The 70909-nt window shown below is 38.3% G+C and overlaps 6 protein-coding genes and 1 non-coding gene across 8 annotated transcripts; 3 read left to right on the forward strand and 4 right to left on the reverse strand.

Annotated features, from left to right (window-relative positions):
* Positions 1-6046: 6046 nt before the first annotated feature.
* On the reverse strand, positions 6047-13145 carry LOC120293677 (momilactone A synthase-like). Its single transcript, XM_039313385.1, has 2 exons — positions 13005-13145; positions 6047-6499 (listed from the first exon to the last, which is right to left on the reverse strand). The coding sequence occupies exons 1-2, from the start codon at positions 13143-13145 to the stop codon at positions 6047-6049; spliced, it is 594 nt and encodes a 197-aa protein (XP_039169319.1).
* A 1559-nt stretch (positions 13146-14704) lies between these two features.
* Positions 14705-23000, forward strand: LOC104444372 (probable tRNA N6-adenosine threonylcarbamoyltransferase, mitochondrial). 2 transcript variants are annotated; one of them, XM_010058030.3, is made up of 13 exons: positions 14705-15080; positions 15210-15254; positions 16135-16209; positions 16430-16526; positions 17152-17242; positions 17494-17543; positions 18962-19152; positions 19282-19367; positions 20151-20226; positions 20327-20410; positions 20517-20631; positions 21191-21279; positions 22575-23000. In XM_010058030.3, the coding sequence occupies exons 1-13, from the start codon at positions 14778-14780 to the stop codon at positions 22707-22709; spliced, it is 1437 nt and encodes a 478-aa protein (XP_010056332.2). In that variant the 5' UTR covers positions 14705-14777; the 3' UTR covers positions 22710-23000. The 2 variants fall into 2 exon arrangements, with proteins under 2 accessions (XP_010056332.2, XP_039169994.1); XM_039314060.1 differs by having other exon boundaries at positions 14987-15080; positions 16139-16209.
* Positions 23001-24108: 1108 nt separating this feature from the next.
* Positions 24109-24181, forward strand: TRNAE-CUC. Its single transcript has one exon. It is a non-coding gene; the product is annotated as a tRNA-Glu (tRNA).
* A 178-nt stretch (positions 24182-24359) lies between these two features.
* LOC104444373 (tubulin-folding cofactor D) lies at positions 24360-37271 on the forward strand. Its single transcript, XM_010058031.3, is given in 20 exon segments — positions 24360-24624; positions 25642-26186; positions 26502-26604; positions 27071-27247; positions 28463-28525; positions 28527-28640; positions 30810-30926; positions 31115-31219; positions 32035-32205; positions 32318-32533; positions 33443-33641; positions 34033-34238; positions 34328-34543; positions 34640-34681; positions 34683-34791; positions 34794-35203; positions 35289-35558; positions 35668-35712; positions 36315-36500; positions 36655-37271. Coding segments are annotated over 20 exon segments (3819 nt in total). The 5' UTR covers positions 24360-24390; the 3' UTR covers positions 36946-37271.
* Positions 37272-37720: 449 nt separating this feature from the next.
* On the reverse strand, positions 37721-47621 carry LOC104444374 (methionine aminopeptidase 1A). Its single transcript, XM_010058032.3, has 17 exons — positions 47475-47621; positions 47255-47357; positions 45734-45784; positions 44100-44264; positions 43060-43135; positions 42722-42769; positions 42528-42572; positions 42047-42146; positions 41144-41195; positions 41021-41062; positions 39529-39590; positions 39347-39445; positions 39093-39166; positions 38908-38977; positions 38703-38768; positions 38512-38600; positions 37721-38178 (listed from the first exon to the last, which is right to left on the reverse strand). Exons 2-17 carry the CDS (start codon positions 47323-47325, stop codon positions 38101-38103), a joined length of 1188 nt encoding a protein of 395 aa, XP_010056334.2. The 5' UTR covers positions 47326-47357; positions 47475-47621; the 3' UTR covers positions 37721-38100.
* Positions 47622-56827: 9206 nt separating this feature from the next.
* Positions 56828-57642, reverse strand: LOC120293678 (putative invertase inhibitor). The gene is made up of 2 exons (XM_039313386.1): positions 57634-57642; positions 56828-57271 (listed from the first exon to the last, which is right to left on the reverse strand). Exons 1-2 carry the CDS (start codon positions 57640-57642, stop codon positions 56828-56830), a joined length of 453 nt encoding a protein of 150 aa, XP_039169320.1.
* A 5333-nt stretch (positions 57643-62975) lies between these two features.
* LOC104446293 (probable pectinesterase/pectinesterase inhibitor 36) lies at positions 62976-66058 on the reverse strand. The gene is made up of 3 exons (XM_010060163.2): positions 65557-66058; positions 63754-64083; positions 62976-63667 (listed from the first exon to the last, which is right to left on the reverse strand). Exons 1-3 carry the CDS (start codon positions 66056-66058, stop codon positions 62976-62978), a joined length of 1524 nt encoding a protein of 507 aa, XP_010058465.2.
* Positions 66059-70909: the final 4851 nt, after the last annotated feature.

Below are 70909 nucleotides of genomic sequence, written 5' to 3' on the forward strand. Positions count from 1 at the left end.
TATTGGATCACTTCTTTATCTTACCGCCTCTAGACCTGATATTTTGTTGAGTGTTTGCATCGGTGCTAGGTTTCAATCGATCCTAGAGAATCTCATCTCGGTCTTTGAAACGCATCATTAAATACGTTGCTTCATCATCAAGCATCGGTCTTTGGTATCCTAAGAAGGGAGACTTTAATCTTCCGGGGATATTCGACGCGATCGGCCGGTTGCGAGTTGATAGAAAGAGCACTTCAGAACTTGCCGCTGCTTGGAAGCGGGGATGTCTTTGGTTTTCAAGGAAACAAAGCACCGTGTCTCTTTCAACAACGAAGCAGTATGTAGCTCTTGGAAGCATTGTTCGCAAATTCTATGGATAAAACAACAGCTAAGAGATTTTGAAATTGAAGACTCATGCACGGAGATTAATTGCGACAACACCAGTGCTATCAACCTCACCAAAATCCAATTCTCCACTCAAGAGCAAAGCATATAGAGATTCGACATCACTTTATTAGAGATCATGTTCAAAATGGAGATGTTTCAATTCAATTTGTTGACTCAAAGAATCAACTGGCCGATATACTCACAAAGCCTTTGGAGAAAAATCAATTTGAGTCTATACGGTCCAGACTCAACATTTTGAGGTATGAGGATATCAAAGTCTAAAGACTTTCGACTCGAGCTAACAAGACTTTATCTACTCGTCTTGGCTCGACCTTCGAGACCGTAAGTCTTTCTCCTCCAATCTTATCTTGAAAAGGTACGATCATCGAGGCTATGTTTAAATTGTTGCTATATTTAATTAACGTAAATATTGCATCGATTCATTTTCAAAAGGGAAGTTATTTTTGAAATAACTATTTTTGCGGATAAAGACAGTTATTTTGAAAAGGCATATTTTTATTTCCTTTGTGATGGTTCGTTTACTCTTCTTTTAACTGATTGTGCACTTGTCGATTTCTCTTCACTTTTCTATTCACTTTTCTCTCAAAAACCCTAGAAAGCATCGATCCTCAATTCCCGTTTGTCTTCTTCGCTCAATCTTCAAAAAGTTGTCATCTTTTCTAGGAAAGTCAAGCAAGGAATCTTCCAAACACCGAGAAAGATGTCATCTTCACGAAAGTCCTCAAGAATCGCAAGGGGGACCACAGAGAATGAGTGAGGGGCCTACGCACTTTGATCTTACTAAAGATGAAGTTACTCCGTATCGTAAGAACCGAGCCCACAACATTCTCAGCGGCGTCATTCTCCATCTAGTCCTCAAGGCGTTGTTCATCAGCATCAAGAAGAAATCATCGAGGATGCAAACCCCGTAAGAGTTCAAAAGCCCGCTTTTATTTACAAGCTATATCATGCCTTAAAAGGAATTCGTACTCCTTTGAACTATGTTGATGAGTTTCTTAGAGACAAAGGATATAAGAACGAATATATCTTTCGCGAAAAATGGAAAGTTTGGGAATCGCTCGTAAAGGGGTGGCCGAGGAAACCCTTGCGAATATCCCACGTGATCCTCGTGATGGGGACCGAATCAGATGGGAATGACGATGACAATCTGTTCGGTCTATTTCAACCGAAAATGGGTATTGCGGCTGAAATTCAAGGAAAATGGGAGATTTGTTCATATCAAAGGAACAAAAGGATCTCGTACTCAAATTGCTGAAGCGTGGGGTAATAAAACCCTAGGAGTGTGGACTTTGATTTTCTGGATGCTTTGAAAGTGAACTTGAGGGAAAAGTTCAGTTATCTTCAACTTGAAAAGTTTTGCTCGACTCAACCGAGGCTTATGCCGAATTGACGTGCATATTTCTATTCAAATCTTAGCTTTTGGATGCGAATAGATTCTCCTTCAGCGTTCAAGAACAAGACTATGTTGTGGATATGAATATGCTGGCAGATGTGTTAGAAGTTGAGAGAGGCAGATATCAACCAATCAAAGTTTCCATTGCTCGGGCCACACTTGAACTGGTGAAGGACAGGAGAACAGATGAGAAGATCACCTACTCACGGATGAATGCATTCAACATCTTGCTTCACAAGATTGTGATCAATTGCCTTCGGCCGAAATCAACTTCCAAAACTGATGTTTCAAGCTCTGAGGCAAAGTTGATGTATGCCATCCTCTCGTGGAAAGAAGTTTTCTCTCCCTCATACCGTTATGTTTCACATGTATAGAGCAAAGTGATGAAGGACGAGATGTCAACTCCCTTACCCAAGCCTTGTTACGAAGTTATTCGACATCTGAATATTCAGCCTCCGCAAATCTTTTGTGTTCGATCATGCGATCATATGGTGGTAGGACTGAAAATGGTGACCAAAATGCGTCCGAAGGAACCGAGCAAGGAATTGGAGAAATTCAAGGAGAAGACTCGCCAAATCTCATCAATTCTCTTCGCCGCTAAGAGAAAAGGGAAGGAGCCCATGGCCGCTTCATCAAAGAGAAGAAGAGCTCTCCTCGTTGAGGATGAAGATGATGACGAAGACATCACCATCTCTGCAATGGCTTTGAAGAATTTAGGTCGTCCTGTTCCACAGAAAGAAGCAGAGGAGAAGGAAGAAGAAGAAAGAGAAGCAGAGGAGAAGGAAGAAGAAGAAAGAGAAGCAGAGCAAGAAGCAGAGAAAGAAAGACCTGAAGAAGAAAGAAGAGAAGAAGGAGAACCTGAGGAAATCTCTTCTCCACCTGTAGGCATGGAAACAGGGGGAGATCAGGAGAAAGGAGTGACGTCTTCATATCCTGATGCAAGTGAAGGAGCGGGCCGCTCGCCCGCACCCGTAAGATGTTTATGCATCTCGCTTTCCCGAAGAAGGTCATGAAGTGTCATCGCCAAATCTGCAAGATTATGCTGATCTACCATCTTTTGCAGATCGAGCCAAGCAAGTACTCGACCGATAATGGAGCAGATTTTCGCAAATCATGGATATTCTCTTGAGATGAAAGGTCGATTTATGCCTTGGGATGCGAAGTTCAAAGTTTGAAGAATGAAAGTCAAGCTTCTTCCTGTTCATTGAATGATAAGATGCAAGCCCTCTCTATTCGAATCAGGCCAATGCCAAGAGTGAGGAGGTTGTACAGTGAAGGAAGACTTTAAAAGGCCGGAAGGCATCGTTCGCCTATGGAAGATTTCCAGCTTGTCCGCATTCCCAAGACTTCATCTCATCCTTTTTAAATGATGACAAAAAGGGGGAGAGATGCATGATTTGATCAAAAACTTTCAATCATTTTTTAACCGTTTGTTGGATTGTGTTGTTGTTTAACCGCTTTTTGACAGACTTTGACTTTGTTTTGTGTCCTGGATGAGAACCGAACTAGACTTGGACTTGACTCGCTTCTATTAACAAGTATTGATATCTTATGGATGGTTTTATTATATACTAGACTAACCTATTTTCTGTGGTTGCATTCTAGTGTTAATCTTTTAGCCATTCATCTCTATAAGATATGCATATGTGTTTGAGAAATGTTTTGCGGGTCAAAGTTATCCAAATCTGCAGAAGGTTTTGTCACCATCAAAAAGGGGGAGATTGTTGGAGAAATCTTCGTGAAGTGTTTTGAAGTTGACAAAACGTTTTCATTAGTCTAGTCCGAAGGTCTCGGACTCGTTGGTTAAAGTCTGAAGACTTCCGGACAGCTAGACTCAAGACTCAAAGTCTATCCTCATTGACATGTCTCTAATCCGTTGAAGAAAGGTTATCCAGAATGGATGTTTTGTTCAGATTTAACCTTATCATCTGAGAAGATCTCGTGGTTGGAGAAGACGTATAAGAATCCTTTGATTGATCAAGATTGATTCAATGACTGAAGATTCGATGATTGTCTAAATATTATTGGAAGGTTCTACTTATGGAAACCGAGATCCTGATTGTATGGGTGAACAAGATTGATGGGCTATCAACACGTTCCTTTAATAGCTCGAACAATCTTCCTAATTGATTCCGTCCAACGGGTAGATTGGAGGAATTCCTTTGGTAAGTGCCAACGGGTATGATGGCATAAAGGAGTATATAAGGAAGACGTTCTTAGTTGTTCGAGGTGTGCGCGATAGAAGAATTCCAAAGTCCGAAGCTCCTATTTGTTTAGATAAATCCTTTGAGCGAATACTTGTATACAAAAGAGAGTCTATATTTGTGAGAGACCTTGAGGAGGTGTGGTAAAACATCTACACTGTGGAATCAAGGCAAAGCTGTGCTGTAACTTCTCTTTTGATCATAGTGAAATCCAGCCGGTGGGCTATCAGTGCGGAAGAGTGGACGTAGGCTTGAAATAAGCCGAACCACTATAAATCCTGTGTTCAATTTTCTCTTCCTCACTCTCTCTACCTCAATCGTATTTCATTTTGTTAATTAAGAGAGAATTTACTTTCTATCATATGTTAAGAATCGCTTCCGTATATCGATAAATTGTTTAGGCACCTATTCACCCCCCTCTAGGTACTCATACTAGCAATATCAATATTGACTTGTCGGTTCAAAGTTATGGTAATCCCACTCGTATTTTAGCTTGATTCAGTCGTTTGAAAGGCATGTGTATGCTTTTTAATCAATCCTAGGTGATGATGCCATACGAACACACTTGTTGAAGATTTTTTTTTTCAGAAGTATGGTTTCATTGAGAGGCAAACATTGCATGTTCTTTGATTCATTCATCTCTCTCTCTCCTATCGGGAATCATATTAAAAGAACATGAAAAGGTTAGCGAATCTTTGCCAAATACGTAGGTTCTAAAATTTACTGGTGTTCTCAATTTCCAGGATTGGTTGTTTTTTTTTTTCCAGATTGATTGTAGCAAGATTGACCAGTTGAATTGCTTTCAAGAAAAGTGGACGTGAAAACTTGCATTGGATGAACTACTAAAGATCATACCATTGAGAGATCGATGATAAGGAAGATATTAAAAGAGTGTCTCTAGATACTTGGGGGTGCATGATAACCAAAATTTTTGTTCTAGACCTGTTTTTGGAAGAGAAATCCGTTTGATAAACCTATTCCGTTTTTCTATTTTTGGAATAGATTTATATTCCAGAAATAGGTTTGGAAGAGAAATCAAAAGTAGAAAAAATCTACTTCTCTATTTCTAAAACAGAAATCAGAAATAATTTATCCCACAAACCCTAATTTCGGTTACTATCATCTCCTTTACGACGTCTTGCCTCCTCCTCCTCCTCCACCGGTCGCCACCCGTCGCCACCCGCCACCGCCGCCACCGGCCACCGGCTGCTGCTGCCGCCGGTCGCCGATCGCCACCGCCACTGGTTGTCGCCATCGCCAGTTGCCGCCGTCGACCGCCAGCCGGCGACCTAGAAAGGAAGAAATTTTATGTCGTTATCAAACGAATTTCTATTTTTAGAGTAGAAATTTGGTGACATTATCAAACAGTTATTTTTGCTTAGAAACTCTTCTAGAAATAGAAATAAAAAAATCTATTTTTGTTTCAGAAACTATTTCTGGAACAGAATGGTTGTCATGCACACCTTTGTTTAATAAGTCTATGGAATATGCAATGTTTACTATTTGAATTAAGTGATTTTGTTAACTGAGTAATTCGCTTGTTTTCAAACATCTTACAAAGCATTTGTCTCTACATGTAATTAGGTTAACTAGTATGCCGGAGGTATGAACTTTCCTAGAGTACCGAGAGCTTTAATAAATTTGAAGTTACTCATATTATCTAAAAAAATATATATGATACGAAGATTCATTACTATCGTGAATCCGTATTGTTATTGGTTGAATTGGGGGGAAACATCATTGATACAGGCAACTAGCAATCCTAACGTGACGTGACCACACCATAGATTAAGAGATCTGAATTCAATATGACACGAGGATAACGAGCAAGTGATGACAATTTAGTAAGGTAGAGAAAAAGAAGAAGATTGGAGCAAGGAGAAACTTAGGGTCCGTTCGTTTCGCGGAAAATAGACTAATTCCAGAAAATATTTTCCCCGAAAGTCATTTTTCAGGAAAATGACAATATTTTCCTAGATTCAACTAAAACCTGAAAATGTTTCAGTGTTCGGGTAAAATCTGAAAATGTTTCGGAAAATGTTTTCCGGTGTACTTAGACTCGTCACTCCCCAAATACACAGTAGCCTTCGCCACATCTTCTTCCTGTAGACTCACCCCCTTCCAAGTTAGAATACACTCGGACTCCTGTACTCTCGTCGATTTTGAAGAACTCCTTCGTCAATGGCGCTAAAATGAAATGAGGCAAGACACAGTTCATGCAAATTCCATATTGCCTGAGCTTCGTGGCCACGTTCCTCGTGAGCCCCATGACGGCGTGCTTGGAGCTGGTGTACGTGTGGGACGCGACCCCGCCCACGCTCGAGCTGACGCTATCGACATTGATGATGCCTCCTCTCCGAGACGGCATCATGGCTCGAGCAGCGTGCTTGGTCCCTAAGAAGACGCCCGTCAAGTTCACGCTGATCCCCAACTCTTTCTCACTAAAATTGTTAAATTGCGTGAGCAGTGAACGAATTCTTAGAAGACTTTCTGGTATGTTCAAAATGAGGTGTGCCTAGTAATCCAGAGCAAACCAAGAAAGAGAAATCTGAGTAAAAGCTCCACTGAACTCCTCTAATCAAACAAGAGGAAATAAAAAAGAGAGGGGAAAACCTCACATTATGTCTAATGATATGACAAAATACCATAACTTGCTCCATAATAGAAACATTTACAAGAACGTAATAAGTTACTTGCACCAAGTACCTTACAAAAACATCTTATACCAAATCTTGAGAGGAAGGCGACAGCTACAAACTACCCATTATCCCACAAAAACAAACAAACGCAGCTGAAAATGTTCTTACATCTTGAGAAGAAATCTTGAGCCAGCTCAGAGGAGTCCTCTGTAGAGCAGAAGATGAAATACCCTTACTGCCAAGTATCAAGAAAACCCACAAAGGAGGGACAACCAGAAACAAAAACAGAGTTAGCAAAAGTTGCTAATGGAATGCAAACACAAGAGCACGTACTGAAAATAAAGGCAAAAAGTAAGCATTCAAAAATCCTACAAACCAAATGGGACTGAAAACAAAAAGTCGAAAAGTAAGTCGAGAAAGTGACTCGGTGGATGTCTTTTCTTTTGTCAACAGGGAATGTGATCAATATCACTAGATTTCAGTCTCTTCAAACAATAAAAACAACAACCAGGCCACTCATATGGCTAATAGTCGAAAAGTTGATATTCCAAATGCTATAATCGCCTTTCGTTGGTTAAAAAAGAGCTATGCTCAAACTTCCAGTGGGCAGCCATAGTGAAAAGAATGATCAAACAATACTAAACAAAAGTGTAGAAGAAGTGTTTATGAGTATAGAATCATGAAGCTGTAATCTCATTAAATAGCATGTGATTCCTATAACTGGCACACGCTCCGTAACTCTTATCACTCCCTAGACACACACAGAACACCGCTGGACCACTAGCACAGCACCTATTTTTAAAGGCGAAATTTTTTGGGTCAATTGCCAAATTGCCTAAAACAATGGCATGTAATGATAATTGCAGCACATAGAGAAGCTATTTCTTCTCAGAGAGCATCGAATCGATTTCCGGGGAAAGGTGACTCGCCCAGTAAACCTCTGCAGGGACGTGCGTCGCCATGCTTAGGTAACCGACCATGAGTCCCATCATCAAGCAGCCCAAACGGCGAAAGAGAACAAGGGAGAACTAGAACTTCAAAGCTACAAAAATCAACATGATACGACAACGAGGTCCACAATGAAGAAAGGATCATCACCAAAAAAAAAAAAAAAACAACGCATATTCACTGAAGCTCCAAGCGAATGAGGAAAAGGCTGATGATCCTAGACAAAATTAGCGGACATTCCCGAATGAGAGGCATATGCATCCCGAAGACACAATCTGCTCCTGTCCAGACACCATCATCTATGCACCTCCCGACAACACAATCTCGAAAATCCAGAAAAAACGGTACGCATCACTGTCCAGAGATGTCCCGCGCATTTAGGAAACACCTGGGCAGGCGTGGCTCAGACCACAATCACCACCGAGATCAAAGAACAACACAACAGCAAAATCACATCCGCAAACAATTTATGCAACATGAGTAAATCGAGAATCCGAAACATTCGAGCAAATGAAAGAAGTGAAAACAAAGTAGAGACACAAAATCAAACGTCGGCGATTCACGCGGCCGGCCGAGGGAAACCATCCGGTGGCCGAAGCGAGAGGCGCGACTGATCGCGGATATTCTTTGCTTTCGGCGAGGGGAAACCATCTGAGGTGAGTGTGCAACTCAGTAGAGTTCGTTGATTGCGTGATGAGGGGATGCTCCAAAGGAGGAGGAGATGAGATCAGAGAAACCCTAGGGAAAGAAGCGCACCAGAGTCCATGCGTAAGGAAAATGATTTCCTCTTTTAAAAAATGGGAAATCATTTTCCACAGTGTTACAAAGGAATTTTCCGTTGACCGGAAAATGTTTTCTTTGAACGTCTATTTTCTGCTCACCCGAACACCGGAAATCTCGAAAAATATTTTCCCGGAAGTTATTTTCCATGAAACAAACGGACTCTTATTGGGGGATGTGCTGGCTTTTGCATCTCATTAATCACAAAATCCAAAGCTTTCGACAATTTTTTTTTTTGCCGATACTAAATACCAAATCGGATTTTACTATCCAATCTAGGCCTTATGAGAGATAACAAAATGATTCCTTAAGAAATTTCTTAGCATGCCAAAGTACAATACAAGTCCTTATGCATGAGGCTACGAGATGTTAATTTAAATCTAACCATCGATGCGCTTTGATTTTTATCTTAAATTACTCAAAACTTTTGCAATATATAATTATTGACACTTTGCATGTAATTTATCTTATAATTTGTTAAGACGTGAATAATGTTCACATTGCGATGGGGATCCTATTTTAATGGGAACTTGATGAGTCGATCCGCCTACACGTCTTGCTTTTACTGCTATATTGGGAGTTACTCCACGTATTGCTTGACGTAAAACGGATAGTGGATTTGTTTCTATCTTTTGTTGATTCTTTTTCATGGCTCGATAGATAATTTGATAAGCCAATGATTTTTTTCCGTGTTTTAGAATACGGTTAACCAACATGTTAATTGATCTTTACAGTGCTTTCTCTATCAATTAGATCCTTTATCCATAGAATAAAGTATCTAGGCATATCTATTTCTTCATATTTTGACTTCTATGAAGTTCCTTTCTTTTCCATGCCTTCCAGCTACTTTATCACCCACTTTGATTTCACGTTTCCGTAAAATATAGACACAAATAGTTTCTGGATTATAATTCAAACCCCTTTTTTTCTAGATCCATCTCACATCAATAACTCTACCCCTACCACCTATAGGTAGTTTTAGACAAGTTTCCTTTGAAGTGGATAATATTCACATTGCGATGGGGAAAATCTTCTTTCTCGAAGAAGTGAAATTATTTGGCTCATAATCTTGAGTGAGTCCATTTTATTGATACTATCTGTTCTGATAATATGAGTACGACACCTATGGGTATTACTTATCTTCATGCACCAGTGGTTTTTCAACAGAGACAACATCTATGGGCAAATCTGCGGCACCTCAGCCATCTACATACTCTACCCTGGCTGTGTATAGGCGATTTTAATGAAATCTTACATCACTGAGAGAAAGTGGGAAAACGATCACTTGAGCAATATCGGTTGCACTCCTTTAGAGAATTATTACATGACTGTGCTTTGATGGATCTTGAGACTAAGGGCTGTGCCTATACTTAGGTGAACAATAGGAGTGGTGAGGAAGTTGTTAAGGAAAGAATTGATCGAGCTTTGTGCACTATGGACTGGCGATTAACCTTTCCGGAAGCTGAAGTTCATGCTTTACCTACCTTAGGGTCTGATCATTGTCCACTAATCTTAAATACTGAGCTCAAATCGTAAGGAGGAGGAAGAAGTTTACCTTTGAATCTTATTGGCTTTAAGATGCCGAATGCCATAGGGTGGTTTTAGACGCTTGGTCATCGAATCAATTAATTCCTCCACCATCTCTCGAAGCTTCGAATGACAACTATAGCAACGGCCCGATGGAGCAACTTGAAGTTTACTACTAGTCATCATCAAATAAATAATTTGTAGTAGCAACTTCAATATTACATCAATCAACTCGTTTGCAATTATAACAAAGATCAGATTAATTCGCTAAAGGAACAAATTCAAAATATATGGTTACAGGAAGAGCACTACTGGGCGATGTGTTCTAGGATCAACTAGATGCGATGGAGAGACAGAAACACCAAATTCTTTCATGCCACTACAATTCAAAGGCGGAAAAAAAATACAATCAGCATGTTGAAAGACATAAATGAGCAGTGGATACGAGAGCCAGCTCAGGTGAGGAACATGACACTTACTTTCTTTCAAAATCTTTATACTTCCGTTGGACAGCAAGACTATGGACCTACTTTAATGCAATGTCCTCGAGTAGTGACAGCCGAAATGGATACACAATTAACAGCTGAAGTTACACGGGAGGAAGTAAAGAAAGCGATATTTCAATTGGGAGCCATCAAAGCACCAGGACCTGATGGTTTGAATGGTCTTTTTTTATCATGGTCATTGGGATATTATAAAAGATGATGTGTTTAAATCAGTGCAAAAAAATTTCATTACTGGAGTGATGCCTGTTGAGGTTAACCGAACAGCAATTTGTTTGATCCCTAAAGTACCCAGCCCGAAGAGGTTAGATCAATTTCGACCTATCAGCTTATGTAATTTTATCTATAAGATTATCTCAAAAGTCCTAGCGAATCGATTGAAATCTTGCCTACTCGAGTTGATTCCCACAGAGCAGAGTGCTTTTGTATCAGGGCGACAACTACAAGATAATATATTGATAGTTCAAGAGGTACTACATCAGTTCAAAATTCGCACTAGAAAGAAAAAATTTCAAATGATCCTAAAGCTGGATATGAAGAAAGTCTATGATAGGGTTGGATGGGATTTTTTGGAAGCCTATCTTCGTCAAATTGGTTTTCAAGATCGATGGGTGCTTTGGCTAATGCAATGTGTAATGACAACTTCTCTCAGTGTTAAGCTCAATGGTGAACTCCTACCTTATTTTAAACCATCACGGGGACTTAGACAGGGCGACCCTCTCTCACCTTACTTATTCATCCTTGTGGCAAATATGCTATCCATCCTCATCCAGCAAGCTGTCGACATGGGCCATTTACGGGGTCTTAAACTTAACAGGTGGTGTCCTACTCTATCATATTTATTTTTTGCTGATGATGCTATATTTTTCCTAGATGGTAGAACCCGAGAATGTCAAAATTTTGCAAACATCCTTAACTAGTATTGTCTAGCCACATGACAAGAGATTAACCGGAATAAATTAGGTTTGTTCCTAAGTAAAAACTGCCTCGACTCTCTTAAGATAAATATGGCTAGCGAATTAAGGGTGCCACTTCTAGACAAAACATGCAAGTATCTCGGCATTCCTTTTGATTGGGGATCATCCAAGAAAGACATGTTTGCTTGGATCCTAGGATGCGTAAATGCTAAATTAGAGGGGTGGAAAGAAAACCTGATTTCCAAAGGTGGGAAGGAGATTCTATTAAAATTGGTGGTTCAGGCTTTATGCAGTATGCAATGTTGATATTTAAGGTTCCTGTATCTATATGCAAGGCTGTTGAACAAAAAAATAGCTAGGTTCTGGTGGCAAAACAACAGCAACAAGCCTGGGATTCATTGGAAGAGATGGGACCTTCTGAAAGAGAGGAAAGACAATGGAGGACTAGGTTTCAGAGACTTACTAACTTTTAATAAAGCTCTTCTGGGAAAGCAAGCTTGGCGACTCTTTCAAAACCCATTATCTTTGTGGAGTAGATTTTTTAAAGCTTTATATTTCCAATCTACAAACTTCTGGCATGCTAATAAGGGGTTTAGACCGTCATGGGGTTGGCAGAGCATTTTGTTAGGCAAAGATTCTATTCTCAAGAAACTTTGTTGGTTAGTAGGTAATGGCCAAAAGATAAGAGTCAAAGAAGACAATTGGTTACCTATGGGAATCCTAGGCGGCCCAGCTCCTAGAGAGGAACCTCACATAGTAGCAGGGTTTATTATCCCATAACATAATGAGTGGAATGTCCAGCTTCTTAACCTTTCATTTGAGGAGCACACTATTAAAGAAATACTAAATATTAAGTTGTGGCCAGCATCTACTAAGGACAAACTTTTATGGACAGGAACAGAAGATGGCCAGTATACAATCAAGAGTGCCTATAATGTCATCAAGTAAACAGAATAAAAAAAAAAAAAATTTCTTGCACTTCCTCTTCCTACCATACACCTAGAAAATTATGGCAATAGATATGGAAAACCAAAATAGCCCCAAAGATATGCACTTTTCTCTGGTCCATTTGTCAAAACGCCTTACCTACCAAGGATAATCTATTCCGACGAAATATTACCCCTGACCCACTATGTACACTCTATTCTGCTCACTTACCTGAAACCACAGAGCATCTATTTTTGTTTTGCCCCTGGACCTAGTATATATAGAACCACCCCCAAACGCAGATCAACATCTCAGATTACAGCACACACTGCATCGACGCTTGGCTAGCTGATTTAATAGCACGGAAGGTGAATGTACTTGATTTTGAGACAATTGCAGCACTCTTATGGCAGATTTGGAAAGCCCGGAATCATTTTGTTTTTCGCCATCAACAAACCCACCCAAACCAGCTTGTTGAAACAGCTCTCGCTTTTGCTCAACTCCATCTTAGAACTCAGCAACAACAATCAAGTCAACATCCTTCGCCGAACCCTAATCATGCCTAGATACCACCGCAACAAGGCATCATCAAGATAAATATTGATGAAGCCTTTCCTATAGCCAATCAAATGGGCGCGATCGCCAATATTGCTCGAGATCATACGGGCCGACTGATCGAAGGCTTCACCCGGAGTGTTCCAGTGACATCTGCACTTGAAACGGAGATTCAAGCACTGCTATACACCCTCAAAGACCTCTCAAAACAAGGAAATACTTACTCTCACTTGTTGTTGGAGACCGATAGCCTCATTCTCGTTGAAGTCATCAACTATGACCGTCTGCCGCTGTGGGAATGCCGCGCCCTTTTCACCGAAACTGAAGCTGTTTTGTCCTATTTCCGAAACCTCAAGCTGCAACATTGAGGAAGATAAGCAAATGCCCTAGCCGACTGGGCCATGAAGGCCCACGGACGTGGATCCCTTTCACCAAATTGGGCTACTAATCCACCTCAAGTTATGCTAGATATGCTTTGTAATGAAGCCCTTCTAATGGGTTCTTCTTATTTCCCAGCTTGAATAGAAATATATCCTCTTTTCTGACAAAAAAAAAAAAAAAATCTTGAGTGAGTCTATGGTTGGTTGTGGGAGAACTTGCCTTCACAGATTTTCACAAATTGGATCGAAGAGGCAAAACATCATAATCTGGTTTTCGGCACAAATATGGGTACTATAGTTTCCAACTCATTAATTTTACAGTGAAAAAAATTAAGAAATGCATGCTACCATAAATATTAATTAATAAAATTTAGATATATGTTTTCCATAGAACACGATTAACATAAAATGCATAATAATTATTTTCTCAAGTTGATGAATATTAAATGCGTAGAAATTTAATTTTCAAACAAATGCATGTATAATGAAGACAAAAATATATAGAAAATGAAAGAGAAAATTACATGAATGATCCCTAAACTTTGCATTAATATGTAATTTAGTTCATGAACTTCTAATTTCTTAAGTATGATCCTTGAATACTCTTGAACTTTCGAAAATTTCAATTTAATTCCGAATTATTATAACCCCTGATTTAATCTAATTCCTAGACTGTCTAAATTAGGATGAACATGAAAAGTTTAAGAATCAAATGTATTAAATAAATTAAAAATTTATGAATCGCATTATATATAAATATCAAGTTACGTTTGTATTAGGACGCATTTAATAACATTTATGTTCAAAAATTGTTCTCAAGAACAGAAATAATTTGAACATAAATAAACTACATTATTTCTGTTCCAGGGAACCATTTTTTAATAAAAGAAACGGTAATTACACAAAATTTATGTTCTTGGAATAAAAAAAATAAAAATATGTTTGGTAAACTTGTATAATTTTTTGTTTCTTTTTATTTTTATTATTTTTATTTTATTTTTCCTTTTTCCTTTTTCTTTTTCTTTTTGGTTGGTTGTCGGCCGTCGTCGTGGTTGGTGATTGGCTAGGCGACCTTCGACGAGCTTGCCGGAGGCCAACCTGGCCCCGGCGAGCCTCGCTAGGCCACCGGCGACGCGAGGTCGGCCTTGCCCCGGCACGGCAAGGCGGTTGGGGAGGCTCGGCCTCGCCTCGGTTGGGTGAGGCCGACCTCGTCGGGCCACCGCTAGGCGATGCCATCTTGGAGGTGGCCGGAGAGATCGAGCCTCGTCGGTGGCTGAGCGAGAAAGAAGAAGAAGAAAAAGTATTTTTTGGAAGTATTCCCAAAAATAAGAAACCAGTTTTTATTTTCCATTTTTGTTCTAAATCTGTTCTCGAAAAAATTTTTTTTTTTTTCTTTCGAAACAAAAGTGTAAACAAATCATTTTTATTCTATTTTTTTATATAATTTTTTTATTCTTTTTTTATTTCAACAAAAATTTGTGTCCCGATAATAGAACCAATTTTAAACAAACACACCCTTATTTTCCCAAAACGAAATGATGGGAAAGTTGAAATGGAGGCTTGGAGCAGATGAAGTTTGAGTTCAGTTTTCAGTGAACGCTGGCTTCTCTCTCTCTAATGGTGTCCTCGTCGCTGCTCTCCCTCTCCCTCTCCGCAACGCTTTCTCGCCTTCACTTCGTCCCGAAGCTCTCGCTTCCGCCGGCGCTGGGCTCGGTCCGGAGACCGGCCCGCCGCCATCAGCGGCCGGCGCGGCTCTCCTCGTCGTCGTCGTCGTGGCGGTCGCCGCCGCCGCCGCCGCCGCCGCCTTCCGGTCCGGACTCCGGTTCCTCGGTTTCGCGCGGAAGGAGGGCGAGCGCGGCCGGCGATGATCTGGTCGTCCTCGGCATCGAGACGAGCTGCGACGACACCGCGGCCGCCGTCGTGAGCTCTCTCTCTCTCTCTCTCTCTACACATTTGATGGCTCGAAGTGGAGGCGGGGGGAGGGGGTCAGTTTTCTGGCGATTGTTCGTCGGATTTCTGATCGGTTTTTTTTATTTTTTTGGCGTTCAGGTGAGAGGCGATGGGAAAATTCTGAGTCAAGTCGTGTCGTCTCAGGTACGTGGCTTGGTTTCGGTAAATTCTGATGTCTGTGGTGTAAATTCCTTATTTTTTGGTGTTATTCTGTTGGTTTGGGCTGGTTTTCTACTCGTGTTTTGGGCGCCGTTGGCTTATCTCCCTCTTTGCTCTTCGGGTTTAAGTTCGGGCAGATCATTAGGGTGAACTAGGGAATGTAGCAATGGGAAAAAGCGTGATTGCCCTGTGTGCCTTAGAATGACAGTTTAAGCTGAGTGTCTGGTCCATGGATTTATACAGATGTCCAATCATCAATGAAGAATTGCAGAAGTGCTTTAGATACCCCAAAGGCTGTGCAAAATGGGATTTTTTTTTTTTTTTTTGTTGGGGGGGGAACAGGGCACAGAAACATTTGGGGCTTGGTTTCGAGTCATTACAGTTAACGACATTTTGACAGGGAATTCCATATAAATTATATCCCTTAATTGGATAACTAATGGAAGAGCTTATTAGTTTGCATCTTAGTCATTGAAAAAGCAAGTTTTTCATTTTCTTTTTCTGTCTCATGTGCCTTTGTGGGTTGAAAATTCGGTTATCTTTTTTGTAATCCAAATGTAGGTTTTCTTTTGTATTTGGCAAGCAGAGCGGTGATCCATTGCATGATGGCCAGTGCTGCTGCTTTTAAGATAACTGGTTGTTCACCCAGTCTTCTACTGTTTACCTTATGTATGATGAAGCCTTTCTTGATTTGGGGAGTATCGGTCTCGTGTAGTGCCAATTCTTCTATGAACTTTTGTTTTCTCATGTGGACGAGTTCCTTCTCCTATTTATAAATTGCTCCATATGTGCCTGAAGTTTGGCAGAAGGATCGTTTTTTATATGTTGCAAGCATTTACCTAAATTCATACCTTCATATGTCAAGGCAGATCTGCTCGTTTTATATGGAGGTGTTGCTCCCAAAATGGCGGAAGCTGCTCATGCTGAAGCTATTGATCCGGTAACTTTTTCTCATTTTGGTCTTTCTTTAACGTTATTAGCATCAGAGCAATTGTCTGTTTTTTGCATTATTTATTGCTTCCTTCTTTATAACTGTTTTAAGAGCTCCCATCAGTTTTTTGGCCATCCCTTTCTCCCACTGATGAGCCAACATGGTCTTATGGGCATCATATGCATTGGGAACTTCTTTTCATGTTTAAAGTTCTGTTACTTTAATGCAGGTTGTTGATAAAGCACTGAGTGAGGCTAATCTGACAGCCAGAGATTTATCTGCAGTTGCTGTTACTATTGGTCCTGGTTTAAGCCTTTGCCTTCGCGGTAATGTGACGTTTTGATTGTTAATCATTTACTTCTACTCCATGAAGCAGGGTATCTAGTTCACTGTAGGGTTATGTAGTCCATATCTGTTAACGAGAAGCCAAGGATAATTCTGTCTGGTCTGTCCTCTCTTTTCTTTGTCTCTTTCCATGAATCTTGGAGAGGGTTGAATTTGAAAGTGTCTGCTGGTCACATTACTTTGAAACCTAAAGTGGGTCTCTGGCCAAAATTGTCTGAAGTAGAGTGTTAACTACTTGGCTAAGTTTTGACTGTGGAACTGAAAGTCCCTTGGGTGAGTATGCTGTCATTTTTCGAGAAGACATGGTATGCTGATGCAGACTAGCTTGAGCCTGTGCTTTTGATGGTTAAATTAAATAGTTATGTTTTGCCTTTTTTTGCATGCACTGGTCTACAAGCATAAATAGCGGCAGCTTTATGAAATGTGCTGAGGACTTTTTGCTGTTATATTTTGATGGATTGCCAGGAAATAATTTGCAGTTCACGTTGGTTTTTGGTAAAGGATATTATATTTTCTCACAATGAAATCTGAATCATGCATTCCTGTTTAATGCATCATATTAAGTGGTATATTGCTACATGCCCTTTACTTCTTTTTTTGGTGCAGTTGGCGTGCGAAAAGCTCGAAGTATTGCTGGGCTCTTCAGCAAGCCTATTGTTGGTGTCCACCACATGGAGGCCCATGCTTTAGTTGCAAGGTAAAAAAAGAAGAGGTAACTGTTTATACTAAGTTAGTTGGCAGAAACGTGCATATTAGATATGTTGAAGGAAAAGTCAAATATTTTCTCTTTTTCGAAGTCCACTGAATTAGTGACAGCATGCATACAGGACGACTTGAATGTTTTCGCTTATCTGCTTTGGGGTTATAATGTTTCTTTTATTCAAATGCAATCAAATAAATTAAGGAGGATGTGTTAGCTATAATTAATATACTTCCATCCTGCTGCAGGTTAGTCCAACAAGATTTGCAATTTCCTTTCTTGGCCCTTCTCATTTCTGGTAAACATCTTATACTTTTAGTAATATGCTTGGCATGGTACTCTTGCTTTCACTACATTTGAGAGTGAGAAAAGCACTCTTGAATTGCTTCATTGAGATTAGAAGAAGGCATGTCCCTCAAACTGTGATGTAGACATCTTAAATGGATGATTTACTTGTACCACATATGAATTTATATTTTCTGAATGCATATTTGATTAATATTTTATCTCATTCCCAGTTTCTCTTTCTGCAAAGCTGTGATTGTGAGACTTTTTGTCTTTCTACCAAAAAATTTATAGTCTACATGGGAGATTTGTGTTGCAGCCTAAATATCTTATCACTAAACCTTTTTATCTAATTGCTGGCATCGGTGGTTTGCCAGGAGTTTATCATAACTGCAAATGCTCAAGTTCACTGATGCTGTCTTAGTTCCAAATTTTATTTTATTTATTCAATAGATTACGACATAAAACTTTACGTATCAATTTATTGGTGTACAGATGGCAAATTTGTAGTGTGTTTCATATTTAAATCTTTTCCTGAGTTTTAACTAAAAATCCCAAACTTTAGGAAGGAATCAGATCGTATCAGATGAACGAATCAAACATATCAAACCATATCAGTTTGGTTTAGTCATGTTTGTTTTGCGCTGAACTTATATTTTCTAATTCCTATTGTATTTGTCTGTTGTGTTGGTGTTGTACTGTCCTGTAAAATTATCCAACTTTGAATTATGGACGTTTGTGTTTATTTAGTCTTTATATTCTCTATGCTGTATGGTGTTTGTACCTATATCTGTTAGAATGTATTCCATGAAATACAATAGACACATGAGAAACCAATCACTCATTTAGATATGGAAAAAACCAACCTCTTCTTTTGTGCATTAACTGAAAGTTCTTTTGTGTTTTAACTGGTCACCTGCTAAGCCCTTGTTCCAAGCTAAGATGGTTGGAGCAATTTTGTTGGAGGAAACAGTGGAAGTATGCATCTTTTTGGTGATACCATCTCTGTACGGTCCAGTGATATGTGGGTTCTTTTTGTCCTTTTAGAAAAGAACTGTTGTTTTATTGGTGCTTCAATATGAGTACAATGCATGAATATGGTTATGTCACTTAACGTTGGAGTTCAGCTACAGTCGGTCATGGCTGGACCAGAACAATCCAAGAATGAGATTGTAAAGGTTCAATCGCTTGTACAAATTTTTTTTTCAAATTTTGACTACTCAATTAAGTTTGACTACTCAACTTGTAACACTGTCTAGCACAGCATAAAATTAAGTTTTAGCTCTGATTGCCTCTTGACTTCCTGTTATTTGTCTCAAGCATATAGTTCATGACTGAGTTAAAATTTGACTTCTAATGCATTCGCTTCTATTAGTGCTAACTTTAAAGAGGACAATTGCGACTATGGTTTGTTCTTTCTATGTTATGTAGGTGGACACAATCTACTTATCCTTGCTCGGAGTCTTGGTCAATATGTGCAACTTGGCACCTCAATAGATGATGCAATAGGCGAGGCATATGATAAGACAGCAAAGTGGCTAGGTCTGGATATGAGGAGGAGTGGTGGACCAGCTGTAGAGCAGCTTGCCCTGGAGGGTGATGCAGAATCAGTCAAATTCTCAGTTAATATAATTTGAGCTGCTGTGTCTTCTTAGGATTTTCCTGCAATAGGGCTTCCATATACTCAATCCCTTTTTTGTCTATATTCTATCCAGCTTTTCTTTAATCTTACCTTGCTGCTACTACTGTAGACGCCGATGAAGCAGCATAAAGATTGCAATTTCTCCTATGCTGGCTTGAAAACCCAAGTGAGGCTGGCAATAGAATCCAGAAAAATGTAAGTAGAACAGGTGTAAGTCTATAATCCAGTATTTGCTATTCCATTATGGGGTAAATAAGCTTGAAGTGCTGGATATGTGCATTTTTCACTACTGATATCATGTCAAAATGTGAACATGATCTACTAAAGATTGATGGTCAGGAGAATGATGACCAACTGTTGTAGATTTTAGACGACTTCAATTATTGGGATTCCCTGCATGTCTGGCCTTCCTTCTTATATCAAATTTAATGAACTTAGTGGTCAAGACAGCTAAGTTTAAAAAACTTTGTTAGCACTTTTCTTATTTCTTCTGAATTATTTTTAATGAGTCAAAATGAAGAGACTGTATATCCATGAAAAAGATGTACTCTGAGAGTGGTTTTAACATGATCATTCCTGTTATTTCTTCTCCCTACATGTTGGGCATTTTACAAAAACTTTGGAATGAATGAGGACCAATGGGTAATTTACTAGCTTGATGCATTATGTATGGATGGAACAGCTGATTAGAGTAGTTGCGCTTGCATGTGTGTCAAGTTTTGCTTATCTTTGGAAGTAACAGAAGGAAAAAGCTATGGAGAATTGATACTTCTGATAAAGTTCCTCTGACTGTACATCATGGATTTGAAACAGATGATGCTAGTGTACTTAATTGTTAAAGACTTCTGAAAGCAGTTCAAATGATGTCAACATGTGTCCATATGTCTTTTTGCTTGATAAGAGTTATTTCAGTTAACCTACTAGTTTTTTGGATGAAGCAATGGAAACTTTGTAACTCTTTGTGTTCCTCTTATGCAGAAATGCTCAAATTCCTATTTCTTCAGCAACTACTCAAGATAGAAGTGACCGAGCAGACATTGCTGCCTCTTTTCAGGTGACTAAAAATCTGCGAGCTGCAGGGTGTTAATTAAGCAGACAATATCCCATGTATGCTTCAAATTATTTGGAATTTGATTCATGATTGTTACAAGCAGAGAGTTGCAGTTTTACACTTAGAGGAGAGGTGTGAACGTGCAATTGACTGGGCAATGGAAATGGAGCCTTCATTGAAGTATCTGGTGACATTACTAACTTAACATTACGTTACCTGCCTCCTCAGAGTATTGACATAAGCTTTCTGGAATTTTTTGTTTGATACATGATGTCCTTATTTGCTTTGTGTAGGTTGTTTCGGGAGGGGTGGCATCGAATAAGTATGTCAGGTCTCGGCTTGATCAGGTAGTGAAGAGAAAGAGCCTGGAACTTGTGTGTCCTCCGGCTAGCCTTTGCACTGACAATGGTAAGTCATATATTTGGGTTATTAAGCTGCTGTTCAATGACATTCTTCATCTGGCAAGAGCAGTTAGTGCATCATGAAACTTGGAGTGTATGATTCTAGGGATCTCTCTGAATGTAACAATTCAAGGGAAAGGGCTGGGAAAAAAATATTCAAAAGGCTTTGGTCTCTGATATCTCTTGAAAACCAAGGCCACAATTTGGAAAAATGTTCAACTATAGAGTGCATTTGTTAATTTGCATTATGGTAACATGGGTGGTCTGTTCTTTGTTTGCATGTGTATGGAGAGTCTAGCCTCCCTTTTGGGTTTCTGCTAAGTCGCAACTTGTACATGTGTATGTGTGTCTTCTTTTGATAATGTATATTTGGCTAGATTTTGCTTATAGCATGGGTTCATTAAATCTTATGGACCTAATCCAAAGAAGCATGAACAAAAAAAGTTGATCAAGAAGTTGTAAACCAGTTGAAATTGCTCTGTAGACATAGTTGGCACTGTTATTTATTCATTAGGTTGGTACATAGCCTCTTGCAGGGGCTCAAGACATTTATCTTATCTGACCAGGTGTGATGATAGCTTGGACTGGTATTGAGCACTTCCGGATGGGTAGATTTGATCCTCCACCACTGGCAGATGAGCCCGATGATGCTATGGTTAGTTCAATTATCATGTCCTTTGTTTTCACTAAGTACGACTCTTTCTAGCCTGCTGGAGCATGGACTGGAAACCATGAACCACAATAGAATTTACCTGGGTGGCTTAGACAGATTTCAAAATTTATTAATGTTTTGGCCAATTATCTCCACAAGAGTTCAACAATTTGATGAATTCTTTGCCCCAGATTTGCAGTATGTGTTCCTTAAACCATCAGATGGATTGTGAGAAGACTTAGATTACATTAGACTTAGTGGCAGAAACTGCAAATGGTTAATGTCTCTCTGTTAAATGTGTACAAAGAACTTAATTCAAGTCAAATGGAGGTCAAAATTCATGGGTCATATTTCGAGAAATTTAATGAGATCACGATAGTGATAAAATGTGCTTTTTTTGTCACTTTCTGTGTCGGAAGACTTCTGATACACAACAACAAATGAGAGAGGACTTGCACTTGAAGAACAATTTGGTCAATGGATAATTCCATGATGATGTCTGCATCTTGTGTATTCAAAAGATTGACAATCAGATTGTGGAAATTTATGCTTCACAGGAAAATTGACTTTGCAAAAGCACCTTCTAAATTTTCTCAATCACATTAAATGTAGTTTAGTCTCTCATTTTCCTTTTAATAAATAAGATAGAGCAGGCTTGGCAGTTATGTTTGCCTATACTTGATTTTACATAATCAAGTGCAATATGAATAGAAGAATGTTATTGATGAGTTAGAACAGTGGATAGGTTGAGGCCCTTTGGTCCATGCTGTGTTGCTTGGGTTAAGAGGAACTGGGGCTTGCAAAAAAATAATTTGAAAGATGGATATATTGTGTTAAAGGGTCACTCATATTTTTTCAGTCGATTAAGATAATGCTTAACAGGTCATGTGGGGCTTCTAAGGATGTTTCTTAGATCTGGAAAATTCACATTTGTCACCTTTTTTGGTTATAAACATTTATCGCATTTGTTACTTTGTATGCGGAAGATCTGAAGAATTGGAGGATGATGAACTGATGTATCCTCTGTAGCAGACTTGATCTGCTTTACTTTTTTTGAATAAAATTTCCTTGTTTGCCCAGCCAAAGAAAAGTTATTTCTTATTTGTGTGTCTGCATGTCCATGTTCTATTTCCTCTACATTCCGTCACTGTGGAATCAGGTTGTGTGCTTCATTTCTATGCATTTCAGATATATATTCCCCCGAATGTTGTAAACCATCCCCATACCACATATAGATGCACCAGTCCCTTGAAGTCGCAGCCTAAGAAAAATCTGATTTTTGTTGGTTTGTGCGACAGTATGATTTGCGACCACGGTGGCCATTGGGGGAGGAACATGTTAAAGGAAGAAGTGAGGCTCGTTCTTTGAGAACGGCTCGGATGCATCCGTCGCTAACATCAATCATCCAAGAATCGCTGCAGAAGCAGTCCTGACTTGTATCACCTATGATCAATTCGACATAGTCAGGAGCTCAGTCTTGGAATTATGGCGGTGGAGCTGCTGCCCGATGTCCATTGTTTTGGCAAAAGCATGAAGTGATATTAATTATAGGCCGTCGGAAAGAGAACTTTGTGTAGATGGTGAGAAATTACTTGTTTTCATTTACTTGTAGCTGCTTCATCGGTTGGTTGTCATTCTTTGAAGGGAGCTCAACTAGTGTAAAGTTTATTGCATCAAATGAAACCCGATGCGAGTTCAACTCACAAGGTGACCATGTTCCATTCTTTCTCTCGGTACGTGAAACAAGTATTTTTCCTGCAATCATATGTTTATTTGGGGATGTCAAAGACCGAATGGAAAACCAAACTGAATCAAATCAAAAAGTTTGGTTTTTTCAGTTTGGTTCTCATTAAAAATTGAAACTTGGTTCGAAACTTTTTAACCAAATAGAATTAATAAATTTTTAATTTTTTCCCTTTATTTTTTTTTTCTTAAAATTTTTCTTCTTTTATTTTATTTCCTTTTCTTTCTCTTTCTTTTTCTTATTTTTTTCGTGAGGTCGAGTTTTGTCGGCTTGTGGTTTGCGGCTTGCCGGAGGTCGCGTCAACGAGGCTCTGATGACCTCTAGGTGCTCAACCCGTCGGAATTTGGTGAGCTTGAGCCTTTTTGGCTTGTGGCAAGGCTCTAACTCGCCTTTGGTCGGTTGCTAACTATGGGGCTGGTCACTAATCAATGAACCTACGTGGCTGGCCACTAATCAAAGAAGAAGAAGAACAAAAAGGAAAAAAAAATGAAAAAGAAAAAGAATAAAAAATAATTAAAAAAATCAATTTTAAAAAATATTGAAAAATGGTGCATGTAAGAAAAAAGAAAAACAAAAGTAAAAATCAAAAAATTGAATTGAATTGAATTGAGATTTTAGTTTAGTTCAATAAATTTTCTTATCGATTTAGAATTGTTTAGTTTTTTTTTTAAATTGAATCGAACCAAACTATTTGCACAAAAAAAAAATCGAACTGAAGCATTAGCTACATGGAGAAGACAATCAAAACTTTAGTCGATGCGGGTTGGGAGTGCAATAACTCAAGTACGATTTGAGCTCGGCACGACTATTTAGGTTAAGATTGTGAAGATTTCAGCCTCAGTCTAATGCAAGAGAGTTGGTTGAGTGCCGTAATGTTCCTATCTTTTCTTTTCCCCAAAAAATTAGCGACATGGAAATTTTCCATTTTGCATTCAATATTCCAATGACAAAACTTGAAAACGATTGTTTTGTACACAAAAGTTGAAAACGATTGTTTGTACACAAAAGTTTTCGGGCTTAATGGTACGGGGAGGTTAAACGAGCTGATATAGGATAAGTATATTTGAGTTTGACACCATGTTCGAAGATCCGTTGTAGTCTAGTTGGTTAGGATACTCGGCTCTCACCCGAGAGACCCGGGTTCAAGTCCCGGCAACGGAATTTCCCATTTTTACTCCTCTTTTTTTTTTTTTTTTTTTTTTTATAAATTTTCTGTTCGACATTATTTTTAAATGTTTTCCCCAAAAATAATTTTCTGCTTTCGCTCGTCTTCTTCGTCGTTTACATTCCCCTCTCCCTCCCTCTCTCTACCGCGAAGCTTTGTCCCTAGAATCTACTACCATCTCTCTCTCTCTCTCTCTCTCTCTCTCATGGCGACGGCGGTTGAAGCGGCGGCGAAGGAAGAAGATCCAGTCGCATCGCCCATCATCGAGGGCGGCGGCGGCGGCGGCGGCGGCGAGGACGACGACGAGCACGACTCCAAGGAGCGGGTGCTCCAGAAGTACTTCCTCCAGGAATGGCAGCTCGTCAAGTCCCTCCTCGACGGCATCGTCTCCCACGGCCGCGTCCCCGATTCCTCCTCCGTCCACAGGATCCGATCCATCGTAACTCCCCCTCCCCCTCTTCTCTTCGCTCTCTCCTGTCCGTGCTAGCTCCAGCTGCCGATCGTCGGTGTGCGGAGCGTTTTCTGTTGCGGTTCCGATTCGCACTTCGGTTCGATGGAATGCTCGCTCGTTCTCGCGGTTTGAATTTCGCTGATCGAGAAGCGGAAGAAGAGGACGGGACTGATCTGAAATGGAGACAGGCGAGGGAGGATGTTTTACTGTAGTTCGAGTCTCGAGAGCGAATGCTGGCGTGAGATTTGCTTAGTGAATGGTTGGGGAGTCTGTACCGAACTGCGTTTCCTTAGGAGCCTGAATGGGTCTCCACTGTTGTCGAGCTTGTTCTGCTTCTCGTGCGCATCTATGGGTGCATTCTTTGTTCGTTGGTTATGCTATTTTGGAGGAGAAAAAAAAATGTGACCTTTTGGGTGCATGAAAATGGAGTGACCTCGTCAAGAAAGTTTTTTTTTTTTCTCTCTTTACCGTGGTTTTGTGGTCGTGGGAGTTGGGACTTCTGATCATGCGGTGAGCATAATTAGTCTGATAGAAGGGTGATGCTGTCGACATTTCTTTCAAGCATTTTTATGATGTTCTTTTGTACCCTAGAATTATCTGAAAATCTGTTTGTCACCTACTTATGTTTGATCTTCTGACAGTGCACATAAGTCAAAGGTTTGTCGAAATATTAGATCATCATAGTCTAATAAGTTGCTCCATCTGGCTGGTCTCTTAGTGGAGCATAAAGAAAATAACTAGGGAAGGTACGTGTGCAGATGTATGAGTGTAACAGAACCTCTACTGTGTTTTTGCTGTACCTTGAAGCAGTACCTTTCTGCCTGTAACATGCGTGACTGCTCAAGCTTTCGACTTCTCTGGTTTTTTTTATACGATGGATATTTAGTAATCTGGTTTTGGTGTTCAAGTACAGGCTTTTGCATTTTTCACAGCATATCTACTTAGGAATGCCTTTTTGGAAGGATATGTTCTGAAATATGGTAAATTTTAATCTTGTGCATGCAGATGGACAAGTATCAAGAACAGGGTCAGCTTATAGAACCTTATTTGGAGAGCATAGTTTCGCCCTTGATGTTCATTATTCGCTCCAGAACAATCGAATTAGGAGCATCTGATGAAATTCTGGCTATAATCAAGCCCATATGCATAATCATATATTCCCTTGTCACTGTATGTGGTTACAAGGCTGTGATCAAGTTCTTCCCACATCAAGTTTCTGATTTGGAACTTGCAGTATCTCTTTTGGAGAAGTGCCATGACACAAACTCAGTAACATCACTGCGACATGAAAGTACTGGTGAAATGGAAGCAAAATGTGTGATTCTTTTGTGGCTTTCTATTCTTGTTTTGGTTCCCTTCGATATTGCTTCTGTTGACTCAAGTATTGCCTCCAATAATGAGCTGGGAGAACTTGAGCCTGCCCCTTTGGTATCAAGAGTACTGGCGTTCTGTAAGGACTACCTTTCAAGTGCTGGTCCCATGCGAACCATATCTGGATTGCTGCTATCAAGGCTTCTAACACGTCCAGACATGCCAAAAGCATTTATCAGGTTGCTCTCTTTGTGGTAATTCTGTTATGTTGCTGAATCAGGAATAGAAGGCTCCAAAATTCCTCTGCTTCCAAAGTGATTTTTTCTTTTCCTTTTTTTCCCTATTGTTCTTTTGCAAGTATTTTGGAAGGGGAATTGCTTGAGAAAGTCTCTTCCAAGGTACTTCCATTTGAAATTGTCTCAATGTTCATTGAATTGTCCAACTTCAAATTTAATTTAACTTGGCTCAAAGTTATCGCCTTTTTCTATTTTGTTTTATTTTTTGTCTGTCAGTTTATATGCCCCTGCTTATTTTCTTTCCATCTTCACCTTCAGATTTATTGACTGGACACATGAAGTTCTCTCTTCCAGTAAAGATGATGTTATGGGTCACTTTCAGTTACTAGGAGTAGTGGAAGCTTTGGCAGCCCTTTTCAAGGTACTTTTGTCACATCAGTGGACATGTTGGTTAATAAGTTTTTGACTGACAGTATACTTGTGCATACCTGGAGCCTCTCTCACTCTCTCTGTGGATTACCATGATGAAGTTTCTATTTATTGATATGATCTGTTCTTCCAGTTTATGGATAAATTGGTGAGATTTTTGCACATCAGCCCATTTTCTCTGACTTTTAGATACAATATCACTGACAAGGCATGACCTTTACTTATGCCACTAGATGCTTCTCTTCCCTTTAATAATTCTCTTATTTCTTTGTTTACTTCTGTAAAGGGAAAATTGTACTGTATTATTCAATAAAAGTTTATATATATATAAAGTAATCACCAATAAAATAAGCCCTAAAGCCCTAAAGACCACTTTACTCTTTGATACCTCTAACAAGTCACTTTACCCTCCTATACCTCTTACATCTTCTAATTTTCTCATGTCCCATTTTGGCCAGGCAGGTAGTCGGAATCTCTTACTTGATATAGTCGCCAGCGTGTGGAATGACATCTCAAGCTTAGGCAAATCTGGCACTGCTGCCCGGAGTCCTTTACTTCGTAAATTTTTGGTAAAATTGAGTCAGCGGATTGGCCTCACTTGCCTTCCTTATCGATTACCATCATGGCGCTATATGGTTAGTACCTGAAGGCTTTCATGTCTCTTTTTACAAACTTATTCTTAAGATCATATACCAATTTTCTAATGTACCATTGCCATGTGTGCTTAATGTAGTGCTAATGCTAATGCAAACATTATCCAAGAGAACTGCTTCACTGATCTCAACCCAACCTTATGCTTTGTGCCATGTAATACTGGTGTTGGTTTTCTTTTGTAAAGTGCGGTCAGTAACTGTTTAGAACGAATTTCTTATTTTATGCAAAACAATCATTCAGTTGCACTGAAAATATGAGGTTATTCTCTGGTAATGTCCTTTTGTTGATAGCACTTGTAGGCATTTAGCAGAAATCTTTTGTTCTCTTTGCACTGCACTGTTCTTGTAATTTCTTATTGGAATATTAGTTGACAATGCACAGTTGCATTGTACATTGGACATATTGGCTTGGTTTAAACTTTGCTGACATTTACTAGATCTACTAGAGTATTTGTCCCTTTAGAATAATCCTGATTTCTAATAGGATATGCAGATTGGCAGGAGATGACAGTATAATTTTAAGTTTATGTTAGCAGATTTCTTGCTAGGTTTACAACTTAGCATCTTAGTAACTTGACCCCCATATTATTTGAATTAGGTTGATCAGGCATGCCCAGGAGTCAATTCATAGTAAGGTTGTGCATCACATAAGGGTTATTAGGTACTTTAGATAGCTGGTTCAGGTCTTTGTATTTTTCTAGTGACCTGTTCTTTGGATGACTTATTTTATGTCAGAAAACAGTGAGGTAGAGACTATGCATTTGGTGCTATTTTTTCAATATGCTTGATGGATTATGTATCAAAAGTTTGAAGTGCTTTTGTTACCCAGAGCTTTTTGTGGACATTTGAATTTCTTGGTTGGATTTTCTGTGGATAACTTTGTGCTTAGTTTGAGAAAAGTACCCCCAAAAAAAAAAAAAAAAGGGTTTCATAAAGCTCTAATGTAAGTCTTGAGGGTCAAATATGAATTTGTAAACTTTTTCTGAGTTAGATTTCTACATTCTTTCCATTTGACTAGTTAATGGTGAATTTTTGATGATGTTGTTTGTATTGTGGTCAAACTAAACTTTCTCATGTTGTTTCTAGATTATGGTTACTAAAAGTAGGTTTGGTGTCTTTGTCTAGGTCATCAGAATGACCAATTTTTCAAAAAGCTTATCTAACAATTGATTTTCTGCCTCTTCCTATGCCTGGCAGAGTAGAACCAGGTCACTTGGGGAAAATGTCTCAAGTGCCTCCCAGAAGTTGGACCAACCTGATGCAGGATTGTGCAACCTCAGGAGTTAATTCACAGTGCATGCAGGATGATGATGTGGATGTCCCAGAAATCGTAGAAGAGATCATAGAAGTTTTGCTTTCTGGGTTGAGAGATACGGTATGTTTGATGGGCAGACTTCTATTCATAACCTTTTGAATTGTCCTGCTTTGCAGTAAGATGCACAGCTGAAGAGATTAGATTTTACCTTATTACAAGACTAATTATGAGAATCACTGTTTTGAATTTAGTTTTCCACTTGTGTTAAGGAAAGAGAATAATTTGTACTATCTACCACAACCCTGATGAGGCTTGCATAGTAATTTGAGTAGAAAAATTTGCGAGCAAAAAAATCCAGCCACTGCTATAAATTGTGTAGCGTGCTAATCTATCAGGTATTATATTGCCATCCAATGGATCCATTATGGCCAATAATCCATTAGATAGTTTTAGAATATTTAAATAATAAACAATGTCTTCATAACTTAAGCTTTTAGAACTATTAGTAGTGGTTCCACAAAATCTCACATGGTTTAGAGCTGGAAGTCCTTAGTTCGAACCTTTCCCGGCCCCATTTGTCTCTCCAATTAAGTTTCCATGTTTAGGACTAGGGAAAAAGGCCAGACTAAGCATGGGTGGAGTGTTAGAATATTTAAATGATAAACCATACCTTCATCTAACAACTTAATCTTTTAGAACAGTTAGTGGTGGTCCCACAAAATCTCATAGATAGTAATATGGCTGTTCCGTGTGGCTGCTAATTTCTTTTTCATGGCTTCCCAAATCATGTGGCCAACTTTTTCCTTTAGGAACATTAATTATTCTTTACAAGAGCAATCATAACGCTTGGTTGTTGACTTTCATGAAACATAAAATAATCATGAATAGTTGTTAAAAGATTTAACTAACTCATCTGACCCTTTCTTTTCACTAGGTTCCTTTGAAAACAAATACAAGGTCAGTGGTATTGCCATGTCCATACTATGTGCTGTAGGATGACAGGTCCCACATAGTGAGCCCAATCAATTGAGAAGTTTAATCGAAATTCCAATGAATGCTTACTCAAAATGAGTAAATTCTTTAGGCATCACACCTGAGAGAAAAATTCCATCACACAATCCTGAAGCAAATACTTGCAGAATCCAATAATTCATCAACTTTATTGAAACGAAAAAATTATGACGATAGTTATAGAATCTTTAAAACTCTACTCCTAAACATAATTGAGAAAAGAAACATAATATCCTGAAATAGAAACATAGTTAAATCCTAGTTGATACTAATTAACTTGAAAGAAGAATCTTGATCCTTCTAGGACTCTCATATGAGTTGCAAAGTCCATCTTCATTAAACTTTGTAGAAAAGTCAATATTTGAACAGATATTATATTGCATGATTGTGTTGGCTGCGTCACTGTGAAGTGTATACCACCTTGCAGACAATTATGACAGCAATACCGGATACCTTCCCTTTTCATGAATTTACTTCCTTCTGTAGTAGTGTCCCAGAGGGTACTTCTGGCATGAAGTGGTCTAGTTTGATAACTGGCAGGAACTGTGGAGGTCATTGAGCTGGCACTTTGTTGTCAAACTTTATCTGTCAAATTTATGATCTTTGAATTTTATGGTTAACTTCTGGTTCCACCACTGATTTACCTGTTTCTAGCATTCTGTTATTAGTGTTGGTGCTTGGAATCCCATGGTTTCAAACGTTCAGACCTGGGTCTGTATGTATAATGCTGCCAAACCTATGTCAGGAATTCATTTTTTGTTGTCTATGAGCTAAGAGCCACATTGTTTTCATGGTCATCCTTCTCGAAAAGTGGGCTTGGAATCGCTGCCTCAACAGATATGGAACTTTGGGCTTCAAATGACCCCACCTAGACCAGAAGAAACTGATCTTGTTGATGTCTCCTCATTTCTTAGATTTGGTAGAGAGAAAAATATAAGAGTAAATTTGGAATAAGGAGTTGGCTTGTATCTTAGTAGAGATAAGTTCATTCATTTCATGAGAATGACAATGGTGGTCATTTCGTAAATAGAACAGCTGCAATGTAAGACATTCTTGACCATGATTGTTAAAGGATTTGAGCCTTTGGTGCCTATCAATAGTTTTCCTTTGCATAAGAAGAATAATTATGATGCTGGGAATTTCGGACCATGACCCAGTCAAATGTTTGGGTGGTAGCAGTATATCTAATTCAGCTTCATGCAATTTGCTTCCTCTTCACTGTGTCATAATCTAAGGACATGGAAAATATATCTGATGTACAGATATTTATTGATCCAGGATACTGTTGTGCGCTGGTCTGCTGCTAAAGGTATTGGCCGCATAACTTTCCGTTTAACTTCTGTGCTTGCAGAAGAGGTCCTGTCATCTGTCCTTGAGTTGTTTTCACCTGGAGAGGTATCCCATGTAGTTTCTCTCACTTTATTTTCGTTTCACATTTTTATAATAATATTGCGAGTTTGCCATGAATTTTTCTGAGTATTCCTGTGATTTTTGTCTTTCTTCAATAGCAGCTATTTTAGTTGTGTTACTTATAAAAAGCAATTTTACTTGTGTTTTTACTTTGACCTGCCATGGTGTTCCAGGGAGATGGTTCCTGGCATGGAGGATGCTTAGCACTCGCCGAACTAGCAAGAAGAGGACTATTGCTGCCAAATAGTCTTCCCAAAGTAGTTCCAGTGGTTGTGAAGGTTGGGGCCCAATAAGTTACTCTGATATAATATGATTGTAGGCCCCCAATTTTATTTCAGTATTCTTCCGTTGGATTATAGTTGATGGATTCTACTATCTATTAGTTTGTCTCCGAATTTCCTTCTCTGTATATACTTAGTCAATGTCTTAGAGGCTTCTAACGTAAGTAAAAATCTTCCACAATAAATAAATAAATAAAGTGGCCTTATGATTAATTTTCATGGGCAAGAAGGACAAGGTCAGTTGCTATAGTTTTCCATTTCAGTACAATAATTGCAAGTGAAATTCATGCATTTGACTAGCTGGCTTCTATGATAAGGTCGGTCTGTAGGAAAACCAATGGAATCTGTTTAATTGCAAAGACCAGAAGAAGATTAAATGATACTGTTTGTTTGCGTGTACATTGCATCACGAGAGAGTTAGACCCCCTTTGAGCTTGTATGGTTTTTTTGGCATAGTCATGCATTGTTTGTGGTCATGCTTTCCTTTTTTTTTTTTTTTTTGGGGGGTTGGGTGTAAGCACCGTTTTTGTCTTTGGTGGTGTGGCAGGGTAGGTCGGAAGCTATCTCTGCTTGCGCTCATATAGTCATCTTTTTGGACTTTTCTTCTTTAATTGGATGATTGTCTAAATGGTACTAGGACTTCCTTAAATGCTTTTACAAAGCATACGGCTGAATATCCTGATTATAGGCATGATTAGTTTAAATGTTGTTTCTGTGGATTGTTTCTGCCTTGAGAAGAAAAGAGGGGAGAGTTGAGTTGCGGACATGTTACTCCACAGATTGTGCTGATTGTCATTGAAATTGCATTATAGGCTCTGCATTATGATATCCGGAGAGGTCCCCATAGTGTTGGATCTCATGTACGTGATGCTGCTGCCTATGTTTGCTGGGCTTTTGGACGTGCATATTACCACGCAGATATGAGAAACATATTGGATCAGTTGGCTCCTCATCTTTTAACAGTGGCTTGCTATGATCGAGAGGTGTGAAACACAGCAGTTCTCATGATACTATCTACTATTCCAATTTCTCCTTATTTATTGGAAAGTTATTATGTTATGCTGTTCTATTGAGAATTTTAACATATTTTCTTAGGTGAACTGTAGGAGAGCTTCTGCAGCAGCTTTTCAAGAGAATGTAGGAAGACAAGGAAGTTACCCTCATGGCATTGACATAGTAAATACAGCAGATTATTTTTCTCTCTCATCACGGGTGAACAGTTACCTCCATGTTGCTGTTTGTATAGCACAATATGAGGGATATCTTCATCCATTTGCAGAAGAACTGCTGAACAGCAAAATTTGTCACTGGGTAAGTATTTATTTTTTAGGATCTGAAAACACCACAAAGTATATATGACTTTGTCCAAGATTCTGCTTCTGGTTGCTGAAGTTGGAATATGGAATTGGACTGCATCTGCCTAGTTTCTTCTGGATATTTTTGTGAAAGGATCTAGCTTATGCAACTGAATTAAGTAGCTTGACTAGTTGTTTGCTTTACTTTTGAATATTTTCTATTTTCTTTTAATCTGGCTTTTTTCTTGTATAATCTTTGGCAGCTCTTTTCTGCCTTATAGTTTGGTATGTTATTATTTCTCTTTGACTAGTGAATGACACCTATGCAAATATCCAAATAATGTTTTTATTAAGGTTAATGCTGTTGGCCAAGATATGAATCTCTAACAATGTAAAGCGTTGAATATTTCCTAGGATAATTTGTTATATTCATAGTTTCATTAGGACTTGGTGACCGAAAGGTATGAGTGAAATGTGTTTGGACCAGTCAAATGACGACTTTGCGGAAGCTGGTGGAAGGAAGAGATTAGTTGCAGTTTATTGAGCACTTTATTCAAAATAATGTGAGTAGCTTATCATAAATGAAGCATTTTGGAGTGCTTACTCTGTTCAAATTTGTCATAACATGTTTGGAGCATTCATTAGTATATTGATTCTTTGTTAGTTCTTGATTCACGCAATCACATTTAATCAGCTTTGCTTGATTTATCTTCTCCTTCTGTAGCAAACACTAGTTAGATCTTGAATGACAGTGGTTTAAGCATATATCATCAAATTTTTATGCCTATTCTTTCATTTCGCCTGCGCAGCAAATTTTGAGAAGACATGTCGGCTTAAAATCAGAATATATAATTATATCTACCTACTTTTATCTTTGCTTGTATCTCCCAAGAGCTCATCAGCTCCTCCCCTTTGATCTCTTCAGGATAAAAGCTTAAGGGAACTTGCTGCAGAAGCACTTTCTGCTCTTGTCAAATATGATCCTGAATATTTTGCAAGTTATATTCTGGAGAAGTTGATTCCTTGCACTCTATCATCCGATTTGTGCATGCGCCATGGTGCAACCTTAGCAGCTGCAGAACTTGTTTTGTCTTTGTATCAATGCCATTATTCTCTTCCAGATGGTTAGTGCCCTTTAATCAGGAAAATAGCTCAAAGTCTTGCTCTTGAATTCTTTAGAGTTCTCAGGTTGTTTATAGATTGATTGGCTTCGAAATGTTTAGCATATCGGAACTTTTACTGATGAAACAGACTAATGATCAGAGTCAATATGAATAGTTATAGTCATATCTATTAAGTGTTCTATCCCCACAGGCTGTTTACTCTCGGAAATGTATCCATTTTACCTGATAGAAGCGTAAAATTCCCAGAGAACAGCTTCACCAAATATCTTTGTTTTTGAGTGATTAGGCTGTATGCTATTAATGAGTAATTAACATTTTTAATATGTTTTGCTTTTAGCTACTAGATGCAAATCCAGTATAATAGTTTTTGATGGCATGTTGCTATGTACAGATAAGCAGAGAAAAGTTGCTGGTATAGTTCCTGCAATAGAGAAAGCACGGCTCTACCGAGGGAAAGGTGGAGAGATAATGCGAGCAGCTGTTTCCCGATTTATCGAGTGCATCTCATTGTCGCATTTGTTAGTACCTAAGAAGATAATTCGGAGTTTATTTGATACCCTCAGTGAGAACTTGAGACATCCTAATTCTCAAATACAGGTGAATGTTACTGGAAAAGAATTTCAGGAAACTAGCTTTTGCTTTTAGTTTTATGATTTTCTCAGTCATTTATCCTTGTTGCTAAACAGAATGCTGCTGTTAAAGCCTTGAAACATTTTACTGTTGCATATTTTGGTGATGGAGGTCCCTCAGATGCAACAACAACGTATCTGGATCAGTTAAGCAATCCAAATGTGGCAGTGCGAAGAGGATCTGCATTGGCAATAGGTGTTTTACCATATCAGTTTTTGGCCACCAAATGGAAAGATGTCATCATGAAGCTTTGTGGTGCTTGTGCAATAGAGGTGAGCTTGGTAGAAGAATTTTGCTGCAGTTGTCTTTCTGAGTTTTACAATGAAAGAAAGTACTTGACTAGCTTATGTTTTATTGAAATTTATCAGGATAACCCTGAAGATAGAGATGTTGAAGCACGAGTAAATGCTGCTCAAGGGACTTGTATCAGTTTGTGAGACCCTAACTCAAGAAAGAGAGCAAGCTCCTGCTCTTGCTGAGGAGGATCTCAGGTCTCTGTACCTTCTGATAAAGAAGGAAGTGATGATGAGCTTTTTAATGCTCTTGATGACTACTCGGTTGATAACCGCGGTGATGTTGGTTCTTGGGTACGGGAGGCTGCCATGGATGGCCTTGAAAGATGTACATACATACTTTGTAAGAGAGAGAGCTTGAGTTCCTCTGTGAGGCCATGTGGATTTGAACATTCACCAAACCTTTCAAATGACGAATTGGTTGAGAATGAAGGGACATTGCTTTTTGATACCAATCTTGCCACCACTTTAGTTGCAGGGATTGTTAAACAAGCTGTAGAGAAAATGGATAAATTAAGAGAAGCAGCTGCCACTGTTCTGCAAAGGGTTTTGTACAACAGGGAAATTTTCGTTCCCTTTATACCTCACAGGGAGAAGCTGGAAGAAATAATTCCAAATAAAAAGGGCCTCAAATGGGGGGTATGTACAGATGACTTCTTTTTCCTAATTTATGTTGTTACCATAAAATGATCTTTTTTTGATGTGCCTGTGTAATTTCGTGCAGGTACCCACCTTCTCTTATCCACGTTTTGTACAGTTACTTCAATCAAGTTGTTATAGTAGGTCCCTAGTGTCTGGATTAGTTATCTCTATTGGAGGTTTGCAAGATTCCTTGAGGAAGGCATCTACTTCAGCTTTGTTGGAGTATCTTCAAGGTGAAGACAATGAAAGTCTCAATAGAAACAAGTCCAGAGAGTATACTCTTAGCTGCGATGTTCTTTGGGTTCTTGAACAGTACAGGAAATGCGACAGAGTTATCACGCCTACTCTGAAGGTACTGCTATAATGTGCTTATGAGGGTCATTTTTTTCCCTGCACAAGAGTAAAATCTGAGGTTCTAATTGTCAAAGCTGTGACTAATTTGAAGATGTTTCTTTTTGCAGACGATTGAAATACTTTTCAGCAAGAGAATTCTCTTGAATATGGAGGTCAGTTAAATGTTTCTTGCCTCCTTATCCGGCTATGCTGTTGACTGCTATGGCATCTTGTTTATCTTGGTTGTGGGTGGGGAAGTTTCATGTCTGCTTGGTCATTGTTAGCAGCTAATTTTCTGTTACTTGTAAAAATAGTAGCAGGCCACAGATGAATGCAGTTAGTTTAACAGCATCTTTCAAGAGCAGCAAGATTTTTGGGTGCCCCAGCAGGTTGGGGGGGATTAAAAAAAATTTGGTTGCTACAGATTTTGCAAGCACACAATCACACTGCCTGGTTTTTCAGATCCAAAAGGCGATCTGAATCTAGACCATTTTCAAAAGCTGAACCAGACTGGCTACTCATGTCATGTGACTTATGTGCTCCCTGATTGTATTTACTAAGAGAGGGAAAATGAAGAAAAGATTTAAATAGAGCTTGCAAGCTGCTTGATTGGTGATAGTTGGACCTATAAAGCAATTTCACATCTTTGTTACATCAGCCAATTGCTGGAGTTTTTATCAGATTACTTGTGATAGGAACGAAGAAAAGTATGTTTTCTTAATTCTAGTTCGATGCTGAAATATTGGTATGACCCTTCTTCATGATATTAATGCAGGCTCATACATCAACATTTTGCAATGGCCTTCTAGATTCTCTGGCCATTGAATTGAAAGGGTCAAAGGACTTCACTAAGTTATATTCAGGCATTGCTATACTCGGTTTTATAGCTTCAGTTTCAGAGCCAGCGAATTCTCGAGCCTTCTCTCATCTGCTGATCTTTCTCGGACATCGATACCCTAAGGTGGGTTCTTCTTTAAACAATTTCCTAATTTAGTTTCCTTTAGCTGTACTTTCAACCCAGGTAATGGTAAGTTCCAGTTTCTGGGCATGCGCAGTTTGTTAGTGGGTTGACTGACTCATTCCTTGTATGCTCATATCGATATTTTCCTCTGCAGATCCGTAAAGCTTCAGCTGAACAGATTTACCTCGTGCTTCTGCAAGGTGGGGATCTTGTATCAGAAGACAAGATGGAGAAAGCGCTTGAAATTATTTCGGAAACTTGTTGGGAAGGTGACCTTGAAACTGCGAAGCAGCAGAGGCTACAGCTGTTTGAGATAGCTGGGCTAGAGATGGCCATTAATCTCAAGACTAAGACGACCCTGTCCAAAAACGAAGGCCGGAAGAAGCCTACTTCAACGGATGAGAATGCTTCGTATTCTTCGCTTGTTGAGTCATCTGGATTTTGAGTGATTCGCATCAATTGTTTCGTTCTTTTTTAGTAGTGTTGGTTTGTGCCTAGCCAGGGAAAAATCTATTTTTGCACCCAAATCAACTTTCAATCTCCTGCGGGGCTCTCGAATTTAGAAGAGATGGTGCCCGGAAGGATCGTGTACTTTTCTCAGCAGTCTAAGCCAGTGTTTGACAGACAGCACAGCAGTGAGCTATTGCTTGTATTATGTTTGTCAGACGGGCTTTGAGTCGGATCACACGATTGGCACAATATCCGAACTCTATGATGAGCTTCAGAGAATATAAGGTATCTATTTCGTATCATGTCATATGATACATGAAATGACTTCCGACTGCATTCATCATTCTACATTGGCTTGCCACAGTAATGATGGTCCCGTGTCCCTCCGGTGACGCCTGCAGCCTTTAAATTCACCCATGGTACACGGCTCTTTCCCAAATTTCACAACCTCGACAATTTCTCTTATAAATCGGGGTAAATCAATGATTAAGTAGTTGGCCGTTAGTCATTATGCCTTTAAGTAATCGACAAATATCAATTAATCAACTCGTCCAGATTTGTCTTAAGTGTGCTGCTAACATGAGAAAGCTATTCATTTCGAGTGGGCATAGCAGATTCTAACATTCACTTTTAAGGAGATCATCCCGATCTAAGTCAGACTAATACTAATCTCAGAAAGTTGTATAATCCACTACTTAATATGCACATGTGCCTTGTACTGTTTTGAAAGGGTTACAGATCAAGTTGGAATGAGGCGGACTCCATTTATCTTGACAATGCAGAAGCTTACTATGAATTAAAATTAGGAAAAATGGATGTCCAACATCATCCAGAAACTTTAGCATGATGCTGCTATGAAAGTTATCCACAGTGAAGTCATTAAAACACCCAGAAAATGAAAATTGGACATTCCTTTTTTGCGATTTTGCAAGCAAAGCTTTCCGATGGATCATGTTCTATCAAAGACCTTTAACCACAATCCAGGATTCAAGATCAAAATTGCATAAGAAAATCAAAATGTGCAGTAAGTTGTCAAGATGTCCTCTGATAAACCAAGTGCCACTCTCGATCTGGCTCTGACGCTTCACATTGAAAATCTTTGACCGCAAATCTCTGTAGTTGATGGCGGTTGTCATTCACCTCCAGTAAGTCATGGCTTGACCCAGGGAAACACATCGGGGGACGAGGGCAACCTTGCTGTGAGCACCTCCACTCCACTCTCGGTCACCTAAACAGACGACGTGGATGATCATTCAAATCAATGAAATATTAGGAACTATCCATTTGTTAGCACAGTAACCAACTTCAGCGTAAACTAAATGAAATGTGTTAGTTGTGGAATCAGAGACCATGAGTACTAATATTAGATTGCTTTACAAGCATAATGCAACCATCTAATAGAAGGGAGGGATGCCTGAGCAATATGAAAATCAGCAGGTTACTACTGCAATGCCACCCCAATAAAATTCCCATTAACTCAGAACTCAGCATTTTCTCTCTATTTGATCACAGCTCTCTCTTCTACCATTTATAGATTTCAAGTAAAATCAAATGTCATTACCAAGAGGGTATGCTCAAACTGGGCGCTGCGTTTGCCATCGGCTGCGACCGCAGTCCATCCATCAGGCCACATTCTATCACGCCAAACTCCTGTTAGCCAATTATTGAACAAGTGAATTATGAGATAGGTCATTCAAAAGAAAGCAAATATAATTCGAGGGAAGACCACAAACAAGTTATCCAAAAGAATACCTGCATTAATCATCGGTTCGATAGTAAATGTCTGTCCAGCCTTCATCACCCCAACAGCTTTATTTCCTGTATTTTTTTAAGGAACACAGGGAGAAGGACACTGATAGCAATTACCGGCAAACCAATCCTGTCCTATATCCATTTATTGTCAAGAAAGCTATATATGAAGTACATATGTTGAGTCAAAGAGCAGCTATAAGGATACTTCCATAATGAGGAATATTTGGCGCACAATGAAAGAGCTCTCCAATACCATGACCACAATATGATTTCACCTAATTTCCACATGAAAAAAGAAAAAAGATAATTAATCATACTTGAACACTACATATATCTGTACAAGGGGAGCAGAGAACTGCAAGACGGATACACATGAGAGTTGTATATTACCACAGAGAAACCAGACATGGAGGAATGACGATTGATGACTTCTCCAATTTCACGAAAACGAACACCAGGTTTCACTGCATTAAGAAATAGCAAAATCAGAGTTCAAATTTCACATTTAGAACAACGAAACAAATGTTAAATCAGTAACTCAGGCTTTACAGCAATGACCAGGTTACAATGGCACAGAACACAATGGCAAGTAATTAACAGCATTAGTAGAAACTCTGCCCAAGGAGAGGAAAAGGGAACCGCACCTATGGATATTGCTTTTTCCAGGCATTCGTAAGTACATTGCACGAGCTGTTTGGAAGTTTCATCGACATTTCCCACAAAGAATGTTTCGTTTAGGTCACCTGCTCTTATCAGTCAATATATGGGTCAAACGATGAAGAATAATTGCACTACTTTAAGAAAATGCTATGGAAGGGATTCCTACCATGGACACCTTTGTAATACACAGTGACATCAACATTCACAATATCACCATCCTCAAGTTTTCTGAAGTAATTAAAATGTAAGAATAAGTAATGTCAAAACAAGAAAGGCATAAAAAAATGTGGCCAAAGCATAAAAGAAGACATGAGGCACTGAGAAGAAAACCTTGACCATATACACAGCTAAATTATGCAAGAGAATGCATGAACAGCCAAAATCCCATGTCTCTGACTTAATCAATCAGCATGAGTCCACATACAAGGTTAAGAGTAGACTGGATATTAAAACAGTTAGAAAATTGACCCCAACTAGAAAGAAATCTAATTCTAGTACTTTTCATAGTACTTCCAAATGTTGGCAAATTAGCCTGTAAACTTGATGACGATTGGACTCTAACATTAGCATTCTCTCATCAAGCTGTTCATCTTTGATTGAAAGATGTTCATTGAACCATACTTCATTTATCTGTATCTATGGAGCACAAACGTGCAGTCTTCTCATACCAAATTCTGCACTAGCCCTCAAGCCATCCCAATGACGACCTAGAGGAAAACAACTATGTGGATACATAAGTATTATGTGACTATATCATAGTTACATTCACACAAATGTATGCTTGCGCACACATTGAAGTGGTAAGTTTTATGCCTGCAAACTTATTGTGCATTAATGTCCACAGTCAAATCACAAGTGCACAAAAAAAATAAAATTCATTGCCATAGGTACACTATGGCTGATATAAGTAACTGCTGAAAAGATGAAGCAAGTCCTACTATTGGGTAACCTAGAAGCAAGCACATTATGGCATTAATGCTACTGATATGAATTATAAAGAATACTGGCTGAAATTTCCAAAGAAAATGGTGTCTACCAATCATGTAATTTTACAGTGAAATCAATGAAAGATTATCACTTTTAAGTAAAATTGCAAAATCACCATGCAAAACCAAAGTATCACAATGTTACTAGCTGTATAGCAAGTGTCATCTACTAACTACTCTACACAACTCACCAAAGGCTCCATCCCACTAAGCTACAAAGCTCTTCCAGAGTTAGCAGCTTTTTTTTTTTATTTAACATCTCTACTAAGCATAGAGAAGGCCTTTCATAATATGAACAATTTTTTTTTGGCTATTCCTTCAATGTGCCTCTTTTGCAGTAGAACCAGTTATTCCATATGATGCCTTTGTAAATTGTTTTTGCAAGTAGCTATTTATTAAAAGTCCACCATTCAAGCCCACTGAGACATAGCATGTCAATCTAGACAACAATTATATACTACTGCCTTATATATAAAAATATATAAAAAGGATACCAAAACTATAGTATCTGTATATTCACAGCACAGGAAGATGCCCATACCACCTCAATTGAAAAGGAGAAACAGAAAAAAGGAAGAAGGCACTGGCGTGTTCACACACACAGGAACAGACTCAATAGCATAATTTAAACAGGACAGACCAGAATATGTATTCTAATTGTAGAGAGAATACCTGGCATCTGGAATTCCATGGCAAATTACTTCATTAACGGACCTACAGGAATTAAGACATTGAAGCAGTTTGATCCATCTTCTATTATTTCAGACAGAAAATGAAATAAAGGGGAGTACCTACGTGCAGCATGACTTTGGAAAGAAGTGATAATTTAGAGGAGATGGATATGCTCCTGTAATCACGTGAAACTAAAGTTAGCAGCATATAATTTATTGATGAGGCTCTGGGGAAAATGAAATGCAATTTAAGGAACATCAGGATAGAAGATGTAGGGAAAACGGAAAGCATGTTCCACACTATGGGAAGAACAAGTCAACAAGGATAACATTAAGGTTGTTTTTAATTAATGGCTCATCTGAAAATTCCTATCATTCCTGGTTTGAGTTCTGCATAGTGACCTCGGTCTACCTCCAAATGAATTCTTAGGTAAGCCACGTCACATGCTGTCAAATTTCCTCAAATTTCCACAATGAACATATAACCTTTTAAAGCATCATCTACCACCACAGTAAACCTCAATCAAGTAGCTCTCAAAGTTGATCAACATCTAGATATCAGCTTTTACATGTTATAAGTAGGTTTAGATAAAAGGAAGGGTGATCATGTCCTGCCCTTTAATTTATGTCAAATATCCTAGGCTAATAATAATAGCTATGGAATTAACAAAAACTGTAGTTAGATAAGCAAAAAGGAAAGTGGGAATGGATATGTTAAATTTGACCATCTAGAAGAAAAAGCAAATCACTGAATGTTGCCCATGCATATTTTCAAAGACTGACTTATCAAAAAGAATATGGATTGCTCATAATCACAGAAATAAAGGCCTAATTGGTTCCAGCAGAAGATCTGAAGGTAAATAGATGTGCTTAATAAATATGAGAAAGGAAAAGAAAAACAAAAATCATCAAGATATTTGGAGGTGGCTACAAACTTCCACCATCCTTGCAAAAAAGAAAAAGCAGGAAGATCAAAAGCAGCTGCAGTCACAAACATACTAGTGAAGCAAAAGATCCATCACCATACCTGCAGCGATAGTTGCTTCATGGACAACTCGATCAATTTCATCTGTCGTAACACCAGGTTTAACGACACGAGCAGCTGCATCCAGAACCTCCCTGGCAATCTAAAGAACAAGTTGATGACGACAGGAGTAACTCTCCAAAAAAATACTCCAATTTGTGCACAATAAATAAGAACTTGACATGACAAAAACTACTTGGTAGAAATCAGCAAAAAAATTATCAGAAAGCTAGGAACCTGAAAGAACAAACTATTACAAGATTTGCCCAAATTAAAACAGAAAATAAAGAACCATCTCATGCTATTTCTGATCAAATAGAGCCACCAAGTATGTGGTCTACACAGCACATCAAGCTTCAGAAATTTTTTAGAACATCTTGAAGATGGTAGACTGTCCACCCAATAATATGCAATGCCCATGACACATAAGAAGACAGTGGTGCAATAAATCTTGGCAGATAATGACAAGAGAAGATTTACTTACTCGACAAGTCTCTCTCATCCTCTCAATCTGCTCAGGAGTTTTGATCTGTCAAAGAATACAAAAATTAGATGTGCATGAAAAGGGGAATAAACTTAGATACCACTCAATGGAAGGTCATCTCACAAAGGGTAAATCTTATATATCTCTCATTCTTCAAAAAAGAAGAAATCCTGATCTCTCATATGCAATCTTACCTCAACAACGTGCTGAAGGTCACTGTTGGGCTCAATTTTAGGGATACCCTACAGAGATAAAAACGAACAAATAAGAACAGCTAATAGAAGTTAGCAAACAACAAAAGGACACTCGCATACTGGTGTTCATGCTGTTGCATGTGGATGCAGCATGCCTGCTTTTTGTTGCATGTGCCCACATGATCACAAGCAACAATTTGCAGAATGACCATGTTCACAGTAATAATGAACCAGCTCAAAATATCAAAAGAGTTCAGGAAAACTGAGAAATAAGGGAAAAGAGAACACACAGTAGCAAAATATCTCTAATATACAAACAACATAATCAAGCGACTTACATCAACTGCCCAGTCAGGTTGATCGATATGAGAAGGTACAGTACGCATACTAGATATGGGATATGGCCTTAGCGTCCTGCCAGAAAAAAATGAAACAAACATGTTCAATGAAAAATGGAAAGTCTGTACTGAAAGAACAGGAAAATGGAAAGCAAAGGTGTAAACATATATATTCACATCTGCAACACCTCAGGCTAAGATCTTCAATGGTAAAAGTCTTTATTAAGAACCAAAATTTTTATAGATAAATATGGTAAGGACTCAGTTCAACATTGTATTTAATGTATTACCAAAAAAAAGTAAGCCGGACCTTTTTTATTCACTTAATTGAAGGAAACTGCAGAACTTAATGGAAGCTATGGATGTTGTATGTGTAGATGTCATTATCCACTCAAGTAGTTTTCTTGACCTCTAAACTCAAATGCTATTCTTATTGTTCCATTGTTGGACGAGTTGAAAAAAAAAACCTTGCTTAGTCTCATCTTCACTGCTAGAGTCTGCAACATTTGAGCAGGAACAGCCCTCATATATGGATAATCTTAAAATTATATGCATTCATGTTCAAAACCATAAGACCTAATAATAACATGAAAAATGATCAAAGATTCATTTTGTGATTTCAGGAGAGCATAAAAGTAGTCCCTCTTGTGTCCATGCTGCTCGAGTTCTTGGAGAAGTTCAAATAGGAGAGGTTTCATTGTGAATAAACTCAAAATCTTAGCTGCTTTCACACTAGTAACTTGTAAAAGAAGCGCTTCTGGCCACTGCTAAGTTCTAACTCTAACTTATGTTGCACTGATTTTATGTTCTCAATTTCACACAATGTACTCACTTTTACAACTTCCAATACCATACACGTCCCGAAGAGACATTGCGGTGCCATGCATGAATTGATTTATGCAGGCAGTTATCAGACAAAGGTTGATAGAGAAAATCTCCCTATCTGACTGTGCATAAGTGCACTCTAGACAGCACAGACAAGAATATTATTACAAATTGAGGTACAAAGATTACAAAGAAACGGTAACCAAGGGACATACCCTGTCCAATCAAAATGGGGAAGTTTTGGTGCTCGACCCTGTCCTTTCTTCAGACAATATAGCCAACCATCACCAAGGGATTCGGCTCTCCCGAGGGTAGCCAACTTCGCCTTCGAATGAACTGATTTGTGTGAACTCCATGATGCTTTGAAGCACTCTTGAGTGCTGTTACCAATAAATTTAATATTATATAGCTTGCCAAGAGAAAGTGCTAGTTTATGGATAAAGCTAAACAAAACATAGTATCCTTGCTAATTGTGTGTAAACTCATATTCTCATTAATTTCTTGATGAATGTGACTCTGCCTCCGCAATAATGGAGGGTCCAACAAGAAGCTACGGAAAATAGGAAAGAAATTATAAGTGGCAGACTGACCTGTGGAAAACCACAGGTGAAAGAATACAAGTGGATCCATAACTAGGAACCCAACCAAGCATTAGAAGATATCACGACATAATAAAAAGCATGAGTCAACAAGAGGCTATCTAAATCTGATATTGTCCCACATATTCAGATAGTTCTTAAACATGTTGTCGCTGATGTACGTATAAACTTCTTGTATGTAAAGAAGTAGCGACAAGTTTGTAACTGAGTCATTGGAGAAACTTGTAACAATTTTTGGACTATCAAGCGGCTTTAATTTGTAGATTCTCTGCAGATTTTTTTTTTTTTTCCTTTTTTATAGACTGGAGTATTGGTTGGAAATAATGTTTCACAGGGCTTGTGGCAGGACTACTCCCCCTTGCAAGTTGGAACAAGCTAACGTAATTATTATGAAAAAAAGAAAAAAAAAAACATGGATATTGTCAAATAGCTTATGCCTTTAGTGAACTGATACAAATAAAAATGTATATGAATATTATAAATCACAAAATCGCACTTCAGAGAGAGAAGCAGGAGGGATGTAATTCAAATAGGATGTCAAACATGCAATATAAACAGTCTATCTGCATATGCATGGACTGCTAAACCAAGAAAGAGTGAAAGCATTCTTGAACTGTGTAATAAAAATACCCGAGAATAGTATCTGAGCAATCTACCTCCAGTCTACCATAAAAGTTTATACTATTCTTCCATTGGGATGAAACGAAAGAACTAACAGTTCAAAGCTATCAACTCAGATATTCCTAAAGGGTTGCAATTCTCCTTACTCATAAGAAACAAGAGATCAAAACAACAACCATCAGGTTGGAATCATATCAACACAAACTTAGAAAGTCTAATAGCTCATGGAAATTTCCCTATTTTAAATTTTTATTTCCATAAATTTCAACTCCACATAGAAATTTGCACATTGGCACAATTCCATACCCTGTCAGCATATAATTTGGTTCCAACCAGAAGATGGAAGAATCAAATAACTGAGAAAGTTTCATGCTCGGAGAATTTGTATAACTAGGACTCTCACTAGCCAAGAATCATAAGAAAACCAGGCATATTATTAAAAAGCCTTAGACAGTTACCATTTGTGCAACTATCTTTATTCCGTACACATATAGTCCTCATTTTGTTGAACTAGAGGAAAAAGAAAGTAGAGAGCAATGTTTTTCTTATTGAAATTTCTCCCAGTCATCTCTTATATCAAATCATTGTTGGAACAAAAGCAACATTTAAAAGGAGATAGAGGTCATCACCAGAATGCAGCGTCTTCACGAGGAAGCTTTAATTCCACACATTTTGGACACCTGTAAAAAGAATTTTCGAAAAGGTGAAACTGAGACCAGAGCATTCTAATTCAATCTTTCCCAAGTGAGCAAACATGATAACTGCAAAGCTCACCAGCTAATTTTTTCTTTTTCTTTTTTTAATAATATTGATTCTGTAGATCCCAGAGCAATCAGCAGAATGAAAGTGATACATGACATAGGAGAGCTTAGAAAGAAACTGCTACTTAGCAAACTTGAACTACATTGTTCAACCATAACTACATATAACGACAATGGTTAAGGGTGATGCATAATCTTATTCTCTAAAGGTGCAAAAATTGACCATATCATGCATGCTATCTCAAAATCAATCCGATAATCAATCAATGACAAACTAAGAAATTATAGAAGGAAGATAAAGATGAAGAGACTGTTCGATTTGACTTATCTCTAGTTATGCAAGTTCAAACTTTGAGCTAGTGAAGAGTCATAATGGTAAAGATAATGGCAAGGCAAAACCATAGATTGACTAATTCAGAACATGAAGCACAACAATAAGAAGACAAACATGCATACATGATGTTGGATATGTAATACTTATTACTTTGGTAGGCTCCATGGAAAATGAGACATATATATTACATATCTAATGCTATGCAAAGAATTATAGGGAAAAAAAAAATCTGCTCAAAACAAAACACGTGGCTCACTCATGACAAAATAAGCGCACTGGAGTGAGAGCTATGATTTGTAAACAAAGCAAGAAACCGACACAGAGATCTAAAATGAAAATCAACTTCAACGGAGCAATGCATTGGCAATTTAAGAATGGCTATATTGTTGGTTGAAGTTACATATGCCTGTATATACAAGTTAACAGTATGTAAGTTTCTAGCACAAGCCTAGATTTTCAAATGAACATAGCCCTGCAATTTTGATTTTTCTGCACCATCAATCACTGTTTAAATAATCCCTTGCTACTAGCAAGATGTACTATTCATATGGCTAGACTACAAAATATCGAAACCACCCCCCCAGAGGAATACACCATGAGCAAAACCCACCGGGAGAATTCTTGGTCAAACAAGAAGAGAGTACAGTCGTCAAAACTTGCAGAACATAATTCATACATAACTCAGTTTTTCCTCTCGAATTAGTCCAGCTAGAAAACAAAAATGAACACGATGACCCTAAAAGCTGAGAAACCATTTACGCCTGAAAGAAAAAAATGAAAACAAACAAAAGATGGATAAGAAAAATTGACGCCTAAAGCAATAAACATCATCCTCCACCATTACTATAATTTAAGCAAAGCCCAACAAGACAAAAATTTCATCAATAATGGAGAAGCGGACGAAAACTCGGCGCGACCAATTAGCTCCAAGACACAGAAGGATCGAGCCGGTACGAATCAAGAATAGAACTCCAATAAATCACCCATCGTCGAACTAAACCATACATCAATAAACAAATAAATACAGACGAAAGCGCAGAAAACGAGATACACACTGAAGATGCGCGGGTTTGCTGCATTGAGCACAAGACAGCATAGCCTCGGCCACATCCGATCCACCGGCCATCGAACCTCAAAACTCAATCTCCCAACTCGACCCTGCAACGAATACCATCGGCATCATTCATAAGCACCCAAAAAGCTCGCATCTTTATCCCCAAAAACCAAGAAAAGCATAAGAGTTAGAGCTGGAGATGAAGAAAAAAATTAAGGGACCTCCTTCTCGTCCAAGAGGGTATCAGAAAAATTCGAACTTTGCTCTCGCCGGTATCGGGTTCTCTGTTTCAGAGCCCTAGGAATGGATGAAAACGAGAAGAAGAGGGAAAGAAGCGGAAATATTTAGATACGTGAATTTGGAGAGAGAGAGAGAGAAGGCGACGGAGTCCATGATGTTACTGTAGCAGCACGCCGCGCTGGAGGAGACATTTGTCCACGTGTGGCACTCTCACTGGACCTGTTTTTTATTTTTATATTATATTTTCTTTCGTTTGTTTCATCGTTATGGACTCCTTGCTTGGCAATTTCCACGGAGGAACAAGAAAGTTTGTAATCTCTTCCCTCACAAAAGTGGAAAAACCGGGGTTCATCATCGTGAAACGTTGGTCAATGATTACAGCGCAATAACTTCATGAGGTGGGTTTCGTTCTTATCTTTTATAGGATGAATTATCACGTTTACAGAATCTTAATAAAAAAAAATATAAACTAATAAATTTATAAGTCAATATCACAAAAAAAACTCTAAAAACTCGTATTTTACGCTCAAAATCAAGAAAAGCATGAGAGTTAGAGCTCGATATGAAGAAAAAATTTAAGGGACCTCCTACTCGTCCAAGAGGGTATCAGAAAAATTCGAACTTTGCCCTCGCAGGGTATCGGGTTCTCTGTTTTAGAGCCCTAGGAATGGATGAAAACGAGAAGAAGAGGGAAGGAAGCGGGAATATTTAGATACGTGAATTTGTAGAGACAGGGAGAGGCGACGAAAGTCCATGATGTTACTGTAGCAGCAGTCCACCGTCGAGGACATTTGTCCACGTGTGGCACTTTCACTGGACCTATTTTTTTATTTATTATTATTATTTTTCGTTTTGTCATCATTATGGACTTTTTGGTTGGCAATTTCCATGGAGGAAAAGGAAAGTTTGTAATCTCTTCTCTTACGAAAGTGGAAAAATCGTGGTTCATCATCGTAAAACGTTGGTCAATGATTCCAGCACAATAAATTCATCAGGTGGGTTTCGTTCTTATCTTTTATAAGATAAATTATTGCGTCTACATAATCTTAATCGAAAAAACATAAATTCATAAAATAATTTAAGAATTAATATCATAAAAAATCTCAATTTAAAATACCTATGACAAATTTATCAAAAATTAATTATTTTATCACGAAAAACTCCAAAATAGTACACCTCGAAAATTTAATTCAAATGACCACAATAAATTCTAAACTGATACAATTGCGATAAATTTATTTAAGACTAATTTTTTGACTGTCAAGAAAACTCAAGATGATACATTCGTGATAAATATACTTTTCGTTAGATTGAATTAATACTATAAAAAGCTACAATTTTTTTTTTTTGTGACCCAAGAAACCCAGAAATAGCCTAGCGGAGGTGGAAAGAACCTAGGGTGACTCGAGTGGTCATCACGCTCGCTAGCGGTTAAGTCACCTGCGGCCCACCCGGATTGAACCCCTCCCCTTCACGAGGGGGAGAGGGCCCAAAGCCGGCAACGCCACCCAGGTGAGTGGTTAAAAAGCTACAATATTAGTACAACTGTGACAAATAGAAAGTAAAATCTCAAACTAGTACATAAGTCAACTATTACTAGTCATTCAACTCAACAATTTGACAATAAAATATAACGAAAATTAATAAAGAGTAAAACTATCACAAGTATACCTATTTAGGGTTTTAGCTTAGAGTAAATTTATTATATGTATACCAATTTGGGATTCTTTGTGATATTACCCCTTACTTTATTCATATTTTGTGAGTTTTTCTTTTACATTTGTTTATGTTTTCATATAGAGTTTTAGACTCGTGGACCCCTCAAGTGCCATAACTTTGGCCAAAGGGACATTTAAGTGCCATAACTTACAGAAACGTTTAGTGCCAAAAATCGGAATAAAATGGATCACTTGAGTGCCAATCCCTGACTATCCGGCCAAAACGCCAACGTGGCGTTTTTTCCGAAGCGTGGCCAAAACGGCGTCGTTTAGGGTACGCGTGGAAAAAAATAAATAATAAATTAATTAAATTAAATTTAAAATTAAATTTAGTTAAAATATTTTAAAAAATAATCATTTAAAAATTTAAAAAACTTTAAAAAAAAATTTTAAAATTTTTTAAAAAAAAAAGGAACAAGGGGAGGCGTATATCAAAGCCAGCCCGATTTTTATGTTTTATCATATAGAGTTTTAGAATGATAAGTGTTTGGTTATCATCATAAAAGAATAGTTATATTCTAATTTTGGACCTATTTATATATTGAAGTTAAGATAAAATAAATCAATTAAAGAAACTCCTTACCCTATCATGCAAGACAAAGACTTGAGTTCTAAGATGTGTCCTAAAACTCCAGGAGAAAAAAAGAAATGGAAACTATTTCTTCTGTTAGTGTAGTCAGAAGTTTGATGTATGTTATGATATGTACTCGACTTGATATATGTCATGCTGTGGGGCTAGTAATTTGATATCGGTTAAATCATGAAACATTGATGAGATCTTGTTTCACCATTAACTATAAGCAAAATCGTTTATTAGATTGCTCATATAAAATGGATCAACATTTGGATATGCGTTCTTGCTTAATGTGCCAATTCTTGGACATACATCCGGCCAAAAAATGCGTTTTTTCTAGACATTGATGTTCCAAGCGTTTTATTGCGATAGTCAAGCAGCCATTGCTTTTATGAAAATTCTAAGTATCATTGTAGAATGAAGCACATTAACATAAAGAATACTTCATTAAAAGATATAATAACGTCGTTTTAAATCAATAGGATGATTGATCCATTCAAAAGGAGCGTGGAAAAAAAATAAATAATAAATTAATTAAATTAAATTTAAATTAAATTTAGTTAAAATATTTTAAAAAATAATCATTTAAAAATTTAAAAAACTTTAAAAATTTTAAAATTTTTTTTAAAAAAAGGAACAAGGGGGCGGCGAGGATCGGCCCTCGTTAGCCGCCCGCCGGGAAGAGCGGCGACGGCGGGGGAGGGTCGGGCGGGGGTCGGAGCCCTGGCCAGGTCGGCGACCCCGCCGGCCCGGCGGCGAGCTCGCGAGCCACGCCGGATGCTGGGTGAGGGCCGCGAGCCTCGTGCTGACCTTGTTTCCATTACATAGTTTTTTTTTGTATAGTTTAATTTGTAATTTCGTTCCTTATGAATCCAGTTGATAATAACCTTCCAATATTGGGGCAAGGCAAAGGTCACCACCGTTCAAGTAGTATGATATGGAGTGCCGACTGAAGACGAAGGCCCTAGGAGTCTAGTAGTAGTATTTTGTTTAAGTTTGTCTAGCATAGATTCGACACAACAAGCAAAAATGAAAACTAAGGGCATGAAAAAGTATTATGCCTGGTAAAAGTAAAGCTAACACCATAAATGTGGACAAGATGAAATGAAAACTAGGGGCATGAAAAAACAACACGCCTCATAAAAGCAAGGCTAACACCTATAGATGTGGATAAGATGGAATGAAAGCTAGAGATATGAAAAAGCAATGTGTCTAGTAAAAGCAAAACCAATGCCCACAAGCAAAAATTGATCTGAAATTTCGAAAAAAAAAAATAAAAAAAAAGAAAAAAGAAAACTTCAAACATATAGAAAGTAGTATCCCCAAGCCAATTTTCTATGATATAACTAACTAGGTGTCAAATTTGCCAATGGAGCCTCTCTAAAGACAATCCCTACTAGTGAAAGGGAAGACTAATAACAATGTCAAGATGATCACCAACTCTCACCCTTATGCACATTTTTAAGCCTACGAATCCCTTTGTTTCTCAACTCATGAGCCAAGCCTATGTTGTGTCCTTTTGTAAAAGTCTCTTTCGATTATGTCATTTGAGTTAACGTAGGAATTCACATGTTTATAAGTATCGCTTGAAAAAGTATAAGCAAAAATATTTTTTTATCTCTTTTTGTAGGTTTTTGACTTGTAAACTCGAAGATGATCGTGTAGCATTTCTTTCATGGCTTCGACTTGGGCAATCTTCTTGGTTAAGGCGATGACCAAGCCTACATTACGATCCCAACAAATATCTCCTAGATTTGTGAGATCCTCCTAGATTTGTGAGATCGTACTACTTGCAAGAATACTTGAACCCTTATCAACATGATGATAGCGAGAGGTGTGATTCTTATAATCTCAAATTAACGATCAGGATAAAACAACCCTTTTAATGAAAGTGAGTAGAAAGCCATTTCAGACCAAAAGTTCATCTTTGACATAGTCAAGACATTTGCATTCTGAGTATGGATTGCCTTTCTCAATTTTCTCTTGTGGAACATTAGTGGTGGAAATTAACAAAATTGTCGTGCATGAACCCTATTTGAATTGATAAATTTACAACATTCACAATCATACATGTGTATTGCATGTTGTCTAACAGGAGGCATACCTTCAAAAATCTAAGATATCACTAGGTAAATTTATCTCTGCCCCTATTTCCAAGAACTTGTGACTAACCAAGCATTACTTCCCTTAAGTACTTGCAATTGTCTAGGTACTCTGTCTTATTGACACTTGGCTTGTTATACATACTTGTAGCAGTCCAAGTATCCCATTATCATTGAGTACCTACCATTATCTACATACTCTCTCTTACTGACACTTCACCTGCCTGAGTTGTTCCCAAATTATATCTTTGAATACTTATAATTTTCCAAGTATGCCATTGTTCGAATGCCTGTGACTACCCATGTATTCTCTCTTATTGCACTGACACTTGACTTGTTTGAGTTGTCCCAAATTGCATATTTGAATACATCTAACTATCCAAGTATTCAATTGTTTGAGTGCCTGTGACAACATAGGTATTCTCTCTTATTGCACTAACACTCGACCTGCTTAAGTTGTCGCCAAATTGCATCTTTGAGTAGTTCTAATTGCCCAAGTATTTCCTTGCTTGAGTGCTTTCGACTACTCAAGTATCCTCTCTTATAACGTTGACACTCATCTCGCCCGATTTGTCCCCAAATTACATCTTCGAATACTTCTGCATGTCCAAGTATTCCATTGCTTTTGATACCTGTGATTGTCCAAGTACTCTCGAGGGTATAGTGCTTGTGATCATCCAAGTATTCTCTTGGTACTTGTGTATGTCTAGGTATTCTTGACAGTTATGTTTGTGATCATCCAAGTACTCTTTTGATGCTTGCGAATGTAGAGGTCTCCTCCAAGGTTAGTATTTGCTATTGTGCAAGTACTCTTTGAATCTGCAAATGTCTAGGTACATGTCTCGAGAAAGGTCGGTACATCTAGAGAAATGTCAGCAAATACATGTCTCGAGAAATGTCGATACATCCTTAAGAAAGGTTAGGTAGTCAACAAATACATGTCTCACAAAAGGTCGGTATGTCCCCAAGAAAGGTCAAGTACTCCATGAACATGCGCCATGAGAAAGGTCGATACGTCTCGGAAAAAGGTCGGATGCCAAGCTAGCACTTGAAAAAAGATTTGAGTACCAATTAGGCAATAATTCATTGCTCCAACAAGTGATTGAAGAAAGCTTCGAGTCTTGAAAAACAATTTCCCATCAAGGTGAGTGAAGAAAGATTTAGATGCTGGACAAACAATTGGTTGCTCCAATAAGCAACCGGAGAAAAGTTCGGGTTTTAGACGAACAATTCATTGCTTTAACAGGTGATTAAAGAAAGATTCAAATCTAATCAAATCAATTGAAGAAAGGTTTGGGTCCTAGAAGAAAAATTCATTGCTCTAATAGGCAACCAAATAAAGGTTCAGGTCTTAAAAAAATAATTTTTTGTCAAGGCAAGCAAAGAAAGGGTTGGGTCCTAGATAAATAATTTGTTGTCCTAATAGGTGGCTAAAAAGTAGTTTGGGTCCTAGAAAAGCAATCTCATATTAAGGCGATTGACGAAAGGTTCAGGTTCTAGACAAATAATTTATTGCTCCAATAGATGACTGAAGAAAGGTTTAGGTCATGGAAAAACAATTTCCTATCAAGGCAATTGAAGAAAGGTTTGAGCCCTAGAAAAGTAATCTCTTCTCAATGTGACAGAAGAAATGTTCGAGTATTAAACAAATGATTCATTGCTCTAACAAGCATTTGGAAATAGGTCGGGATCCTAGAAAAGCAACTTCTCGATCAAACAACCATAGAAAGGTTCCCTGCATCATTAGATGCGGTGATACCCTAATACTTGCCAAAAAACTTGGAGTTCGCACCCTATATCACTTCTTCTTGGTAAGTAATTATATGTATCTTCTTATCCACTTTAGTATGTATCGTGCTATGTTGCCTTTTTTGCATAGGACACTTTATCTCAAAAGAATAACTCCTATTGTATATGTATGGATAAAATTTAAGTATCGGTTCGTTTTTTAATGCGATCTTTGTGAACTCACTTCCAAAGAGGGACAATTGTTAACACCTAAATTTTGGTTAAATATTTAAGATTAAATTGTATAAGAAAATCATGGACCAATTCATTCCTATCAAAAAGGATTTTCACATCACATAGGCATTAAATATTGTTTGCATCAACTAAGTTTTATTTTTTTCCTTATTTTACTTTAACAATTAAAAAAGAAGAAGAAGAAATGGCTTGGGGGTGGGCAGCCTAGCCCTTTTTCTCTCTTTTTTTCGTGGGCCCAGGCACCGTCTCGCCCCCAGGTCATTTTCCCTGTAGCTCGGTCCTCTCCTTCTGCTCCTTCTCTCTTTCTTCTTCCTCACATTGCACACCATGAGCGCAGTAGACTAAACGTGCGCAAGGCAACCTATGGTAGAGAAAGGAGAGTAGGCCGGTGATGGATATGACGACAGGCAGGCGTCTTTAAAATCATTGAACTGAAAAGCAGAGGAGGGCAAATTTGGTCTGTGAGTAGACAACAAGAGGATGCCTGTTTGGCCGAGAGGAGGCCCAATCGCGTGCCTAGAACTGGCGGCCGGACCACCTCCATCGATTAGGCTCGGGTGAGTTAAGTTAAAAGGCAGGCCGAGGAGAGAGAAAAATGGCTGAAATAGAGGGGACTTCGGGGTGCGATTTGTGGTCGAGAGAGGAGATTCGTGAGAGAAAGAGAGGGGGGCCAAGCGAGCAACTAAGAAGGTGATTGAGAGAGCCACCGTTGGCTCCACACTCGAATTGCAGCGATCAACCTACCTCCTCCTCGTCTTGCCTTTAAACCGTGGTAGGTCCTGATCGGGCTTGTCCCGATTCATGTGTTGATCTGGGCTGAACTCCCAAGGATCTAGGCTCGCGGATGCGTGAGGCGAATGAACGTAGCTCAACCAACTGAGCTTGTCCACTGTTTGATGCCGCTGAGCCTAGTAGGGACGGCGGATGAATGCTCATCTCATAAACCCCTTCCCCTTTACACACTCTGTTTTCTGGGGCTCACCTGACCGAGCCGTCGTCGGCTGTTTCATGCGGGCTCCAGCCCCCATCTGTGTGCAGGTCATTATCTTAGCTGTTATCTGTTGTTTGTCAAGGATCGTGGCAAGAGCTCGAGTTTCATTCGAATCGAGAATCCTATGTTTCATAGCGTGCTTCATGCGTTCATTGAAATGCCTAGATGACATTTGAGAAAGAAAGAGATCCGCTAGACCAAGCTCTGCCGTCACACGTAATGCTTATTGTGGGCCCGGCTTTTCTTTCATTTGAAGTTGAGCTTGGGAAATTAAATTCGAAGTGAGCTCTTTATAAAAGCCCGATCCCCTAAACTCAAGACGAACGCGACGCCCTGGTTGCTCCGAGTTGGGCCAAGCTTGATTGGTTTGGTAGCTTAGCTTTGATTCCTTTATAATATTATAATATTATTATCTTAGTATAAAAGTATTTTTATAATTAAAATAAAAAATCCAAAAAATAGTCTATATGTCTTCTAAAAATAAGAAAAAGCCTAAAAAAATGTTTTTCAAGTAGTTTTCTCCACAAATCCATGAAAAATCCTTGGAAAATCAAAAAGAAATCAAACCTCAATTTTTAAAAAAAAAAAGTTATTGGAAGAGCATTAGTTGAGTAACTAGTGTAATCAAGTTTCCAATTTTAGTTTCTTTGGTTGTGCAGGAGTAAAATATTTATCCCAATGTTTTGCTTAGGTTTCTAATCAACTTTCCCCAACACGATTAGTGGTAACTCCTAAATGAAATTAACTTTTAGGTGAAAAGCTTAAATTATAAGTCACGAATTAGTGGTTTGGGAGAGCCCAAGCTAAACGCTAGATTTAATTGGCCATTAGCCTCTATGCCCATGCATAAGGGCTCCGAGGGATCGCAACACATATGCTTTTATAGAAAGAGAAATTCACTATAGTATGTAATTTAGTCATCATGTGAGACCTTGAGATAATATATGATTTATCTAATTTTGTGTCCTATGTTACTTCTAATTATATTATGGAAGTAATCAATCAATTTTGCTACTTTAGCATATTACAGGTAGTAATAAATATATATGGCTTTATGGGATGTGTCTAGAAAAATAGTTGTGCTAAAATGAAGAGAGATATGAGTGTGAATGAAGACTATTACTATTTTATATCTATCACATGTACTTACTAATCAACCAATTATATCGCCTTATGTGGTTTTGGATATAATTTTGAAGACATGATGTTATGAGAATAGTTAAATATAGTCTTTAAGGGATAAATATACTTTGACTGATGTAACAAAAGATGACTGGAATATTATGAGACATCAATTATTTATTTTCTTTTTGGGATTGTAGTAGTTATGTTATCCCTAACAAGTGCATAGTTAAAGCTCTCAAGTGTAGGTGTACTAATTGGTCACATGGCCTTTTTGTCAGTATGAACTGTTTTTGAAGTAGATGAATGTTGAATACTTTATATTCTTAATAGAGTATTATCAAAGCCATCTCATCTGAGTGGGAAATGATCTATTGCGATGGTTTGACTATGATGGGAGGTGTTCAAGAGGCATTGGTTCAGCCATAACAGGGTGTGTGTAAGAGGCACCCTTTAAAGAGGTGTGAATGATTGTCTCTTAAGGGAAGTTAAGACAACTTTCTCGGAATGCAATCAAGAGACAAGTATGTAAAAAAGAACATTCTTTTCCTTTCCACTAAAAAATACACAAATGATTCCACCATCACTTTAAGAAGACAACAAACATTAACACTATATAATAAGAATATTTTCCTTGTGATTATATTTGGACCGTTGTGAAGTTGTAGATTTGTTTCGCTGGTGATTCTATATAGAATCCCAAGTAATTCCTTTTCTTGTGCATTGAAAGGTTAGTCACTCCACTTTTATGCAACGGGAGGGAAAAAAACAAAAAGACGGCTTAGATTACCATGGAAGTTCATAGACCATGCATCTATTTATTGGCAAACACACAATTCCTTCCTCACACAATATTCATAATATCAAGTACTATGATAGACAATTGATAAACGTCAGCATTACTCTTTGTCAAAGGTGGAACCGTGCCTCCCTTCTCCGATCCTTGAGCGTCACACGCTGCTTCTTTATTCATCATTATAGTCACATAAATATTCACCTCGCCGTAACGCTTCGCCTTATAAAGTGGGATTAGGTCTTTGCGTTCACCTGAGGTGTAAACATCCAAGCAAAACGAGAGTGCTTTGAGCAGGCTCGGTTCCAATTTTTGCTTTTGTAGTTGTTTAATGTACTCGATCGTGCCTGTATAGTTGGCTTGTAACAGCTTGACCCCGATCAACCCTAGTTCCTCAAGATCCACCTTATGACTCTCCGGGTCTGACCCAAGAGACTTCACGCAGAAGTCGATGTTCAACTCTGGGTCATTGGCTGCAATCTTCTTGCAAGTGTCCTGAACGATATCGTTTGCGGATTGGACACAATGAAAAATCATGAGGAGCTGGATTAGGAATAGGGAAGAGATTGAGAATGCACAATTCATTTTACTTATCCCAGAGATGGATGATTTTCACGTAATTTTCTTAGGAAGACAATGTATTTGTACAAAAAGGACTGGCCATGTTATACATTGACAAAACTTCATGTATGGAATTATATCAAATTGAATTTATTATTAGACAGTTTAAAATGAAAAATATCATCGAATCTGACAAGATTGCCCAATTTGACTTGCCTACAGCCATAATTATCAGAATTCTAAATCATGTCCAAATTAATACCACATTCTCGGATAAGATTGCCAAATTGACTTGCCTCAGCCATAGACGTCATAATTACCCGATATTTGATGTCCTGATAAAGCTGGATTCTTCGACAAGATTGTCAAATTGATTTACCTCTTTGAAAATATTTATTCTTATACACTGTTTAAAAATAAAATATATGTATATAAGTATATATCCTTCTGCATTACCATCAAATTATTGAGGGTTTTATTATTTTCTTTATGATTTTTCAATGTGTACTGGGTACTACTGGTCAATTTGGGGCTAATTCAGAGAGAGGTGCGTGGATTTGCGATCTACAAATCCTCACCTCGACAAAATGATCCGACCTTTGAGCTCGGACAAGTTACTAAGGGTCAGGGAAATTGTATTAGATTTTTCAAACGTAATGTACGAAATGTATTAAAGCACTAAATTTTCCATAAATTTTCAACACATTCAAGTTCCGAGTTTTGCCTAGAAAGAGCAAATAAGCCCTTTTTGATGAGCAGTATTGAAGAATACCTGCTTGGCATTTGAATTGCCCACGTGTCAACTTCAAATTTTGCTCTTATTAGAAAACGTTTATGATTTAAGCAAGCAAATTAGAAGGTTTCTTATTCGATTGCATATTTTGATGAAGTTTAAGATATGATGGCACAAAATAAGAGGCTTAACATTGGATTGCTTCTCATAAATCACAAAATCCAGGGCTTTGGACGAAATTTTTTCGTCCATTTCAGAGCGCACGTTAAATATCAATTGGGATTTTCTTATCCTATTTGGGCCTTGATAACAAATGCTCTCATAATGATGGTAGACTTTAGACATTAATTTTTCTTAGTTTTGTATTTTATATTTACCCAAAAAATGCTCCCATAAGGAATTCATTAGTAGGCCAAAGTACAATAGAAGTCCTCGTGCATGAAGCTACGAAATGCTTTGGCATGTCGGATGGATTTTTTTTTTTTTTTAGTTTAAATTTTACGCTGGCCAGCCTTGATTTTTTTTCCTTGAATTATTTGAAACTTTAACAATGTATAATTATTAGCTTGCCAGCCTTGTCTATGTGCTAATAATTATACATTCTTATTCATCACCCTAGCGGGCGGCGGCCCTGAGTAGGCCGGGCGAGGGCCGGCGACCCTTGCCGAATCTGGGGGAGGGCCCCGACCCTCGCCCTAGATTTGGGCGAGGGCAGATTTAGGCGAGGGCACATAGGCCCTCGCCACTCGTCGGCTGGGGCCAAGGTCGGCGACCCCAGCTGACACTCCCCTACCTTCCTGGTGACGGATGGGACGCGGTGGTGGCGAGGGCTGAGCTCTCAGCCGCCGACTGCCTCTCTCCTCCTCCTCCCCCACCTTTTAAAATAATAAATAAATAAATAAATAATTTAAAATTTTAATTTAATTAATTATTATATTAAAATTTGAATTATATCAAAAGCTTGCGGGCCCCGACTACGGAAAAGGAGATAAGCTAAGCAGGCATACATTTGGAATAGAAGGCGACGTCGTTTTGACATTGTTTAGCCATATCGCATGCAAAACAATGTTGTTTTGCGCACACTTGCTTGCCGGAAAATTGCTACGTCGGCATTTTGGCCGGATTTTTTCGTCGGTGGCACTAAGTGATCCGTTTTGTTTCGATTTTGGCACTTAAATATCACTTTAATAAATTTTGGTACTTAAGTGTCCCTTTGTGTCAACTTTTGACACTCTAGGAGTCCAGGTGTCGTTTTTGTTTATATTGCAAGCATTTACCTAAACTCATACCTTTATAGGGAAAATTTCAATTAAGGGCCTAAAGTGGAACCGTTTTCTCAAAAAAGGACCCAAAATGGACATTGTCTCAAATAAGAACCTGAAGTGACCAACTTAGTTTCAAATAAGGCCTTAACTTAAAAGCCAACCAAATCTTATTTGCATTTAGGGGTATTTTTGTCTAAAGACTTTTTTTTCCTTCTTTTTTTAATTTATTTTCTCATTCTCTTTCTTTTCATCATCATCATTGTGCCTTTGCCTTTTTCACTCTTTAGATCGCGTTCTCCAAAGTCCATCTCTATCTTCCTTGCCGAGTTAGCCATCAACGCCCTCAACCTCATTCGTCATTGCCCTCAACAACAATTCCAGTACCTTTGTTGAAAGATGGAGGTCAATCCAAGCCCTAGATCGAGCACGAGTGGACCAAGATGTGACACTCAGGTTGATTCGATCCCCACATATTGTGGTCATGGTCAAGCATGAAGCATGATGAGGTGTAAGCCATAGTTTGTTGCCCTCGTTGTCGTTGATGTTTGAATTTAAATCGGTGCTCACGCAAGCTATGATTGATCTTAGTGAGGAGAAGCCAGATTGAAGTGCCTAAGCCAAATTTATTAGAGACTTTTGAGGAATCTCTGTGATACTCATGTGCATTGATTTGTTCAATGAAATAGTGGTTTTGGGAATTTTTGAGTGATTTTGCACTTTTTTCATCTTGTTATTCTCTCTCAAATCTATGTAGATAATATTTTAGAGTTAGAGAGGCAAATTTGTTTGAACATGTGTAGATTAGAGTCATTCGTTTTTTAGATTGAGTGTTGTTTGATTCGAATCGCCACCAAAGGCGGGTATCTTCAATCATGAGTCAGAATGATTTAGCATCCTTTGAAAATAACCAGCATGCACGGCACAATTGGACCCTCTCAAGAAGCCACATATTCCACCTCAATGCAAGCTGCGTCTATGAATGTTATGAATAATCCAACCCGAACCCAATAAAACATTCCCAAGAAGCTGTGAGTGAAAGGCGGTTTCATTGGCAGGGAGAGCATGAAACTGTTACTTTAATTGCCATAATAAGTTTTTACAAGCAATTGAATAAAAACAAAACCCATTGATGGATATTTCTTGATTCTCAAGTTCATTATTGTCATTGGAGAAGGTGAGTGGTGGCGAATAACTTAAAAATTGGCTTATGCCGAAATCAATGAGTTCTTGGGTGAGGATGCAAAATTGCATAATGTAGAGCATGTGCTTTGAAGTTTGCTGATGGGGAGGCTGCAGAACTGAAGCACGCAATTTGCAGTTTTGCAAAACTGCATAACTTCTCGAATATCTTTTCGTTTTCTTTTCCTAAATTGTTCAAATTGTTTTGCACCTGTGCAAGCTCGTGCGTGAGGAGTCTGATGCATTTGTCAAGAAGGAGGTGAGCAAGATGAAAAAAGAAAGAAAAGAAAGAAAAGAAAAACAAGAAGGAAAAAGAAAAAAAAAAAGTCTTTAGAAGAAAATACTCCTAGCTGTAAATAAGATTTGACTGGCTTTTAAGTGGAAACCCTTATTCGAGACTAAATCGGTCACTTAGGCCTTTATTTGATACAATATCCACTTTAGGCCCCTTTTTGAGAAAACGGTTCCACTTTAGGCCATTAATTGAAATTTTCCCTACCTTTATATATCAAGGCAGATCTGCTCATTTTAATTGGAGGCGTTGCTCCCAAAACGGCGGAAGCTGCTCATGCCGAAGCTACTGATCAGGTAATATCATTCTATTATTTTGGTCTTTCTTAATGTTATTATCGTCAAAGTAATTGTCTAATATATGCATCATGTATTGCTCCCTTCTATTATTACTGTTTTAAAACGAGTTTAACTTCTCTATTACATTATATTTCCTTTTTGTTTTGTATCATGTTTTGCTTTGACCCGTTTTGTTACTCATACTATTTTGTTATAATTGTTATTTGTCTTGCTTTTTAAAAAATAGTGAAGAGGAAAAAAAGAAGAAGAAAAGGTTCCCAAGTAGATCCTAAAATCAGACTAGACAATAAGTTTCAAATTCCAAAAATTGAGAATCAATTCTAACGAAGTGGGTTCCGGTCTATCCTAGCATTGATTACTCTTACATACAGGTCCGCCTCTCACTCACACTCTCATCTCTCTGTCTTTTTTGATTGCCTCTCTCACTCTCTCTCTCTCTCTCTCTCAAGCACTCTGTGGTCTTGCCCTCTTTGTCTCAGCTCAGTCCCGTTATCGTGGTCGGGGCTTTGGCCGTCGTCTTGGATGTGGATCCAAGATAGGTTGGTTCTCAACATTACTAATTACGTAGAAATTGTGAACTGAAAACTAGCTTGAATAGGAAATTACTTTTAAAAAGGGCCGGTTCTCGGTTTTACCACAAACCGCCCGATTATTGATTCAGTTTATGATTCCATATTTCTGGAAGAGGCCCCCCGCTTTGGTTCCTAGATTCATCTCTATAATCAAACCATCCAGACCATACTCTCCAGTATATGGTTCGCATGCGCAGACGTCTCCAACGACTTGTGCAATCCACCCTGACGTCGAATTGTGACTCCATTTGCTCTGTTGAACATAGAGAGAACTAGTATCTTAAATTCTTCATAATTTTGGAAAATATGCGCATGCTAAGAAACGATGGGTTTTTTTTTTTTTTTTTTGTAAAACTATGACATTTATATCAATTATTTGAATGATTAATATCTGAATATTAGTGATGCAACTTCTGAGTTGTAACCTTTATGGCCTCCAAGGCTATTCTTGAAGAGATTTAAAAAATAATTTAGTGAAATCGGGAAATTATATCTTTACAAAAAATTAATTAAAGGAAATTCAAGTGTTTTAGCGAAACATACAGCTTTAGATCTTTTTCGGCTACGCCATTACCACGTAAACGGATTACGGTCGAAAGGGCATTTTTGTAATTTCATCAACCTAGTTTATTGGCCCTAGTCAGTTTAGCTGTGGTTTTAAGGAAGCAATCTCTCGTGTGGTCAACACATTAACGACGTAAGTGGCTATAAATTGTATACTAATTTCTAAAATTGGATAGACTTTGCATTGAAAATGGGGTTATATGGGTGAATTCAAATCATTTAATGCATGATGAGTTATAACATATAAATACTGAATCATCACCCATGATTGACCTAGGTATTGTAGCATGATCATGTTCAAAGATCAGTTCTATTTCGAGCTTAATCATGAAAAATACGATTTATAGGCCTTTGATCACAGCTGTTATGGTTTTTTAGTCTTAATTACAACCGATGTAATTTCTAGGCTTTGTCACTTAACGAAGTGTGACCATGATGTTACGATATTATGATATTAAGATGATATAATAGCTGATATTTCATCATGAGATTTAAATGTGGTACTTCTAACAAGTGTAATATGTCACATAATTGACACAAAATCTACATCATTCACCACTCGATCCCCCATTGAGCTGTGATTTGCTCACTCCTTTCAATTACCATTTCAAGTTCTGAAAATAGAGGAAGTTTAATAAAATGTATGTGAAGGGTGATCCGCAGTAGCGTGGGGCTTTGTTACAGACTATTTGAATAAAGTTTATTAAATTGAAATTTATGAGTTTCATCATTTTTCAAATTTCAAGCGAAAATGGTACACCAGTCCTAGGAATCCATAAATCTCCTTGAATGAATCTTCTCACTGAAAATGGTCCGACCTCCTCAGGACTCTTGAGGATATGAAAACCTGGCCAATTCACCCTCCTCTCTGTTGACGCGCCGTGGCCTAAGTTCATGTACTCCCCATAAAATAGGGTCTTGAGGGCGAACTCGCCGCTCCACTCGTTCCATCCCTTTGGATCTATCAACCCATCTAGATTTGTCTTCATGATTACCGTCCTCGAGTACTTCTTCCATGGCCGTCCTAGGTAGCTCTTGAACGAGCCCTTAACTGGCGCGAAGTCAAGGGCTGGGGCAATTCGCGATCCGTGAATCGAGATCCCTGTGTTCTCATATTTGTCATCTCGACCCTGAGCGGTCACCATGTTGGCTTGGTGGTCCATTGGCCTCCTGACAAATATGTCACAGTTCTGGAAGATGACGGCTGCATCACCGAAGATGAAGTCGATGGTGCCATAGATGTGGCAATCACGGTAGAATTGCCGCAAGGAGTGCGTGAAGAGCGTGTCTTGGTAGGCCTTGAAGCTACATTGGTAGAAAACGGATTGGTCTGAGCTGACCATTAGCGCAACAGCTTGGTGTTTATGGGGACCCGCCGTATTCTCAAATGTCATGTCCCTTGCCCAGAAGCCATCCCCAGAGATTGCTGCATAGATTTTGAGAGATTAGTTAAAGGGCTTATTGATTGATGAGCCACTCATTGACTAACTTTTTGAGAGCTTAATTTCTTACCAAATGTAGCTGAAGCCAAAGTGGTGGAACCGTCTGGAACATTTTTGCTGCCGGTAACGATAGTCCGATCCATGCCATCGCCCACGAACATCACATTCTTCATGTCCCTTCCGATCTCGACTTTCTCATTATAGACTCCCGATTTCACATAGATCACCACTCTCTTGGGCCGACTCTCGCCCATTCTAGCTAATGCGGCGATGGCGTCTTTGATCATCGTGTAAGTGCCGGAACCATCCTTCGCCACAACGAAATCGGCCTTGGATGTCGCTGCACTCCATGACGCTAAAAGCCCGCCATTTGGGTCCGTTCCAAACCTCGGTGACGTTCCTATAAACGGGGGGTAACCATACGTTTTTATTACATAAGGGAATTTGTTAGACACAGTGATGGTACAATGGTTGGTAGTGAGAAATAGCATGAAGACCCATGGAATCAAAGGAATAGCATGAAGACCGATGGAATCAAAGGCACCACATTCATTATTCTAGTTTAGGTGTTCGATTTAAAGAACTCAAATCGTGCTAATGGCCTTGGGCCACCTAAGAAAAGAGAAAAGACCAAGCCAAATTGGCAGCTATACGGAATGCACACATGCGTTTATGTCCTTATTCAATTCAATACATTCGAGCAGATTCGACCGTTTTCGGGCCTATTACGACTCGATGTAATTGCATCTATAACCTCAATGACAAGACAAAGTCCAATTAAAAAATATAAAATTGTGTACATACTCAGGGTCGCCTTTTATAAATTTTGTAGCGATAAAACATTTTTTAGCCCGCAATCCTTTTAAATGGATCCCACATGAAATCTACACAATTTAAATACAATTTAAATACCGTGAATGCACCAAACTCGCATGCATTTGGTGCGCCATTGATTTGCATTACTTCCTTAAAAGATTCTCGATCTTGCCACCACCACCACCCGCAAGATATCACCTTCCCAACAGACGAAATTATGATACTTAAGATAGTCTTACGGATATTGCTCTATGACTAATAATATTTGATTATATAAAGCTGCGTAAGGACCATTTAATGTGAGGGCTTCAACCGAATGAAAAAGAACATTTACTCTTGAGCTCTTTAGACTAAGAAAGTGTCAATTCTTTTCACCGCACTCAAAGAAGGAAATCACAAAATTACAGATAAAAAGGATGAAAAGATCAATCAAGAAATAAATCGAGGAGCACATTAAACTAGAACTTAGACAATCTTTATATACAGAACTTAAGCCAAATAAAAATATATTAAAACCAATTAAGAAATAAATGGAAGAGAGTAGTAGAACTTAGACAATCTTTATATAAATAACTGAAGCCAAATAATAACATATAAAAGAAAAAAAAAAAAAAAAAAAAAAAACAGAGAGGAAACAGTGCATCCTCTCCAAACAGTTTACATCAACCTATTGTGTTTTTCTTTAAGATGGACCAAGTATAGCATATGTTCACTAGCATAGCAAAACGAGTTCGATACTCTATCTATATGAGAAGAGCACATTTCAAATTTCCACCGACAATATATAATGTAAATATCGTATGGATATGGAGAGTCCATTCCTCGTGTCCACCCTAACATGCATGTACTTTTTTGCTTTTCGATAACCCACATGCATGTACATTCATTTTCATTGATAGATTATAATTTGGTATTATAGTGTCACTAGTATTACTAATCTTTCGAAATGATTATGCGCTTTGTCATGTCTTCTAGTTGAAAATAATTAAAAAAGAAATCTCTTCCAAAAATTAGCACTCTGAGCAGACGACTAAAACCAAGAAAGCAAATAAATTACCCCTCCCGACACTCGTTTCTCTTCCATACAAAGCCAAGGCATGGCGAAGTGAGCGAGTTAGGTTAACCATCAAACCCCCACTTAGGCCATCCAAAGAAGCATGACCCTCCTCCCGCAAGCCATCCAAACAAGTCCGGTGGTTCGCCAACACGCCGCTCAGCCACGTCTGAGTGTCCTCGACCGTGTGATCCTCCCTGTCTAGTGACTGCATGAGCCGAGACTCACTGTTTCTGTAGAGCTTAGAGCAATCACTCAGAGCCAAACTATGCCTCATCACGTTGCTGTTGTTACTGATCTCTTTATCAATGTTTTGGTCAAGGGACATGAATTTGTGGTCGACCAAGATTTTGGCCTGCGAGACCATTGATTTGGCTGCACGAAGGGCCTTGTGTTCTTGAGTGCTAGAGGTGGCGGTGGCGGTGATGAAGACGGTGGTGTTGGTGGTGGTGGCGGTGGCGGCGATCAGGAGGACGAAAGTGGCGGCGAGAATCCAAGTGGACATTTTGGTTGGTTTGTGGTGGTATGTTTCGTGCCGAGACAAAGTGAAAGTGTAGTATTCTGAATGGATGAAGTTGTGATGGGACGAGGCTCATTTATAGTAATTGCCCGAGGGGGGCAACACCTGGACCTTGGTCATGCCCATGTGTCGTCGAATGGAGATGGCGTACTGGCACTAGGATACCAGGGCGCTGATCTAAGTTTCAGAAGGTCAGCCCATGAGTTTGAAGAAGCTATTCTTAAACTACCATGGTGGATGTTTTCGTCAGCTCAGCTTCTCAAGGGCTAGAAACCATGTGGGTCAACGTAAAAACATAAAAAGAATAAAATCGAGGCTAATGTTTACGGGAGAGTGCTTAAAGATGTGAACGTATATTACCCTCCTCAGTTTCTCATTTATAAAAGCTTAATACATTCTGAATTATAGTAAGCTAGATCATAAACTTTAATGACATGTTCAGTCATCCTTCCGCAGTTGCAGGAGCGGAAAAACTAGGGACGAAAGCGCTCGGACAACGTGAAGACGCGGCATGTGAAAAAACTGAGGTTAATTTCTTGAAACCCTAGTGTCGTGTAGCAATGTATATACATACTGAGTACTCTATGAAATGTATGAGATTTTATGAGATTACTGCTAATTATTCTAAAAACTTAAACTATTAAATAAATGTGTGATTTAATATTTAAATATTATACCACTTCTCCCCTTACGCTTAGTCTGGTCTTTTGAAAGTGTGATTTATTATTTAAATATTTTAACACTCCTCTTCATGTTTAATCTGGTCTTTTACATAGTACTAAATGTGGAAATTTAATTGAGAGACAAGTGAAACTCGGAAAGATTCGAAATTAGGAACTTCAGCTCTTATATCATGTGAGATTTTGTGAGATCACTGCCGACTGATCTAAAAGCTTAAATTGTCAAATAAAGACTTTGTTTATTATTTAAATATGTTAAAAGAATGAACTTGACAAGAGCCGGTTGACGTGTCAAACGGAGGCAACCAGGTGATGGTGATTTGGCACGGCCATGCATCCGTGTTGCCATGCTCACTTGGGTCAATGTAGAAATGGAAACTTATAGCACCGACACAGATGTGTACAAGCAGGTGACGAGGGGCTCCTTCGAACGCGAGATAATTCTTGTTATTTTGCGAAGCTATGTAACAAAGTGCTGATGCTGTGTTTTTTTGGGTCCTTCATGCCTTATGTGGATGCGGATGGAGTAACCAAGTGGCTAGTCGTTTGAGCACGTGTGAGGCGATTTTCCTGATCATTCACTCACCCAGCAAAGGCATACAGAAGATTAGATCCCCCATAGAAACAGGTTCAGTTCTTGGTTTTAGTGGAAATAAGTCCGCTTCGCGATTTCAAATTTTTGGAACCGATGCTACGCAAGTAGGTTTTAAGTTCTAGGTGTTGAGCCCACCTACTTGCTCAAAAATCGATTGAAATCTATTTTTTGAAACTCGAAGAAGGTGATTGATGGTTCCGGTTCTAATAAGTTAGGTTTCTAGTTCTAGATCTGGAACATACCTAACTGAGAATCAATCACTCCTACATTTAGCTCCGGCTCACTCTCAACTGGACAAGGTAACCACTCTGTGATCTTGCCCTCTCTCTCTCTCTCACAGTTCAATCTCAGTTAGGGCTCTAGCATGATCCTCCAGCTGTTGTTGATAACTCTATAAAAATAGAGTTCATTTCATCTATTTTAGACAACAAATAATACAAAGTTAGTGAGAAAATACTTGGATTCCTAGAATTACTCAAATTTTCCTTGTTTATGGACCATAACGAGATATACGGAAAATAACGAAAAAATGGTGAGAAGAAGGAAAGGAATATGCCACCCACAGAAATGTTGGAAGGTGGATGCCATATGAGGAATTCTATGATTTATTCCTAATTTTGTGAGAAAGCGTTGAAAGGCGGACACTAATTTTGGAATTCTGTAATTTATTCTATAATTTTACGTGAAAGATAAGCAATTGTCTTGTGTTAGGAGTCTTGGATATTATCCTATCGAGAGCTTGGGAGGCACAATTAGATTTTTATTTTTAAATCATTTTTCATTGTTTTGGGAGTTTTTTTAAAGTATTTTGAAGAGAAGACAAAAAGTTGCGATAGAAATCTTGTTCTTTAATTCAATATGTTAGGTTTAATTTATATTTCCATTTTTTCCTTTTATTATGTTCTAATATTCTTTTGTTAGGATTACGATGTAACTTGACCATGGTAATATGAATTTCATTCTTTTTATGTTTTGCAAGTGATTTCATTGATATGAATTATATATTAATGTGCTTAATGTTTTTAAATGATTGACTATCATTTGAATGATTTGATATGCATGTTTGAGATTGAGAAGTGATAATATGCAATTATTCCTTATAAAATATAATCATAAATTAAATGTGAATAGAGGTATACCATGTTATTTGTGTGATTTCGATGATAAGGTAGTCCAAAAGATTCATTATAAATCATGAATCTTCACATATTTTAATGCACTTATATTTATTTAAATTCACATAGAAATATGGTGGAATGATCAACTGAGTATGTCTGCTATAGGATAGTAAATAAATTAGGAAAGTATGCTATCACATAAATTATTTGAATGATTAATATCCGGTGATTATTGATGGAAATTATGATTTATAACCTTTACTAAGGCTATTCTCGTAGAGATTTAACAAATAATTTATTGAAATTGAGAAATTATATCTTTAAGTCATTTTGTTGGAAACAAAATCTACTTTACGGAAATTCCTGTGTTTTACTGAAACATATAGCTTTAGATCTTTTTTGGCAGCACCATTAGTTATCCCATACATGGATTACGGTCGAAAGGCCGTAAGTTCACTAACTTGGTTTATTGCCTCAAGTCATTTTAGGGCATGTTTAGTAACGTTTTTGTTTCAAAACAATTTCTTTTTAGAAACACTTTTTTTTTTTTTTTTTATTTCTGTTCCCGAAAATAGTTTATGAGTATTTTAAGGCATTGATAATTATATAAAATTTATATTTTTGGAACAGAAATACATTTGGTATGAGCCCAAATATTTTTGTGATTTAGAGTTTCTTTTGATTTATTAATAATTTTATTGCATTTTCTTCTTTTCTTTTTTCTTTTTCTTCTCCTCCCTCTTAGCCAGCCGCCGACCTTGGCCATGGCCGGCCGGTGATCCACCAAATGAGGGCTGGTGAGGTCGCCGGCCTTGGGGGAGCCTCGCCAGCTATCAGTGAGGTCCCCCCGAGCCTCGCCGTGGCTTAGTGAGGCTCGATGTGATAACCTGAAATTTGGTCCCTATTTCGAAATATATTAAATTGTTATTTCATTGGTGCACTTAATGATTATTTTACTCTAAACTGATCATTCACGAGTTAATTAATCTATTGTGTAAGGCTATAAAGGGTTAAAATGCGAAAGACCAAAGAATTCAATTAGGGATCAATCACTTGACTATAATGATTGACAATGATCAATACTACACTATTATAAGTCAATTAGCGAATTGATATAAATCTATTCAATGGAAATACGTAGTCGGTTCGTAGGTGATTCCGTACGGTTACGATACTTGCGTCAAACGATGATAAATCGATATTCTATTGATATTGTACACATGATACGTAATTGAACCTTCATGGATTATATGACAATTGATGGTTGTCCACCATTCAAAGAAGCACAAATATGGATCGAGAATTAACGATCACGGGTCAACCGTGCGAAATTCCTAAAAGTCACCCCATAGTTTAGGTTGTGCTAAAGTTGCATTCGATCAATTTTAACCATGAAATTTAATTCAATTTGGGATATCGAGCTTTCGAGGGTCGCAAAACTAATTTATTAGACATCGCCTCATTTTCTGTTGAATTATTGGCAAGTTCGAAATTTTTGGAAAATGAATTATTGGATGGAAAATTGAAAGTCGGAAAGGAAAACCGAACCCAATGATAAAGTTGCAATTTGTTGACCAAAATTTTGGCTTTAAAGATAAAAAGAAAACAAGAAGATATGAAGGAGATGAAGAGCTTGGCTAGGAGGATTTTGGGGAAGAGAAATGATGATTTTTTGGGAAAAAAATCTTAAGAAATCCCCTCTCCCTGTCCCCCTCTCTCTCTCTCTCCTCACCCCTCCTCACGTTTTCCCTTTTGTTTTGCCGAAGCAGCCCACTTCCCCTTTCATCTCTCTCCTTTGCTGTCATTCTCTTCAACTTCCTCATCTTCTTCTTTCTTCATTTCCTTTTCCCTTTGTTGCCACAAGCCACCACCCATCCTCACCATCTCCTTCCGCTAAACCCCATCGCAACCATCTTCATTCCACCATCATCTTCATCTCACCCCCACCATCACACGCAACACCACCACCAGATCCACCATCATTGCCGTTGTGTGTTGCTACTGCACCGCCGCCGCCGCCCCCTCAATGCCGTCGCTCACCCGCATCTCACATGTTGTTCGCTGTCACCGTTGTTCTGCCAGTTCACCACCACCAAGCCCAACACCTCCCCCTCTCTTTGTGGCCATAAGCCTTGAAAGGCTTCGCCGCTGCCATTTGAATTCCCATTCAATCTAGGAATGCCGTATTCTCAATGCCGTCATGCTTCCGTCACCATGAGCTCGCCATTTCTAGAAAACCCGTGAGTTAACTCATAATCCTTGATTAGGTAGTTAATTACGTTTAGGTGGTAGGTTAGCTTAAGGTTAATGATGGTTAGTATTGGTTAATTTTATTTTAGCCTTAATTGCGATTAAGGATGGTTTAGATTAAAGTTAAGCAGTTAATTTAAGTAATTATGATTATTTTTAATTAATTGTGGTTAGATTAATTAATTGGGTTTAT

This window comes from Eucalyptus grandis, chromosome 5 (genome assembly GCF_016545825.1).
Source record: "Eucalyptus grandis isolate ANBG69807.140 chromosome 5, ASM1654582v1, whole genome shotgun sequence".
NCBI lineage: Eukaryota > Viridiplantae > Streptophyta > Magnoliopsida > Myrtales > Myrtaceae > Eucalyptus > Eucalyptus grandis.

Coding starts and splice junctions, on each gene's coding strand:
- LOC104446293 (XM_010060163.2), bottom strand. CDS start 66,058: ATGTCCACTTGGATTCTCGCCGCCACTTTCGTCCTCCTGATCGCCGCC. Junction 64,084..65,556: donor AGAAACGAGTGTCGGGAGGG/GTAATTTATTTG, acceptor CCCCGTTTATAG/GAACGTCACCGAGGTTTGGA. Junction 63,668..63,753: donor TTTGGCTTCAGCTACATTTG/GTAAGAAATTAA, acceptor AAATCTATGCAG/CAATCTCTGGGGATGGCTTC.
- LOC120293677 (XM_039313385.1), bottom strand. CDS start 13,145: ATGTTGCAGCTTGAGGTTTCGGAAATAGGACAAAACAGCTTCAGTTTC. Junction 6,500..13,004: donor GTCTCCAACAACAAGTGAGA/GTAAGTATTTCC, acceptor CTGGATTACTAG/GCACACCTCATTTTGAACAT.
- LOC104444372 (XM_010058030.3), top strand. CDS start 14,778: ATGGTGTCCTCGTCGCTGCTCTCCCTCTCCCTCTCCGCAACGCTTTCT. Junction 17,243..17,493: donor GCCCATGCTTTAGTTGCAAG/GTAAAAAAAGAA, acceptor ATCCTGCTGCAG/GTTAGTCCAACAAGATTTGC. Junction 19,368..20,150: donor GCAATAGAATCCAGAAAAAT/GTAAGTAGAACA, acceptor CCTCTTATGCAG/AAATGCTCAAATTCCTATTT.
- LOC104444374 (XM_010058032.3), bottom strand. CDS start 47,325: ATGGCCGGTGGATCGGATGTGGCCGAGGCTATGCTGTCTTGTGCTCAA. Junction 42,573..42,721: donor ACCTTCAGCACGTTGTTGAG/GTAAGATTGCAT, acceptor ATTCTTTGACAG/ATCAAAACTCCTGAGCAGAT. Junction 38,978..39,092: donor CCATGTCTGGTTTCTCTGTG/GTAATATACAAC, acceptor TGTGGAAATTAG/GTGAAATCATATTGTGGTCA.